Here is a 72,089-nt window from a genome sequence, read left to right as displayed (position 1 = left end):
GGGTGGTTCCGAGGTACGAAAGCCGGAGCGAAAAATTGCTCGGGGAGCAAGAGACGCAGCTAGCGCGAAGGTCGGCACGGGGTGCGACCGAGGGACGAAGTCTGCGGATGAGTACGCTGGTGGACGAGAAGGGACACGCGGCAATTCCGAGGGACGAGAAGCCGGAGGGAAGCACGCTCGAGAAGACCGGAAGATGGGTTCGGGTGAGCCCTATTCCGGATGTCAGAGATCACCCAAGCAAGCGGAGCCGGAGCAGAAAGACCCGGACCAGAGGCGAGCTGAACCGGAGAAGAGAGCACGGACCAAAAGTCAACTGGGTTGACTTTTGGCTCCGGGGCGCCCGGAACTGTCCGGGGCGCCCGGAGCTGTCCGGGGCGCCCGGAAGTGACTTTTTCACAGGATCGAGCTTTGACTCGATCCAACCGTTGGGGGATAAATTTTATCCCCCCAGGGCGCCCGGAACCCTTCCAGGCGCCCCGACCAAGGCTATAAATATATCCTTGGTCCAGAAGCTTTTCAATAATCACGATCATTCTATTTCCAAACACTTGTATGCTTTAGTTGTAGTTAAGCTTCTGTTTTTTGTGCCTAAATGCTGTAAGAGGCTTCTCCGCCTGAAGGAGTTTTTGAGCTTAATCTTCCTTGGATTAACAACCACATCGGTTGTAACCAAGTAAACATCTGGTGCCTCGTCTTTTCTTTTATGCTTCTATTTATCTGCTTAATTCATTTTACAAGTGTTAGCTTAATCGTTCGAGGAAGGGTTGTCTGTTTTTAATTGACAGGTTATTTACCAACCCTTCTAGCCGGCCCAACGGTCCTACAAGTGGTATCAGAGCCGAGTACGCCTCAGAGGGACTAACCGCCGTCTGAAGCAACAAAACAATGGCCGGAGCTAGCGACTACCCACCAGCATTCGAGGGGGAGCTTGCTTCTTGGAAGCAACAAATGATGGTATTTCTTAACTCTGATATTGGTATTTCTCTAATAATGAAAACAGGTTATGAAGCACCGAAAGACACGAACGGAGAGAAAATCGGCATACGCCTCTGGAACGAGAAGCAACGTGAAGAGTCCATGGCAAATGCTCGGGCAGAGTTTCACATTCTAAGCGCAATACCAACTAAAGATTTCGACAGAGTCGGAGAGTACAAAAGCGCGAAAGAACTTTGGGAAAAGTTCTTAATGCTCTATGAAGAACCGGTTGAAGTCGTCTCCTCAATAGACATCGAGCCGTCATCAGAAGAATCCGAGACGGAAGAAATTACCAAGACAACCCCAACAGCCGAAGTACATCCCGAGATCAATGAAGGGGGAGAATCATCGGAAGAAATTAATTCAACAGGGGGAGAACCTACGGCCAAAAAGGTAAGTCAGGTATGGTCTCCATCTTCTAATCAATTGGTTAAACCAGTCGAAAAGCTGCCTAAAGATTTTTTCGAATTAGAAATTGATTCATCAAAAGAGATTTTCGGTTCAGAAAAACTTTTGTATAACAAATCTTGCAAACTAGATTCTTGCGAATTAAGTACTTTATCAAAAGATTTATTTCCAAATATGTTATCGAAAGAATTTTTCAGATTAAGAAATCGACTGTTAAAAGATTTTTGCAAGTTAGAATTTTTGTCGTCAAATTCTTGCAAATCACAAAATAGTCTTTCGAACGAATTTTGCACCTTTGCGAAAGAACCTCTTATATTGTCAAAAAATTTTATCAAGTTAAAATTTATGCTATTCAAATATTTTTGTGAAGTAAAAATTCAAAGAATAGAAATTAACATGATACAAATTTTTACATGTTTAATACTTGCGGTTTTAAATCTGAAAAAGATTGATCTAAAAAATTATGACAAGTTAAAATGGAAATTTAAAACTTTCTGATAAATAGAATTAAGAACTAAATAAATAAATAAATGCATAGAAATTTTTTTTAATGTTTAAATTTTCTTGCATAAAAGTCTTTTTTGGGCTTAGAAATTTGTTTTAGAAACTTTTCAAAAAGTTGTTGTTAACTTAGAAATATTTTAACAGATAACTTTTCAAAATTTCCTAAGTCTTTAAACCCTTAGAATTTTAAACCCCATTTTATTGTGATCAAAGGGGGAGAAGGAAAGTATAAGTCTAGGGGGAGGTACAAATTGAAAATTAAAAATTTCCGAAATTTAATTTTTTTTTTCTATCTTGTTGCACATTATTGCAATAAATTGTTTAATTTCATATCTATTTTTGACTCTAGCTTAACTTGGGTTGATCACACCAAAAAGGGGGAGATTGTTGGAACCCCAAGGTTGTTTTGGTGTGATCAACAAGTTAAGTTAGGTCCTGCGTTGTTTCTAACCTTGTGTCTAAGTGTGCAGGAGCTTAGGAGCACAGGTACTCGAGCGGAAGACGCAGCTAGCGAGAAGGACGGCACGCGGTGCGTCCGAGGGACGAGGTGCTGCGGAAGAGTACACCGGTGGACGAGAAGGAAGTGCGCGCGGTGGTTCCGAGGTACGAAAGCCGGAGCGGAAGATTGCTCGGGGAGCAAGAGACGCAGCTAGCGCGAAGGTTGGCACGGGGTGCGACCGAGGGACGAAGTCTGCGGATGAGTACGCTGGTGGACGAGAAGGGACACGCGGCAATTCCGAGGGACGAGAAGCCGGAGGGAAGCACGCTCGAGAAGACCGGAAGATGGGTTCGGGTGAGCCCTATTCCGGATGTCAGAGATCACCCAAGCAAGCGGAGCCGGAGCAGAAAGACCCGGACCAGAGGCGAGCTGAACTGGAGAAGAGAGCACGGACCAAAAGTCAACAGGGTTGACTTTTGGCTCCGGGGCGCCCGGAACTGTCCGGGGCGCCCGGAGCTGTCCGGGGCGCCCGGAAGTGACTTTTTCCCAGGATCGAGCTTTGACTCGATCCAACCGTTGGGGGATAAATTTTATCCCCCCAGGGCCAGGCGCCCCGACCAAGGCTATAAATATAGCCTTGGTCCAGAAGCTTTTCAACAATCACGATCATTCTATTTCCAAACACTTGTATGCTTTAGTTGTAGTTAAGCTTTTGTTTTCTGTGCCTAAACGCTGTAAGAGGCTTCTCCGCCTGAAGGAGTTTTTGAGCTTAATCTTCCTTAGATTAACAACCACATCGGTTGTAACCAAGTAAACATCTGGTGCCTCGTCTTTTCTTTTATGCTTCTATTTATCTGCTTAATTCATTTTACAAGTGTTAGCTTAATCGTTCGAGGAAGGGTTGTCTGTTTTTAATTGACAGGTTATTTACCAACCCTTCTAGCCAGCCCAACGGTCTTACAGCGAGAAGGTCAGCACGGGGTGCGACCGAGGGACGAAGAGTGCGGATGAGTATGCTGGCGGATGAGAAGGAAACACGCGGTGATTCCGAGGGACGAGAAGCCGGAGGGAAGCTCGCTCGAGAAGACCGGAACCTGGGTTCGGGTGAGCCATTTTCCGGATGGCATAGATCACCCAAGCGAGCGAAACCGGAGTTGAATACCCGGACCGAGGCGGAAAAAGTCAACCAGAGTTGACTTAGGGTCCGGGGCGCCCGAAACTGTCTGGGGCGCTCGGACCAGCTCGGGGTGCCCGGAGCAGTCCGGGGTGCCCGGACTAGCCCGGGGCGCTCGGAACCCTTCCGGGCGCCCGGAGATTGAATTTTGACCAGATCGAGTCAAATCTCAATCTGAACGTTGGGGGATAAAATTTATCCCCCCCCCCCGGGCGCCCGGAACCCTTCTAGGAGCCCCGACCAAGGCTATAAATATAGTCTTGGTCCAGAAGCTTTTAAAAATCAGTTCAGAAATTGTAACAACTCTTGTGCGCTCCCACTGTTTAGAATAGCTTCTTTCTTTCTGTGCCTACATTGCTGTAAAAGAGGCTTCTCCGCCTGAAGAAGATAGTAGTGCGATCATTTTCCTTTGATTAACAACCTCCTCAGTTGTAACCAAGTAAACAGTTGTGCCTCTTTGTTTCTATTTTTAATTCACTTCTTTTCTATTTTATATACAAGTGTTAGCTTGAAAAGTAGGGAAGGATTTTTGTTTATTTTTACAGGGCTATTCAATCCCTCCCCCCTTCTAGCCGGGCGCAACGGTCCTACAAGTGGTATCAGAGCCGAGGCGCTTCAGGAGGACTAACCGCCGAACGAAGCAACGAGATGGTCGGACCAAGCATCCACCCGCCGAAATACGAAGGGGACTTCGCCATCTGGAAAAAATTGATGCAGGTATTTTTTACAACAGATTTCGAATTAGTTTTAACAATGGAATCTGGCTTGTAGCTCCATAAGGTAAGGAAAAATGTCAATGGACAAAAAAGGAGCAGGTTGAATACGTGGCAAATGGCAAAGCAGAATACCATCTGCTAAGCGTTCTTCCACCTCAAGAAGTCAACAGGATCGGACACTACGACTCGACAAAGGAACTTTGGGAGAAGTTCCTCGAGTTGCACGAAGGGGCGTCCGAAGCCAAGCTTGCCAGAAGAGATCTGCTTCTCAATCAGCTCACCAGCCTGCGACTTGGGGAAGACGAGACAGTCACGCATCTGCACTCGAGACTAAAAGAAATTATTACCGGACTTTCGAATCTTGGAGAAAAGGTAAGTAAACGAGATTCGCTAAGGTACGCTTTAAATTCCTTTCCTAAAAATACCAAACGGGCATCATTAGTAGATGCATTTTACATTTCTAAAGATTTAGAAAAGATTTCATTAGAAGAATTCTTTTCAACATTTGAAGTGCATGAGTCAAGATATGCAGGAATGAAGGAGCCCAAGAACAACGTCGCCCTCAAAGCTTCGAGAGACGAACCAGAGTCGGAATCCTCTCTCGACGACGAGGAAATGGTAATGATGGTAAGAAGATTCAAGAAACTTTGTAAATCCAGATCTACTAACCATCCGCAGGGAAAGAAGAAAAGAAGGATCCGCTGCTACCACTGCGACGAAGAAGGGCACGTCAAGGACAATTGCCCCAAGCTGAAGAACAAGGACAAGAAGAAGGGTAAGAAGCATATCCAAAAGCGAAAGGCCCTAAAGGCGACGTGGGACGATACGTCATCCGAATCGGAAGTCGAAGCATTCTCCGGACTCGCACTGATGGTGAGTTATCAAGACGACGACTGCGATTCAAGCTCTTCCGAGATGAGCATCGAGAGCATCGATGAAGGGGGAGCTTCATCAGAAGAAAGCAGCAGGTCAGGGGGAGACACGGATAACGAACTCGACAAGGTAAGTCAGGTACGTTCTCTTTCTCCTGATAAACTTTTTAAGTTTGTCAAGTTATTAACTAAAGACAGCTGTAAATTAGAAAAAAGAAATAAAGAATTTAAAAATAATTTTAGCTAAATCCTGCCCTTTAGAAAAATTAGATAAATCAAAATTGGAAAATGAAATATTACAATTAGAAAATCAAAATTTGAAAATTCAAATAGACAACTTGAAAAACTATGCATGTTCACCTAAAACCAATTTTAGAATATTTAATAATTTAAATTGGTACTTTAGATATCACCAGGGACAAATTATGAACATTTCAAGAAAATATGTCCCTAAAAATTCTTTAGTTAATCTAATAGGTTGGAACCTATATTGGGTTCCTAAATCATGTTTAAACTAAAATTTAAAATTAATGCTTCCAGTGAGAAAATTAAACAATGAATTTCTCTATGAGGCTATGTCTAAGGAAGTGGTTGTTGTTCCAATAACCAAGAAGGCCTAGTGCCTCGCCACGACCTGAAAGCCAAAATATTGGAATAAATGTTTAATTAACTTTCGGTCAAAGCATTAAAATTAGAATTAATTAATGCTTTTAAAAGTTTTTCAAACATTTTTTTTCAAAATTTTTATACTTAGAAAAAATACTTTTAAGTGAAATTTTCACTTAGAAAATTTTACTTAGAAAAATCTTAAGTTAGGATTTTTCTTTGTATTTTCTTTCAAAAATAATTTTTGTAAAGACTTAAATTTTTTTCAAAAATTTTTTTTAACTTAGAAAATTCTTTTGAGTATTTTTTTATCCTTAGAAAAATTCTCTTTTATACTTAGAAAAACTTTCAGAAAATATTTTTTTGCCTAAGTTAAAAGTTGTAAACTGAAATTGAAAATTTCTATTTAAGTCTTTTTTTTGAAAATTTTAAAAAAATGTTTTTACAAAGCTGTTTAAGTTAGATTTTTTTTCACTTAGAAAATTTTCAAAAAATATTACTTAAATTTTTTTTAAAAGAGACTGTTTATTATTGCAAAATTTTTTTAAGGATCTCAAAATTTCTAAGTGTTTACCCTTAGATGTCTTCCTAGAACCCCATTTTTTATGTGATCAAAGGGGGAGAAGGAAAAGTATAAGTTTACGGGGAGGTAGACCAAAATTTAACTTGGTAGACCAAAATTTAACTTGTTTTATTTTTGTACTTAAAATTGAAAATTAAGTTAGTTTTATTTTATGTCTATTTTTTTCCCTAGCTTAACTTAGGTTGCTCACACCAAAAAGGGGGAGATTGTTGGAACCTCAATGTTGTTTTGGTGTGATCAACAAGTTAAGTTAGGTCATGTGTGTTTCTAACCTTGTGTCTAAGTGTGCAGGAGCTTAGGAGCACAAGTAGTCGAGCGGAAGACGCAGTCAGCGAGAAGGACGGCACGCGGTGCGTCCGAGGGACGAGGCGCTGCGGAAGAGTACACCGCTGGACGAGAAGGAAGCGCACAGTGGTTCCGAGGGATGAGAAGCCGGAGCGGAATACTGCTCGAGGAGCAAGAGACGCAGTTAGCGAGAAGGTCGGCATGGGGTGCGACCGAGGGACAAAGACTTCGGATGAGTACGCTGGCGGACGAGAAGGAAACACACGGCGATTCCGAGGGACGAGAAGCCGGAGGGAAGCCCGATCGAGAAGACCGGAACCTGGGTTCGGGTGAGCCCTTTTCTGGATGGCAGAGATCACCCAAGCGAGCGGAACTGGAGTTGAAGACCCGGACCGAGGCAGAAAAAGTCAACTGGAGTTGACTTAGGGTCCGGGGCGCCCAGACCAGCTCGGGGCGCCCGGAGCAGTCCGGGGCGCCCGGAACCCTTCCGGGCACCCGGAGATTGAATTTTGACCAGATCGAGTCAAATCTCGATCTGAATGTTGGGGGATAAAATATTCCTCCCCCCTCCCCCCAAGGGCACCCGGAACCCTTCCAGGCGCCTCGACCAAGGCTATAAATATAGCCTTGGTCCAGAAGCTTTTAAAAATCAGTTCAGAAATTGTAACAACGCTTGTGCACTCCCACTGTTTAGAATAGCTTCTTTCTTTCTGTGCCTACATTGCTGTAAAAGAGGCTTCTCCGGCTGAAGGAGATAGTAGTGCGATCATTTTCCTTGGATTAACAACCTCCCCGGTTGTAACCAAGTAAACAGTTGTGCCTCTTCGTTTCTGTTTTTAATTCACTGCTTTTCTATTTTATATGCAAGTGTTAGCTTGAAAAGTCGGGAAGGGTTTTTGTTTATTTTTACAGGGCTATTCAACCCCCCCTTCTAACCGGTCGCAACGGTCCTACACATAATTCCTAAAATGCTTAGATTGATATGCATGATCCCTAGTCTAGGGCAAAATCAAAATCTACATCTCATAAAGACTATAAGGTGACTTGTATATGTTTTAATACACATTAAATACAAGTGATATGTTAGGATGATGAACAAGACTCAAGATGTTGATTTAGTGCATTTATTTGAGTTTTGATTTCATCAAAACACATAGTTATGTGTACTCTAATAATTGGGAAAGCTAATGTACAAGTTATGTGCATTGAGCCCAAAGAATATGGTTGGAAATTGGTTTTGAAAATCATTTTAAATACATTTTGGAAAACCTTGGTGAAGGATATCTTTTGATAGTAATTATCATTGAAAAGTTAAACATAAACTTGGAAGAAATATTGAAGTTTTTATAAGTTTTCAAATTTGTGTCAATCTTTGAAAATAAGAAGTATTTTCGTAGAAAACTATTTTTCATTGGAGTTTTCATGATATACCCTAAATAATGTCTTCAAGAAGTTTTATGATTTCTAAAATTTTGTAGAATTTTTAGGGCATTTCTAAATTTCGGCTGAAATTCACTTTCAGGAAATTAGACCTTCAATTGATTACCCAGTCGATTGGAGTGTCTCAATTGATTGGGTGATCGATTGAGATGGGTTTCCTATGAGCAGAAACTCACTGAATCGATCAACTGATTGATTCATTCCTGCCTGGATCGATCAGTGGATCGATTCAAGCATTTTCTCCACGAACAGAAGCTTGCAGAATCGATCAGGCGATTAATTGAAATGGAGTCAATCGATTGAGCCCCAACCCCAATCGATTGGGAATGCTGATTTTGGCAGGGAAAGCCTAATTTCAGCACTTTAAGTCATTTTTCATTCCATTAACCATTCCTAACCCCTTGGAATATATTTATATACATTTAAGGGTAATATTCTTGTTAAAACAATAATGGTTTGGTTAAAGATAGACTAAATTGGAGTTTAGGTTGAGGTTTGTATTCAAATATTGATACTTACACTCAAAACTTCAAGTTTTGAATTTCCTAAAGGTTTAGGGATTTTAAGTCATTGTTGGTGCAATGATGGAAGTTTGGAGTATGTCTTTAGGGGGAGTCACTCTTTAAAGACATGAAAATTAATTTTTCAAACACCATGGAAGGTGGTTAACCTTCGTTAGTGTTAATGCTCAAGGGTGAGCATTAGATACAATGAAGGGTATGGGGCATTCATTGTGGTGTTGTGACCAACATATGAGGTTGTGAACAACATTGAGTAACTCTTCAGGGGGAGAGTTTTTGATGTGTATCAATAGGGGGAGAATGTAGGGTTTAAGTTAGACCTTCATTACCCAAAGGGAGAGTTTGCCCTCTAGGAAAGGGAGAGAATGAAAGAAAACCTCACTCATACTTTGGCATGAAGAAGAAGTTGAGGCTATGGGATTAGCCTAACTTAAAGATATTATCAAACATCAAAAAAAAGGGAGATTATTGGTGCAATATCCTTTAGGTTAGGTTGATCAGGTTGACTAAGCTTGAGTTGACTCAAGCTTAAGTCTTGATGTTTGAGTTTCGATGTTTGACAATATATGGAGATTGCAAGAGCAATCATCTGATTGGGGAGATTAATGGTGCAATTCCCCTCTGGTCAATGTTTGACCAGTTTGATGTGAAGAAAAGTCAAGTAAGTCAAGGTTGATCGGATACTTGACTGAGAAAGTCCTAACTGGAGTTAGACAAAGGCAAGTCCTGCTGAGTGAAGCCAGACAATTGGAAAGTCCTGGTGAGTGAAGCTAGGCAGTTGGAAAGTCCTGGTGAGTGAAGCCAAGCAGTTGGAAAGTCCTGGTGAGTGAAGTCAGGTAGTTTGAAAGTCCTGGTGAGTGAAGTCGGACAACGGGAAAGTCCTGGTGAGTGAAGCTGAAAATCCTAGTGAGTGAAGTTAGGTGAAAGCCTGGTGAGTGAAGCCAAGCACGTAGAAATCTATGTGGGTCAAGGTTGACCGGACACCTTATGTTGGAAAGTCCAAGTAGGTCAAAGGAGTGACCGTATACTTGGCACAAGGAAATCCAAATGGGTCAAGGGTGACCGGGCATCTGGTGGAAGGAGGTCCAAGTGAGTCATAGAGGACCGGACACTTGGCATGAGATGGTAAGTCCAAGTGGGACAAGTGTTATTGCACTTTCAAGGTTCAAGAGGCATCTACAAGTTACAAGAGTTCAAGAAAGAAGGTTTTTCATTTGTATTATCTTGTATTTACTTCTTGTTTTGAGTTGTATGCTTATGTGAGTTTGTACGAGATTTCTCCACCTCCGGTAGTTACCGAGAATAAGTGTTTTACATAGTGGAGAGTGTGTCATGTGTGGATCCTTGGATTAGTCACCTCTTCTTGAGGTGGATATCAAGTAAATCATTCGTGTTAGCATTGTAAGTGTGTTTCGTGGGTAATTCCACTACATATCATCATCACGAAGCAAGACAACGAGCACGATGAGCTATTCCCCCCCCCCCCCCCCCCTTTAGCTACAAATTGACCCTAATAGAAAGTCTCATGATACTCAGACACATGCGATTTGATTTCTTCCACGGCTGAAATTCAACCCTCTGCTCTATAGTGCTAGCACTAGTCAGAGGTGCGGGGCCATCATTCCTTAATATATAGTCTAAGTCCATGCAGCCTAAGACTACGGTCACATATTCTTTTCATTCAGCAAAATTTGAACCAGTTAGTGTTGGGATGTTATTAATGGTGGTAGTTATAGATTACACTGAAATTAAAAAGAGAAATTTATTTAAGCTCACAATTTAACTAAAACCAGGAACATATAAATAATATAAAATTATGTAAATAAAATAAAATTTTAAATGAATATAAATGAGTTCTTTATGAGATATCAAGTACAGCATAATGTGTCTTCCTTTGAGCTGACATATTATTTGTTAGCGATACTCTATAATATATCTTAAATTTTAATTGACTACACAATGTGCCTTCTTTAAGGCCGACCCATTGTGAACATAATATAATACTTTATGAGTTATATTTTGGTCCATAGCTTACAATAACCTTAATCGGCCACATAATATGTCTTCCTTTGGGCTGATATATTTTTTGCATGATCTGAATAAAATAATATTTTATTATATAGTTGTAAGCTACCTTATGCATATATCTGGCATAAAAGTAACCTTCCTTTGGACTGATTACTTTTAGCATAGATATACACCTACCAATACAAAATACACTAAAGATTCGAGAAAATTCTAGGAACTTAATTTGAACAGAAATTATTTAATCAGTCTTAATAATATAAAATTAAATTTATTAATCAATTGCTACCTTATAGTAATCAATTGATATAATCTAATCGATTATCTCAATTGATTCGAAAGTTTACTATGTGTGACTACATAATTATATACGGAACTCTCTTTTAAAAAAAGTTAAAGCTTCTTTGAATTTCTATAACTTAACTAGTTGAGGACATTAAAAATTTAATGCATTTTATTTATATATGTATTTAAAAAAAATCGTTCACTGTTTTACATTGAAACAGTGAAAACGGTTTTTTTTTGTTCTTAGCACTGTTTTAAATTAAAACAGTATATATTTTTTTTTAATTCATGAAACACAAACGTTTTAATCGATTAAAAAGAACCGTAATAAAAACAATAGCAATCGATTAAAAATTAATTCTAATCAATTGATAATTGATAATTGATAATTGATATAATCACGAGTTTAAGATTATTTATCAATTGAAAATTTTAATTATTTCTGTTAAAAGTTTTAAACTCAGTAATCGATTGTTCGATCAAAGTAATCGATTGAATTATTATAATTTTACTTAAAATTATATTAAACAATGATAATTTTCATCGTTCTTCATATTCTCTTCATAAATACGAAAAACTCAAAAAATAATCTATCCTAATTTTCTCTTATATGATTTTCGACGATTAAAAGTTTATATTAACTAGAAAAAACTTGATCCAGCAAATAAACAACAAATCGACGAAAAACTTAAACTTTATTGTCAATGAAAATAACGAAACAGAACCTGTGACTCTGATACCAATTGATAGTTCTTGTAAAAACCTAAGTTGCATGAATTCTAGATAATCAAAATAAAAATTCGAATAGGAAAAATAAGAACATATGAGCATGGATCTTCGTTTCGTCGAGAACGTGATATAAGAAAGTAAATATATAAACATAATATGACAAGGAACCTGATTGAAGAGTCATCCTTGTCTTCAAAGGAGCTTAGAGGTGACGGTGCAAAAAAACTTTAAGTCAATGGGGAACCAAAAGCTCTGTCAAGATTATTGACCATAAACCTTTGGGGACCAACCCTATATATAGTGAACATTTATTATCAACTCATAGATAATAATAGATGCGAGACTATAAGTTTATATATATACTGAACATCTATTATCAACATATAGATGATAATAGATGCGGGACTATAGGTTTTATACATATAAAGTCTACATTTAATAATCGAAACCCAATAATCTAAGTTAGATCACTTTAATGTATCTAATTTGTACTCGTATGCACAACTTATAATTAAGACAATCAATTACAGATAATAGCCAACACCGTGAGGCTGGAGGAGTTCATCAAAATACCAAGAGAGGAGAAAGAGAAAGATCTACGTTCCAAGAGTGAATTCCATATCTCCGTGCGTCTCCTTGCGGATGATCCGTTGGATTCTCCCAACTTCAAACTTTTTGACATTATTCTGGCATTTTAAATCCATGCTTTTCTAATATTGATTCTTCGATTTCTTCGTGATCAAGGGTTCGAATAGCAAAGCAGATCGATGTCGTGGAGAAATTCAGGTCCGTGATCGAAGAATTGAGAAAAAGTAAAATGGCGGAGGATGGAAGTGTAGAAGCAGAACAGGATTACACAGATAAGAAGAACTGGATGAGTTCTATGCAACTCTGGAGCGATAATTACAGTGAGAACAATGATGGTGTAAAAAACTAGGATAAGATAATCTTGGAAGAGGTACAAATGAGGAGTTTTCATGAATAAAAATTGCTTCTTGCGTATCCTTTTGTGAGATTGTGTTCCGGTCGTGCTCACAGTCAAAAGGAGATGAAGAAGATCGTCGGAGACAGAGGAAAGGGAACTTGTTCTAATGTTCTTGGAACACGAGCCGGAACGACAAGGGAGCCTTCATGTCATTTAAAGTCCTTACAACGAACTGCAAGGTAGAACAGAAGCCTGACCTGCAATTGCACTCATTGACGAGAAGCTTCACCATGTAAAGATTGTTGACAAAGACCACAAAACCGGTAATTGTGGTTCTAAAACTTCAATCCTAGTGTCGTTGATCTAATCTCCCGTAGCAATCGCCGATGATCCTCTTAGCTTGCAGGAGGCATCGAGAAAATCGAGGAGGTGCTCGTCTCGAGAGCTGCATCACCACTCTATGCACGCCATCCAACTCAGTGGTGCTCAAGGTCTGAGTCCTCTCATATGAAGATGAATATGAGTTAAGAAAAGCAAAAATGAGTAAGATGAATCCCGCTCTTTCAAAATTAAATCTTTCTCCATTTTAGCTACTTGAAATGGAGACCATGTGAATTTATATTTGATTCTTGTGTTGATCAATACAATAGCAACTCCAAAAAGAGAAGTCAAGGACTCACAATGATGATTGATGAAATGAAGAGTCTTCTATAAGTGAATTTTGAAATGCCTTAGGCTTTTTTTCCCTAATTTTTGTGTAAGTACTCTAAGGTAATTTTGATGTGATCAATCAAATTAAGCTAGGTTCTATTTATATTTAACTCATGTATTTAAGTGTGTAGGAACTTAAGAGCACAAGAAGTCGAATGAAAGATGCAACTAGCAAGAAGGACAGTATGGGTGAGAGCCGACGGACTCGGTGCGTCCGAGGGACAAAGTGCTGCGGAAAAGTACGCGGACGGATGAGAAAGAGGCGTACGACGTTTCTAAGACACCAGAAGCTGGAGCAGAAGATTGCTTGAAGACTGAAAGTTAAGTTCGAGTGAGCTCTATTCTGGATGGCCGAGATCACCCAAGCGAGCGGAGCCAGAGCGGAAGATTCGAACCAATGCGAGTGGAACCAGAGCGGAAGTCTTGGACCAAAAAGTCAACTAAAAGTTGGCTTTCTGGTCTGGGTGTCTCGACCTAGTCCGGAGCGCCCGGACTTGGTCTGGGCGCCCAGACTTCGGGCGCCCGGAACCCCTCCGGGTGTCCAAAATCTAAAAATCATCCAAACGCAACGTGGCGCGTCCTGTTACGACGGAGATAAAACTTTATCCCCCTCTAGGTGTCTGGAATCCTTCCAGGCGCCTCGACCAGGGCTATAAATATAGCCCTAGTCCCAATAGTAAAGTACAACACTTGTAATTTCATTTGAGTTTGGCTTTGCATTTTGAGTACTTTGAATGTTGTAAGATGTTTCTCCATATGAAGGAGACATTGGTGAGTTTTTCATCTTCTTTGGATTAACAACCTCCCCGATTGTAACTAACTAAACTTATTTCGTCTCTTCCTTTCTTTATTTAGTCTCTTATTTCTTTTGTACAAATGTTAGTTTAATTAAGCTATAAAGTTCGAGGAAGGTTCCTTTTATTTTATAGGGCTATTTACCTCTCTCTAGCCAACCGCCAAGGGACCAACAAGTGGTATCAGAGCGAGGTCGCTTCAGGAGAACTAACTGTGGAATGAAGAACATGAGATGGTCGGACCGAGCATCTACTCACCGAAGTTTGAAGGGGAATTCGTGAGCTAGAAGAAAAAGATGGAGATATTTTTTAAAATAAATTTTGAATTATTAATCATTATGAAATATGATTTTGTAGTCCCGAAAGACAAAGAAAAATATCAGTGGATGAAGAATGAGTAAGCCGACTTCGTGGCAAACGACAAAGCAGAGTTCCATCTGCTAAGTGTCTTACCACCACAATAAGTCAACCGGATCAGAGCCTACGAATTAGCCAAGGAGCTCTAAGAGAAATTCCTGGAACTACACGAAGGGACCTCGGAGGCAACACTCGTGAGACGGGATATGCTCAGAAGCCAGATCAGTAACATCAAATTAGAAGAAGGAGAAACCGCTGCACAACTTCACTCAAGAATAAAGGAGCTCATCACCGGACTCACGAATCTCGTGGAAAAGGTAAACAACCGAGATTCGATAAGGTACGCGCTTAAAGTATTTCCTAGGACTACTTAATGGACATCATTAGTAGATGCTTATTATATATCTAAGGATCTAGAATCAAGTACTTTAGAAGAAATATTTTTAACTTTTGAAGTCCATGAAACGAGATGTGCAGATCTGAAGAAAGAGCTAAATCACAACATTGTCTTAAAGGCAAAAATGGATGAACGAGATTTTGAATCTTCTCTCGATGATGATGAAACGACACTCATGGTAAGAAAATTTAAAAAGTTATTTAAAACTAAAAAAATTAATCAAGTGCAGGGTACAAGAAGAAAAAGAAAAGTAAGATGCTACCATTGCAATAAAGAAGGGCACATGAAAGACAATTGTCCAAAATTGAAGAGCAAGGACAAGGACAAGGAAAAGAACAAGAAGTCATCTCAGACCAAGTATAATTTAAAAAGCGACGTGGGACGACACGTCGTCCGAATCAGAGATAGAAGCCCTCATCAGACTTGCGGTAGTGGCAAGTTACCAAGAAGACGAAGATAACTCAAGCTTGTTCGAAATGAGCATCGAGAGCATCGATGAAGAGGGAGCGACATCGAAAGAAAGCAGTATTTCAGGGGGAGCTTCAGATTACGGGATTAACAAGGTAAGTCATATACGATCTCTTCCTCTTGACAAGTTATTTCAATTTGTAAAAATATTATCAAAAAATTACTGTAAGTTAGAAATGAAAATAAGGAGTTAAAATCAACCTTTGTTGGTTCTTGTCGATTAGAAGATTTTAACAAAGTAAAAATAGAAAATTAAAAATTTAAAAAGGAAATGGAAAATTTGGAAAGTCATGCATGCTCAACTTTTATTCCTTCTAATTTTAGAAATTATTTAGGACTTAATTAGTATCTCAAATATCATAAGAGTCAAATTAGGAAAATATCACAAAAATATATTCCTAAGGAATTTTTGATTAATCCTATAAGGAGGAATTTATTTTGGGTTCCAAAATTATATTTAGATTGATTATTTTTGGACTAAGGGCTTTCAGAGAAAAAAATTAAATATTTAATTTCTTTAAAAGACTTTATCTAGAAAGTGGTTGTTGTTCCAATAACCAAGAAAACTTAGTGCCTCACCGTAGCGTGGAAGTCAAATATTGAAATAAATGTTTAATTGACTTACTATAAAGCATTTAACTAATGTTTTAAATTATTTGTCAAAATTTCTATTAGAGAAATTTTGATCATTAAAATTTATTTAAGTTATTTTAGCAAATTTATTTTTCTGTGAAACTTTATCTAAATAATTTTTAAAATTTTTTCCGTTAGAAAATTTTCTATGAATTATTTATCAAAATTCATTTTTAAATTTTACCTAAAATATAACATTTTGTTAAAAAAAAATTTATGTTCAACCTCTGTTAAATTTTTTCAACAATTAAAGGAGTTTTTTTTAATTTATTTATAAAACTAGAGTTTTTAAGCATAACATTTCATATTTTTTTGGTGTTGTCCCTTAGACTTTAAATTTATATTTTCCAAAGTCATTTTAAAGTACCTATTTAATGTGATCAAAGGGAGAGAACGGAAGATTAAGTCTAGGGGGACAGTAATTTAATTTTTTTTATACATTATTGAGTTACAAATTTATTACCTTGTTATTTCTTCTTTATGTTTGTTTACGCTAACTTAACTTGAGTTGCTCACATCAAAAAGGGGGAGATTGTAAGTACCCCAAGATAATTTTGATGTAATCAACCAAGTCAGGTTAGGTCCTGTTGGTATTTAACCACTATGTCTAATGTGCAGGAACTTAGAAGCATAGGAAGTCGAGCGAAAGACGCAGCTAGCGAGAAGGACGGCATGGGTGAGAATCGACGGGCTCGGTGCATCCAAGGGACAAGGTGTTGTGGAAGAGTATGTGAGCAGATGAGAAGGAGGCGCATGGAGTTTCCGAGGGACGAGAAGCCGAAGTGGAAGATTGCTCGAAGGCCAGAAGTTGGGTTTGGGTGAGCCATATTCCGGATGACCGAGATCACCTAAGTGAGCGGAGCCGGAGCGGAAGACCCAAGCCAATGCAAGTGGAATTGGAGCAGAACACTCAGACAAAAGAGTCAACTAGAAGTTGACTTTCTAGTCCGGGCGCCTAGACATGTCCGGGGCGCTCGGACTTCGAGCGCCTGGAACTCCTTCGGGTGCTCGGACCTGAAAAATCAGCCAAATGCAATGTGACACGTCCTATTACGATGGGGATATAATTTTATCCCCCTTCAGGTGCCTAGAACCCTTTCAGGCGCCCCGATCAGGGCTATAAATACAACTCTAGTCCCAGTAGCAAAGTACAACACTTATAATTGATTTGTGTTTAGCTTTGCATTTTGAGTGCTTTGAATGCTCATTTGTATTTAGCTTTGCATTTTCAGTGCTTTGAATGTTATAAGAGGCTTCTCTGCTTGAAGGAGACATTAGTGAACTTTTCATCTTCCTTGGATTAACAATCTCCCGGTTGTAACCAAGTAAACCTATTGCGCCTCTACCTTTCTTTATTTAGTAGCTTATTTTTTTATGCAAGTGTTAATTTAATTAAGCTATAAAGTTCGATGAAGGTTCGTTTTATTTTACAGGACTATTCACCCCCCTCTAGTCGGCTGCCAAGGGACCAACTGTCACGCCCCAGAGGAGTCTCTGATCGAAGAAATTTCGACAGCATCCCCCCTGTACGGGTGACAATCTGAAGCATTACTACATACAAAATATACCTCAGCCACACTCGGCTGGAATATATATACAAAATATAAAAAATATAACACGCAATTTAATATACTCAGCCTACCCGGCTGCACAAAAATGAAATAAACACAACCACGCAGTTTAACAAGCCTACACAGCTGAACGTAAACACACAGCAGCGGAAGACATAAAACGATACAAACGAAAAACCAATAACGACACTAACAAAAATACCTGTCATCACAGACTTGACCCAAAATTCACATCGACTTATTGAAAAAAAAAAACAAAATACATGAAATCAATATACCACCCCAAACGATAACAAAATCAAAACGAAAACTATCCTCGGGTGTGACGTGGGACTGGCAGCCGGGACTCTCCAAGCATCCATGATTCATCTACCTGTTACCTGGCGAAAGAAAACCAAATTGCGAGGTGGTGAGTATTGGAAACTCAGCGGGTAAAAGAAAGATAGTGCATGAACATAATGTACAAATAGAAATTGGGCCAAGAGTATACAGTCTCATAAAAGGAATAACATATACTACAATAGAACCAAAATAAATGCTCATACCTGAAACTATATCCTAGGCTAGGTATAGTAGGTCAGAACTGGTACTAATCTGCTACAACACTGCTCATAACTATAGAGGTAATAAGCAAGGTATATATAAATTTCCAATGGCTAAACATTTACAATGAGAATATATCTCAACACAAGTAAGCATATCAGCATATGTGAACAACAGCAGTAAGTAACTAATAACAGCATATATAAACAGCAGCAGCCAAAATAAATATAATAACAACAGTGTATGCACGGATGGTCACTCCCGCCCACCTCTTTGCACCATGACCCCTGTATGGTCGAAAGGTTGGGTCAGTGACAGACTGTACACCACTCCAGCTACCACTCACACGAATGGCCGAGAGGACAGTTGCATAGTAGCTAACTAGCTACATCTGTGACGGGGTCCCTGCTGCTCGTACTCCAGCTACCACTCACACGAGTGGCCGAGTGCGGCACGACAGGACAAGCGACATCAACTCCAGCTACCACTCTCTCGAGTGGCCGAGGATGCGGCATGCATGCAATGACATGATGCGAACAATGCAACAGTCATCATATATAAGCAGAAACAGGTATGCTACATGAAGCCAGCATGCTCAATATAGTACATAAATAAACAACAGTCAAAGCATACAAACATGGTATCTAGTATCTGCTACTGATCATGGACAATAACAAGAGACTGTATAGCTATGGAAATGAATTTCTCAAAGATCAAGTGGAAGTATCAAGCGCAGGAAAATAAGAGTGGAGTCAAGGTAAATAGTCCTTATCCAAAATAATTCATGTACTAAGATCAAAATACTAAAAGAAAACAAAGCAAGAAGTACTCGCCTTTATATGCAGATTGTGTCAATCGTCTTCAATCAATGTCCTACAAATCACGTGATGTACAATTTAGCTAATTTCATAAACAACACTAGTTAAACTGAAACCCAACTTAATTAGGGAAAAAACCCTAATCCAACTATGAACCTCGATTCACCCAAATCTATCAAAATTCCCAACTCTTTTCTAGTTAGCGCAAGAGGTAAAGGCACAACAAACCACCTTTAAACACTTCGAATCCGTCTAGGAAATTTAACTAACATGAAAAGAAACAACGACCACCTCGGATTCGACTCCAATCCACCAAATCTATCACAGAAATTCTAAAGCCAACACAAGTTAACAAAGCTCAATGACTAGCCCATCCAAACCCCTCAAACCTGTCCAGAACTTCCACTAATAAAAGGAAACAAGCTTGACATCGAAAATCAAATCCCATCCCACCAATCTGCACTAAAGGTCCAAAGTCATCATCAAGGAGCAAACCTCAAAGAAATCAACTTACAACCTCTCAAACCTATACCAGAAAATCGAGCCAACACAAAGGAAACAACATAGAAATTGAATCGAAACTTCCCAAAGCTGATAGAAGGTACGAAATTTCTACAACTATCGCAAGGAGCATATGCACAACAAAATCCATACCACACCTCGAATTTGCCCAAACAAAAATATGAAACCAACATACCTAGAACTCTATCCGTATCTACCGACGAAGAAACTTACTGGATAGCTTTTGTTGCGGCCGGAGGTGGAAGAGATCCGGCGGCCGGAGGTGGAAGAGATCCAGCTGCCGGCGCTAGGACAGGGAGAAGCCAACCGGCGCTAGGGCAGAGATTTGGCAGCCAACGCGGGGCAGCGATCAAGGGCAGAGGAAAGGGTCGGCTGTTGGCGCTAGGGCTGGAACAGCGACGCTGTGGTGCCCGCGTGAGGAGGATTGCAGGCGACTGTGGCTCGAGAGGAAGAAGAGGCCGGTAGCTCTGGTTGCGGGAACACGTGAGAGGGAGAGGGAAGAAGGAGATCGGCAGGTCGGTGTCGAGAGCAAGAGAGCAAGGTAGGGGAAGAAGATGAGTTCGGCGCCGTGAGGAGAGGGGATGAATTCGGCGTGATTGGGGCGGAGAGGAGCGGAGGCTAGGTTAGATTTTTTTTTATAACCGAAGCCTAGCTTTAAGAAAAATTAAGACCTAAGTTTATTTCTCAATCAACTCCTATATTTGGGTATTCCAAATAGACCTTTTACAAAGCCTATAATTTTATCCCCTCAAAATACGCTATACAAGTTCCGAAAAATCCTCAGAAAATTTCTAAAAATTTCAAAAATTCCAATAAGATTATTTGTCAAATAACCCTATTTTTAATTATTATTTTGTCACCGTATTTTACACCAACACTTTGTGATATACATCACTTGGTTAAATTAAATGTTGTTGCTGTTGTTTCAAATACATGATACACAACTGGAAAAAGAATCTATAAACATTTATAGCAATCTGCAATATATCTTGTTCTTCATCCTTGTCATCAAAAGAGCAATTACGAGATCGAACGATCCTTCTTAGTTCACGAACCAAGTTCCTTCTAATGCTTGGATTTACTTCTTGTTTGGAAGTAAAGGAGAGCAAGAGTCGTTCCCTTCTCTCTTTGCCTTGGACGTTTATATATAATGGAGCAATAAATGGGGTAAGTGGGTATTTATCAAAACTGAACACGTCTCTCACTACCAACATCTCTAATTTGTTCAAGCTAAGCTACGAAGATTAAATAAGAATATCCCATTTATATATAAGGAAAAATGGTTCATACAACAACAAGCATACTAAGAGATTAAAACTAAAAAAGTTGTTACACCTTACATAACTGCTCTATAAGACAAATTGAAGACATCAATATCTTGCTTTTACCTAGATTAAATTATTTACATCAATAGGAACATCTCTAATATCTCACAATGACTATTATGTTGACATCATATTCAACATTTCAAATTAATATAATTATTCACAATCACATTTTATATATTCAATAAAAAATATAATTGGGCGACCAGTGAATAAATGTTAAAGATGTAAATCTATTTCAATATTCCTTTTTAGCTAGAATGCATTTATTTTAATCAATCATTTTCTTAATCATGTTCCATAGACTGAATCATCCATATTTAATAGGATACATGCTAAAGTAGCAAACCCTGAATAAAACTTCAAATAGATAGCTAACTAGTCACTTAGGATAAAACTAAGATTATCTTATAATCTTAAGAGTCTCATATAATGGAGAAATAAGGATTCATTCTCCTAGTACCCTCATTGTCGTTATTTCACATGTAGTATGAATCATATGGTATGATGTTTTTCTCAATTTTAACATCGTCTAAATTTTAATTTATACATTTCCAATGCCTAATCTTGAATTCAAATCATGAATTCTAATATGACCTCCACTAGATTTAGTAAATAGTGGATACATTACTTTGATCATTATCAATTTATAAATGATCTCATTTTGATACAACTATTAAGGCAACCCCGACTTACAGGTATGTCTCCATTCACAGCTTTAAGATGTCCCATAAGTAATGGTCTTATCTCTATTTATATTTAACAAATAGACACGATTGTCCATGTTAGTGGACCAATCTTAACTCGCCAACATACTTACAGAAACTTTATCCAAATGTAACAAACACATATACACTGAATATATCATAACATTTCAAATATATGATTGTCTTTACAATATGTTATATTCTACTAAATCCTAAAGAATTCACATGTCTTCAAAATGATTCTTTAGTCAATGACTTAGTAAAATGATCAACAAGCATAACACATGTAGGGATATATATTCAAGAATTATCTTTTTCTTATCAGCAATATCTCTTATAAAATTATACTTAATAGCTATGTGCCTACTCTTGCTATGATATTTGGGATCCTTAGAAAAAGTTATAGCATTTTGATTATCACAATACACTATAACAGAATTTCCATCGTCCTCAATAATCTTCAGATGTTTCAGGAATCTTCTTAACTAGACAACTTCTTACATAACCATTGAACAAGCCTCATGCTCAACTTTCATTATCGACAATACTACACAATTCTGTTTCTTATTGTTCCATGAGATGACACTACCATTCAGCAAAAGGGTATAGTCATATGTGAATTTTCTATCATCAAGATCCACTGCTTAATCTGTGTCTATATAACCCTTCAGACTCATATTAGATCCTTGAAAATAAAAATAATAATCTATTGTCACTTTGAGATATATGAATATCCTCTTTATCACTTTCAGTGTCTTGATATTAGATTTGACTAGAAATGACTAATTAAGTCAACAACATAGCTGATATCAGGATGTGTATATAACATAGTGTACATTAAATTAGCAATAACACTGACATATCATTTTTTTCTCCATCTTGACTATTTTTGTAAGAGTCTTGGGACACATATTTGTTGGATTAAAAAGAATTTAGATATCTCCATAATGGTATGATATTGTCCACTTTGGGCCTAAACCCTCGTGGTTTTGCTCTTGGGCTTTACCCAAAAGGTCTTATTCCAATGGAGATATCTTTTCTTTTATAAACCCATGATCTTTCCAATGTGTTTTTAATGTGGGACTATGTTTGCAACCTTGCAACCCCAACAATCCCCCCTTGAAACAAAGGATCACAAGCTTCCCACGTCCGATCTTCGACCCACCAGGTCTTCCTGCCCCTCGGTCCACCCGACCTACTAGGACTTCCTTGCCTAGCCGCAATAATGACTTCCTATCTGGTTTCTGGTCCTCTTGATCCGAACATAGAAGCCCCCACTTTCTTTGTTTGAGGTCAATATTATACTCACATGGCTCAATCAAATCATAGCTCTTGTGCACAGTCAGCAATTAAACTTTTTGGCAATCCGGGCTCTGCTACCAATTGTTGAATTGAAAAGAATTTAGATATCTCCACAATGGTATGATATTATCCATTTTGGACCTAAGCCCTCATAATTTTGCTCTTAGGCTCTATCCAAAAGGCTTCATTCCAATGGAGATATCTTTCCTCTTATAAACCCATGATCTTTCTCATGTGTTTTCAATGTGAGACTATGTTTGCAACTTTACAACCCCAACAATATTTTTGCTCAGAACAATACCTTTCGCTACAGCTGTTTATTTAATGTTGTAATCGAACATATTGAAGTATTGTATCATCTTAGTGATATAAGTCTTTTGAGACAAATTCAAAAGTCTTTTTGATCGACCTCTATTGGAGTTCAATCAAAGTCCCACATTTAAAAGATTTGGTAAAGATCATGGGGTTAAAATGATATAGGATATCTCCATTGGCATGAGGCCTTTTGGGGAGAGTCCAAGAGCAAAGTTATGAGGGCTTAGGCCCAAAGTGGACAATATCATGTCATTGTGGAGATATATGGACATCCTTTGGGCACAATAAATTAGTATCAGAGCCATAATCTAGACAAGATGCCATGTGGGACGGCCATGAACAAAGTTGAGGGCGGGCCTAAAGCAGGTCAGGGTGACCGGATGCTCGCAGGGAGGCCCGGAGTAAGTCAAGAGTGACCGGAAGCGGATACTCACGGGGAGGTATGGAGAGGGTTAGGATGACTAGATGCTTATGGGGAAGGCCTCGAAGTAGGACAAGGTGATAAGACCCAAGAGATGTCAAAGGTTCCTTATGCCAGTCTAGTTAGTTGTCTGATGTATGTCATGGTTTGCACGAGACCAGATTTGGCGCAAGCAGTTAGTATGATAAGTAAGTTTTTCTCAAATCCTGATCGACTACATTAGAATGCAGTGAAGTAGATTTTTAGATACTTGAGAAATACAACTGATTATGACATCATGTTCAGTAGATAACTGGAAGATCCTTCAATTGTTGGGTATGTAGATGCGGACTATGCAGGAGATTTAGATAACAGGAGGTCTACTACAGGATACGTGTTCACTGTGGTAAGAAGACCTATTTGTTGGAAATATATGATTCAATCTATTGTTGCATTGTCTACTACGGAGTCGGAGTACATGGCAACAGTTGAAGCAGTAAAGAAAACTTTATGACTTACAGGGTTGGTCAGAGAACTGGGTGTTCAGCAAGGTGGAGTCAAGTTCTTATATGATAGTCAGAGTGCTATCTATTTGGTGAAGAATCAGGTGTATCATGCAAGAACCAAACACATTGATATGAGGTTTCACAAGATCAGAGAATTGATTGCTTCTGAGGAAATTCAACTTGAGAAGGTTCGCACTGCAGACAATGCTGCATATATGCTGATAAAGCCAGTAACCACAGAGAAGTTTAAGCATTGCTAGAACTTGCTCTATATCTCTAGATGCTAGAGGAAGGAAGCTCAGACCCAGAGATCCAGGTGGAGTTTTATTAAGATACTCGTATTCTTCGAAGGGGTGAATATTCGCCAAGGTGGATATTGTTGACGGGTGACTCATATTTGGATGAAGGCCAATGCGATGGATGTTATGGAAGAAAAATCTATTAAGATTTTTCTTAATGAAATTATGTTACGATTTTATATAACAGAATTTTATTAGGGGTCATTGTAAATCTATTGTACAACAACAACCATAAGAATCATTTAATGTAATTATCTTGTGTAGAAAGAATTCTAATAAAGCTTCGACCTTTTTGTGGAGTAGGCACGTCACCGAACCACGATAACTCTTTTTCTTTCTATTCTTCTTCTCCTTCCTCGTGTTTGCTCTCCTTTTGTGCGTCTTTGTCTTATTGCTCTGCGCGATCTCTTTTCTCTCTTCTCTTCTTCCGCGTTAGAGGTTGAGAGATGTTGTTGCCCCCTTCTTTGCGCAACAATTGGTATCAGAGCCATGGTCCAAACTAGATGCCATGTGGGGCGACCTTGAACAAAGTTGAAGGTAGGCCCGAAGCAGGTCAGGGTGACCGGATGCTCGTAGGGAGGCCCGGAGTAGGTTAAGAGTGACTGGAAGAGGATACTCGCGGGGAGGTCTGGAGTGCGTTGGGATGACCAGATGCTTGTGGGAAAGGCCTCAAAGCATGTCAGGGTGACCAGATACTCGTGGGGAGGCCCGGAGCAAGTCGGGATGACTGGATGTTTCTGGGGAGGCCTGGAGCAGGTCAGGTGACCAGTACTTACGGGAGTTGAGTAAGTCAGGATGACCGAATGCTCGCAGGGAGGCTCGAAGCAGGTCAAGGTGACAAAATGCTCGTAGGGAGGCCTGGAGTAGGTCAAGGTGACCGGGTGCGAATGCTTGCGTGGAGGCCCAGAGCAGGTCAGAGTGACCAAATGCACTCGGGAAGCCCCGGACTATGAGAGTAATTGTGATCCTTCGTTTGAGGGGGAGAATTGTTGGAGTTCAATCAAAGTCCCACTGTAAGATACTGCAAATTCAATAATAAGTGTTATTGGAGAAATAACATTTTTGGATTTTTCAAAAATTTTTAGAAATTTTTCGGGATTTAAATGGAGTCTGTATGACCCGTTTTGAGGGGATGAATCGATGGGGCTAGGAAAAACCTATTTAGAATACCTATTAAATTGGGAGTTGATTGTTTTAATTAATCTAAGGTTGAGATTATTATCCTAAGTTTTATTTGTCGAGCCCTAATCCTTTCTTCTCCACGCCCTTCTTCCGATCTCCTTTCCTTCCATTTTTCCTCTGATCGCGCAAGCTGGATTGCGATGTCACCGCTGGCCACCACCACCGCCCACTCTAAGCTGCTCTCCCCTGCACGAGCTTACCTTCGACCAAGAGCAAGGATGCGTCATCACCCTCTTCCACCCCTCCGACACCATTACCATTGAAGAGACGGAGCTACCTGTTTCCCCGTCGCTCTCTTCGCGCTGTGATCCTAGCTAGTCACTACCACCGCCCTGGCCTAGCCATCGCGAGCTCACCATTGACGTCGCTTTTCCCCTCTAGTATGCCCCACCAAGGCCGATCTCTCTTGTGATTCGTTGATGTCGTGCCCTAGCTTTGGGCAGCGCCACCATCGCCCTACAGCCGAGCCCTCTTCCCATCGGTCGATCGCCTGATGCCGTACTCTAGCTATAGCCATCAGATCCTCTACTCCGGTGAACCCTCTACCTATAGGGTTAGTGTCATACCTCTTCCTCTGCTCTGAATAGAAGCTCCGGCCAGAATCCCCATTCTGGCTAGAATTCTTGCAGGCATTAGCAATATGAACAGAACATAGAGATCAAAGAAGGGTAAGTGGTTAGTTCAAGGTTTGTGGATTTTGAATTTGGTCTTGTGTTTAGTCGAGAATATGTTGATTGTGTTGTAGGATGATAGAAGAGGGAGATCAGCAACCTCACCTTGCATTGGCTACCAATTTTTGGCAGCCAACATCATCGAATTTGGTTCATCAGTGGTGCATCCAGATATGGGGTGAGTTTTTGAGGTAATTTCATTTCTATATTGGTTTGGATTAGTAGATGGATTATAGATTATGTTTGGAAAGATTTAAAGATTAGAGGAGATTTGATTAGTGATTGATCAGTGAGAATTAAGGAATTGATTTGGTTAAATGGTTCTTGTTGCTTAATCAAACAAATATTTGATAAGAGATAATGAGATGTTTATGGATGATTGGATTTGATTAGTGTGATGAACAATGGTGATTAATTTTGGGTTGGATTAATTGAGGTAGATGAATTATGTAAGGTTGATTTTGAATGTTTAGCAGAGATGATACAATAAATTGATTAATAGATTATGGATTATGTTTGGATTTAGAAGGAGTTGGAATAAGGATGGATTTATCATCTAATTGGATCTTTAGGCAGAATTAAACATGGTTACTTAATCGACGTAGGATTAAGTTCTGGGTTTAGCTAGTTGTTGTTTATGTGATTAGCTAAACTATACATCATGTAATTTGCAGGACGGTAATTCGAGGCGAGTGTCTCGACGTGGGATTAGTTTATCACGATCGATAGATTAAAGTGGGTATTTCTTCCTTGGCCTCTATGTAGTTCCTTGAACTTAGTGCATGGTTATTATGTGATGGATTATGTTGCTTTTACCTTAAATCATATTTGTTTGCTGTTTTTTCTGTTTGATACTTATGCTTGATCTTTAAGGTGATCTAATTATATCATATACAACCTCTACTCTTGATATCCATACTCTGTTGTGTAAACACATGTAGAGTATCTATTATAGGGATGCTTGGTTGATTGAGTTAACGTGCTGATTATGCATATCTTTGTTGATTGTACACATGGTTGGCATGTGTTATAAGAGTCACGTAATTGACTGTCTATTTGCATGTTGTATTTGTACATATGTCTAGTATTTGCTATTGGAGGATACATGTTGATTGGACCTATATTATGAGTATGTGTCTGGTTGTGATATTGGAGGTATCATGTTGATTATATCTATGTTGTAGAGTGTGTACGTATATGGTGTTTCTACTTACTATACTTGTTGTTCAGTAGACACCAGTTGGATTTACCTATACATATATGTGTTAGCTGGATCTTTACACTGGTTGTGTTTATGATGATTGAGTTGTTGCATTGATGATAATTGTGTCAATATCATGATAATTTATCATGTTCATCATTCACTGTATGCTGACAACCATTGTCTCCCTTGTGGTGTGAGAGAATCATCAGTCATATCTAGCACCGCACACTCGACCATTCATGGGTAGTGGTAGTTGGAGCAGTTGCTGCTGTCCTATCCTGCTCACTAGGCCACTCTGTATTACTCTGTCCACCTCGACCACTCTTGAGTAGTGAGTCTGGAGGGTTTAGTAGTTAGGAGGCTTGTGATGTGAGTAGTCAGGGACCCTGATACAATGTAGTTAGATAACTACTTAGCGAACCGTCCGCCTCGGCCGCCCTATAGCGGTGATGTACTAAAGGCTAGTACGATTTTTACGGACCCAAGCCTCTCGACCATATAGGGGTCGTGGTGATTGGGAAAGTCCTAACTGGATGTTAGGCAAAGGCAAGTTCAACAGGAAGGTTGAAAGAAAGGAAAATCCAAGTGGGTCACTGCTAACCTGATACTTGGTGGTGAAAGCTCCAGTGAGTGAAGTCGGGCAGTGAAAAAATCCTGGTGAGTGAAGCCAGGTGAAAATCCTAGTGAGTGAAGCTAGGTGAAAGTCTTGGTAAGTGAAGCCAGGCAGATGGAAAGTCCTGGTGATTGAAGTCAGGCAGATGGAAAGTCTTGGTGAGTGAAGCCAGGCAAATTGAAAGTCCTAGTGAGTGAAGATAGGCAGATGGAAAGACCTGGTGAGTGAAACCAGACACGTGAAAATCCAGCTGGGTCAAGGTTGACCGGACACCTGGTGTTGGGAAGTCCAAGTAGGTCAAAGGAGTGATTAAATACTTGACACAAGGAAATCTAGATGGGTCAAAGGTGACCGGACATTTGGTGGAAGGAAGTCCAAGTGGGTCATGGAGTACTGGACACTTGGTACGAGACGGTAAGTCCAAGTGGGTCAAGGTTAACCAGACATTTGACACGAGGAGAAAAGTCTAAGTGGGTCAAAGGATTGACTGGACACTTGGTGAAGAAGTCCCAGCAGGTCAAGGTTGACCAGATACTAGGCATGAGAAGTCCCAACAGGTCATGGTTGACCGGATGTTGGGTTTGGGAACCTTGGCCTTGAGTTAAGCAAGTTAAAGGGAGGTCAATCGATCAACGGATCGATTGAATCGTGGTTTAATCGATCAGTCGATCAATTGAAGGTGTGTTGCGAGTGAAGGCTGGCCCAATCGATCGACCGATCGATTGGGAAGCATTATCGCGAGCATAGAAGGGTCCCCAATCGATCAGACGATCGATTGGGCAGCGCCAATCTATCAATCGATCAATTGGGCAGCGCCAATCGATCGATTGAGGTTGTTTCTCACACGCGGACATGAGGAAGGCTGAATCGATCAGCAAATCGATTCAAGCCTCCCCAATCGATTGGTCAATCGATTGGGAAACGAACGTTGCGCAGGATGTAGGTTTTGGACTACTGAGATCGCTGGGATCTGACGTGGTAATCGATTGGGAGTAAGCCCAATAGATTGGGAGCCCTAGATGCAAGTATAAAGCCGTGACGAGCTTTCTTCTTTACAACACTTATACGATTTCTCCTTGCTATTGTTCGCCAGACTTCGAGTGTGGAAGACAAGTTTTGTTGCACTTTCCAGTTAGTCCAAAGGCATCTTCATCAATAAGAGATCAAGCAAGAAGAGGTTTTTGCTTTGTACACTTTTGTATTTACTTCTTGCTTAGAGTTGTATCTTGTTGTGTGAGTTTGTACAAGGTTTCTTCAACTCTGATAGTTATCGAGAAGGAGTGTTTTCATAGTGGAGTGCGTGTCATGTGTAGATCTTTAGATTAGTCACCTCTTCTTGAGGTGGATACCAAGTAAATCTTTTGTGATAGCGGTGTGAGCGTTGCTTGAGCGTTTTCCGCTGCAACAACATCATCAAAGTAAGCAGCCGAAGCGCGATGAGCTATTCACCCCCTCTAGCTACAAATCGGCCTTAACGGAGCCATCGCTCACCTAACCATATCTAGAATAATTTGATTCTTTCTTTCAGCAACCCTATTTTATTATGTAGTTTTTGGGATTGTTAGTTGCCTAATAATGTCTTTATCATTACACATATTTTAAACTAATTAGACAAATATTCACCCCTATGGTTAGACGTAAGGTTTTAACCTTATGATTTAATTGATTCTCAATTTCATTCAAATAATGATTGAAACAATTTAATGCTTCATATTTATGAAAAATCTAATATAAATGACCAAAATGTATGAAGTCATCAATAAATATAATAAAATAGGAACTTCCATGTCTAGCCTTTACATTTATCAGACCACAAATATCTGAATAAATTAATTACAATAGATAGTGATTTGACTTTATCAAATTATTTCCTAGTTGCTTTTCTAGCATGTCAATGCTCACATACAGATAAGATAATCTTAGCATGAGTATCTAGTAGACTCTCATTAGCTAATCTATATATTGATTCTTGTTCGATATGTCTCAATTTAACATGTCAAATTTGAATATTAATATCAACCTCATTAGTAAAAATAATTATTAATATCATAATTAATATTCAATTATACGTTAAGAACTATGAAATTATTCGTTATATAACTACACTATATTAACATAGAGTTAATATGAAGTTTTACTCATCCACTATAAAAATTTATAATAAAATCAAATTTCGTTGAATCTAAGAAGCACAAATGGTATTATATATTTGTAGGACAAATTAAGTTCTAATATTTAGGCCTATTTAGGCCTAAACAAGTTTAGGTGGGCTCAACGTTGCCCTAAATTAAGCCCATGTATTTGCAATATGTTCGGGCCACACACAAAATGCTTCGACTCATCTCTCACTTCGCGAAGTGGAGCCGCAGTAGTGATGGCGCGGTGGTGGAGAGGCGGCGCAGGGTTTATCCGGGCGGTGCCACCGCCGCTGTGGCAATGGACTGCAGCCTCCGAATACTGCCAGACGATCCAGGCGGTGCCGAGGGAGCATATTGGGGGCCGTTACAACGCCATGCAGCTTGCCGCAGGCAGGATCCCCACGAGGATTATCACCCGGCGCGAAGGCGGACGCGAAATCACTAACTTGCAGCGCCTGACCGCAGATACAAAGCAAATCGGTGAATTCCTCGAGCGGTCACCGTACTTCTGCTCCACTCCCGTCAAGCTCCAAATCCTTGCCGGGCCCAGCTCCGTTGCTGTCCTTCAATCCGGCACTGTTCTACCCCTTCAGGCATGGACTCGAAAACGCTGACGCTAAAATCCTATTTATGGCCTCTTTGTTCTCTGCTTTTCATATTTAGATTGAGATCCTGATGGGCGTTTAATTGTAGGTCAAGAAAAATAAGACAGGGCAAATTGTAGGCTTGGTGTTGCAATGGGCAGAGAAAGGCTCTGTGTTGAACGTTGACGTGCCTGTGATCTTCAAGGGAGAGGATGTCTGCCCTGGATTGAAAAAAGGTTTGAACTTTGTCTAGTAAATTTCGGGGTTTTCAAGTCATTTTTATGCTCTTAGCTGTTCTTTATTTGATATTTCTTGATGGAGAGACAACAGAGGTCTTTCAACTCCTTGACAACGCTTACTCTTCTTTATGCCACAAACCTCCGTTGTCTCTTCCAGAATAGGTAGATTCTTCGCAAGTCCAAAATTCATCCCACATCATGGAATCTTCTTCGGCTTTAAATTTTCGTTTTTCTCTTACTATCTATTATTTTAGGCTGTTGCTTCCACAGGCAAGTTCTGCCTTCGTTTGCTTCTTTCTTTGCCATTTTCAAATTTGTTATCCTAGATTTACTTGATTAAATTTGGCTTTGATCTAGATTTGCATCATTCGCTTTGATTCTTCTGTCATCTTCCTATCCCTTAGACCTAAGATCTCGTTGAGAGCACCGGCCCTTTTCTTCTATTTCCCATGTGTTGTTGTAAGCACGCCTCAGGGAGAGGCCCACTTGAGAGATATGTTGCCAAGGGTCTCATCTCAATTCTGGTCTTTTTGTGTGTTGCATTTGCACCACTTGAGCTAGCAAGACTTGAATAAAGAAAATATCTTGTTTTCAATTTGTTGCTTTCAACAAAGGATTGAGCTATGATATCTATCTCCTGTGGACTTGCATGCATAAAATATGATCTTCTCAATTTATTACTCACAGAACAAGATTGAGTTTGCTATCCATCTCTATGAACACTGAACAAAGAAAATTTTCTGGTCTTAGTTTGCTATTTCTAGCAAGCTGGTCAGTTATGTTATCCATCTTTCCTAGATCCCTTGAATGCTTTCCTTTTAATCAATTATTGCATTTTTCTAAATGCACCAAAGCCTCCATTTGAGAGATTTATGCAAGAAATCTCTCTTTATCCATATTTCACTTCATTCTTTTCCCTTTTTCGTTGATTCTCTTTGTCTAAGTGCTTATTGAGGTCAAAAACATTCATGTTGTGTGCTGATCTGAGGTCAAAGGGATAGTTTGCTTTATACTCCATTAACTCCCTAAAGTTTTTGGTTTGTGTATGTGATTATTTTGTTTTCATTTTGTATCTTAGTCTACATTTTTTTATTTTTAAATTGACCATGGAGAATATATATGTTGAGAGTTGTTAGAGGATAGGGGTGGATCAAAATAGCAATATATCCTAACTAAACTGAAAACTAAACCAAATTATCTCAAAAAATTGGGTTTTCTTTTGTTTCAGGTCAGATTTCAGGGATTTAATATTTTTCATTTTGGATTTGGATTTGGATTGTATTTTTTGATTTTATAAACCTGAAAATATCCAACCCTTAATTTTAGAGGAGTTGAGTAGCTATGACTTGTGTCTATTCCTTTTCAATGCACAATTGGTAGTTCTACTATTGTGCTTATATATAGTTCTTATGAATTATGGAGCTTGCCTTCAATTGCATAATAGTTCTACCATCATAGCTTTCTTATATAACTTTATATAATTCTACTACTAGACTTTTTTTTGTACGTTATATTTTTTTTACACATCACCCTGCATATATATTTCTTAATTTTTGGTGGAATTAGTATAAAACATTAAAACTTTCTCAGAATCTCTAAAATTCTTAAAAATTAAAATTTCCAAATCAAACTAAGTTAAACTGGAAATTTTGGTTTTTAGGTTTTTAATATCTTTAGGTATGGAATTGGGTGAGGGGAGCTAAAGGTAAAGTTGTTGCCTTGTGACTTTTTGTAATTTAAGATAAGATTGCATATAATAGACCCTTCTTGGGACCTTGATTGATGAGAGCTTCATACACCGGGCTATCCTTTATGTATGGATTTGGGTATGAATTTTTTGTTTTACTGAATCAAACTTTGGCTTGGTCAAATTTTTATCAAAAACTGCCCTGACCCGATTCATGCCTACCTGTATTAGAGGTGTTAGATTAATAGGGCTATTAATGAATTTAATCTCACAATGATATTTGATGCTTAGGCTTATCATGAGTCCTTTATAAATGTATTTATCCCTTTACAATGCAATCCTAGTTGATTGATTTGGCATCAATATCAATATCAGCTTCGGTTGGTTAGAAATCCCAAGTATCGACTATACCAGATAGTGTCTGAGCAGTGCGTGAGATCAAAATTGATAATACTAACTGTGCATTTAATAAATTTACAAATACCATATCATTTGATCAAACAAACCTCAATTTACTTTCCTTTTTATATTAAAATAAAAAATGATGATTTTTTACACCATTTTTATGTTAATTTTCAATGTATTCATAAATCAGCAAATCTATTGTCTCTTGCAAAGAATTTTCAATGTTTTTTCCCAGCAATTTTAAACAATGATGAATACCTAGTCTGCTTGAAACTTGATGTTATATCTTTATATAACACTGTTCAAGGCTGACAACTGCAAAATTCTGTCCTCCAAGCTGTGTCCAGATATGTGCATTGTATATCGTTATCAGATGCTAAGCATGCTTCGACTGTTTTGGTGATGGCTGCAGGTTAACCCCTTCATTCATAAGGTTGTCCTGAAGTTCATTGGGTTAGAATGTGGGATAGAAGCATAGGATCATTATATATATATGAATTTTAAATTTCACCATATCTATATCTATGCACATATATTAACTTTCAATATATATTATTATTATTATGAATATTTTAAAATTTGTATTATTTTTATATCATAAAGTTTATTAATTATGTTTGAAAATAAATGAAGGATGTAGTATGACTATAATGGGTTCTAAATCTAAATAAAATAAATTATTACAGCATTATAAATATTTTTTTATTCGTCTTTTATAAGATAAATGATTATGGCATAGATTATTTTTTTTCTATTTGAAAGTTTAAAAGGCTACTTATAGGATTTTTTTTTAAATAATATGGTATGAAAAAGATGTATATTTTTTCATTAAAGGTCAAATATTCTTCTTGCAAGTAAGTTTATTTTATTAAATAATAATTATGCAAATCAATATTCTAACTAGGAGCAGTGAGGAAACATGGGATCAAAAATCGTAGGACTGAGATCATAGTTCAGTTAAGATCTTACTTCAAATTAGGATTGTTTGTGCTAATTTGAATTGTAGGATTGTAAATCCTAACATCTAATTGCAAGCTTGACAACGTAAGCATAAATTTCAGAGTTTAACAACACAACTTACTCATCCTTATTTGTTGAAGTTTTAATCTAAGTCCCTTGGAAACTATCTCTTGGCTATTATAAATGAAAGTTAACTTGTCACAGATGAGCGAATGAGCAGTTGAATGGGCCTGATGACTTAGGCTAACTACGAGACACCTTAGAACAATCAAACTGTACTGGTCATATCATGCAAGCTAGATAAGTTGGACAAAATATTTTATGTAGGGTATACAATCGCTGTGAAAACTATTCGTTGCATTATTCTTACAATTCAAACATAAGAATTAATATTTATTTTATTCCGTGAACTAAATAAAGAATACTTATTCCTATTTTTTCCTTGTTTATTCCATTTTTTTAGAAATAGCTATTCCATCCCATGAACCAAACACATGATTTTAATGCTTGCTGTCAAGTTTTAATGCTATACTTTAACAATTTCCATTGGGCCTGCATTTGTGATCTTAGTTGAACTTGTATGGTTTTGACTATTCCATTCCTGGTCTAGTCCTTTCTGTTAATCAAATGCACCATTAAATTGCTAGTTGTCAAAGTTGAGTGCAACCCTTTGACACATATGGTAGCATGCCAAGACTTTAGATTGTTAGCCATAGTCTGTTCTATAATTTATTGGCATGGAATTAATTAGGCATATGCTAAATCTATTGTCATGCCTGTAATTCCTTGTTTTTCTTGGGAAACAATTTGATGTGACAATGGACCTTTAATATTGCATATCGAGATACCTCCTATTTTTCTAAAGAAGGGGTGGGCAGGATTGGACCCATGTTATAACCAAAACGATTTAGTTCGTGGAATCAAGGAGCTCATCTAACATTCCATGAATTCAAAGTGCTTGGAAGAGAGTCCAATGATAGTATTTCTTACTATTTTTCCCAAGGTGCATGTCAAAAAATATGATGGCGTACCGCTTGAACAGATCATCACATTTTTCCTTTTGGTCTTGTTTTGTACATTTAAATATGTAGCTGAAGAACTTCGGTGTTTCTCAGCTGTGTCCAGCTTCTAACATGGAGTGACAGTAAACATACCTATTGGACCACAAGATTTAAATAGAATGATGACGCCGGATAAGATAGTGATTATCCCATAGGCAGATGAGATGACAAAATTGAGGAGAATGCAAGAAGAGAAAACCAAGAGGATAAAGAGAAATCACGTGGTTTTCCAAAAAAGAAACTTTGTTACTAATAGAGGGTTGAATCCTCATACAAATACACATGAACTTATATAGACTCTAAATCCTAAGATTAAGAAAGGAAAGAAATCTTGATATATGAACCTCAATTCTAATCTTGTAGCGAAAGAAAAGAAATCTTTTCAGAAAAGGAAATCTTTTGACAAATTGAAATTAATTAAACAACATTGATATAGACAAACTATGACCCGAAAAACCAAGAATATCAAAATTATTCTAAATATCATAAAAATAGAAATTATTAAAAATAGCAATAAAGTATTCGAAGGCTCAGACGAGTGCCTAAATGTTGCTTTTTGGGTTCGAAGCTTGGTGGTTAAGTTCTCCGGTAATAAATGTAGATCTCTGAATTTTGCATGTGTGGCCGCCAACAGAGATTGATTCCTAGTCCTGAGTTATGACCTTTTGAATTTCAAAGAATCATCTTGGGTTGGTTCGGTATCAAATGATGTCTAGTGATCTTTCATGTATATATATATATTGCCAAAGTCTGAAATGTTTTGTGTAGTTCTTTTTCATTATGCTACTCAGCTGCCAATTTCTAATATTACAGTTAGTATTTTGCATAAACAGGTGGTTATCTTCTCAAAAATAGAACCAGTCTTGAATACCTCTGTCCTTCAGAACACATCCCTCAAAAAATTGAGGTGGATTTATCAAAATTGGATATTGGAGGCAAAGTTTTAGCGCGTGATGTTTTACCCCACCCTTCGCTGAAGTTGAGGAAGATAGTTGGCTACAAGCCAATTTGTAAGATTTTAGCAGCAGAGCCGAAGGACCCAAAAACTAAGCTTGGATGGAAGGAGACCAAAACAGATGACCCAGCAATGAAGCTTGGACGGAAGGAGACCAAAACAAATGACTCAACAACTAATCTTGGAAGAAAGGAGACGAAAACAAATGAACCAAAAACTAAACCTGGAAGAAAGGAGACCAAAGCAAATGATCCAAAAGCCAAACTTGGAAGAAAGGAGACTAAAACGGCAGTAGGTGAAGCCTAATTAATATGCTCAGATCCTTAAATCTCGTGGAAAATTCATTTGTAGTATTTGTAGTATGAAAACTTGTTTTCTACTACGGAATGTTCCCTATGATTGGTATGATATAAGACTAAAATTAGTGAGCTTGAATTTCCTATGATGGAAGAAATGAAATCTTCCTTTTGCTGAGTTTTACAATTTTTTTATTATAAAATAAGCTCAACCTTTGTTTTATTGGTAAAAACTCAATCTTTGTTGTTGCTTGTTGAATTTTCTGGTTGTTAATCTTATTTTATGTATATTTATTCTAATAAATGTAGAATATGGTTGTTTGATCTATTTGTTCATCACTGCTGTTAGCTGGAGTGATAATTTCAAAATAGTTTTGATGGTCAATTCTATCTTCAGAAAAAAAAATCATGTAATAATCATTTTTATATAAAAAATATTGATTGAAAAAAAAATGATAGCGTTTTTCCTTTTTTTCCTCTCTTTTAACCCTCTTTATTCTTCTCACCAAAGTAAAAAAAAATTTTAATGTATCAATTTAAGATCTAACCTAAATTATATAATTAAAAGTCTAAATCATGTTTTAAACATGTAGATGATATAGGTTAAATAAACCTGCAACAATGAGTTTTTTTTAAACTTCCCTCAGTTTAGAAAATTGAGAAGAAAGAAAAGGTTGTTGCCTTCAATTTTTTGATTGTTTCTTTTAACAATAAACATTTACTTTTCCTCTCTCTTTGATAATTTTTTGTTTCCATTCGCCTTGCTTCCTTTCTACGTTTTTAGTTCTCCAAATAAATATGATTTACATATAATCCATTTTGATAACTAGCCGAAGTGAAGCTCCAGTTATATATAATACGTATGAATTTGATTGAATTTTAGATCTAATTAAGTTCCATTTCTTTATTTATGATTAATCAGGCAAAGGTCAAAAATAATAATTTCAATAATCAATCTAGTGGTTGAAAAATGGATTCTAAAGTTGGAAAAAAAAAATCATTATATCTATTTATAGTATTCCTGTAAACAGACTATCAACAAGAATGCTCGCGCTAGAGACTATTAACTTCTTGTTATGTTATGATCAACAACTAACTTTCAAGATATTGGACAACATATTGATGAGGTTTCATGAATCAAATGTTAAAACAGTTAATCTCAAGATGAGATGTCTCAATACTCAAGCTTCATGCCAATTAAGGACCTAATTTGATACTAGCAAGCTCCATTTTAAGATGATAAAAGTCAAGTAAAAAATGCAAGAGATTTCAAATGTATAAACAGCTATAACTTAACAACACAATGTAAGGTAACATCATCGGCAAACAAAATATTAATGTCAAATTTTCATTTACAGATGCGGTTTGTCAGACCATAGTTGAAGAATTCGCAAGGTCTAAGCTTTTGGCTTGAGATGTAAACTCATGTGCTAGCACAAAAATTGTTAGACAATTCCTTTCAAGTGATTTTTTTCACATTCTACAACCTCCAAATCTTATGAGTAAATGTCATGCGCATTAAACATTGTATTAAATGACATTAGAGTGCCTTAATACCACATTAGACAAAAATATGAATTATCAAAACAATAATTTAGCTCCCATTAGTTAAAATGTCAATAGAGTGTCAATATGAATATTTATTGAATCATAAATTTTAGCATTAATATTTTTCTTAAGAAACAAGAACATTATCCTTTAATCCCTCCCAAAAGCTAAGCTTTTTAAAATTAATATAACACAACTCAAAGTTACTCTAGTCAAAGCTCAATCAATCACTCGAAACGAACTAGTTTTGAATTCTCCAATTTGCTTTTAAAAAATAAAAAATATTATTATTTTTAACTCATCAAATATTAGTTAATAGGAGAACTTTAATTTTTTTTTTCTTTATTTTTTTGAACCCTTGTTCTAATTGAACGCTCAACCTAATTATTTAATTTTTTTATATTAATTCTACATGGCATTTCTCAGTTCTTGTGTCCTTAATTGTATAAATGTCTTTAAATTTAATATTGATTTGTATTATTCAACTCACTCTCCTATCTCTTGCCATCCTAATAATTAGCTGATTATTTTAATTCAAATAAAAAAAAATTTTAAGTCAATGGTTTTTAATGTGTTTTGTCCTATCTCAAATTAATCCAAGTGAACTTGTTCAAAAAATCCAAATTATCATGGGTTGAAATATTTAATTAGCATAACAATTATTTTACTACTATTCTTATATATTATCTTGAATTATAGAATCAACAAATTTACTAACTCATTTTCAAAATCAAACAATGAGTTGAAATTAAAGCTGAATCAACTTAAAAAATGGTTTAGAATTTAGTTCCTTTAACCAAAATATAATTAAAATAAGCTCATTCATTTGATTATTTGAATACATTACAAGCTATATGTAATTTGTTAACAGATAATTTTTTTTGCTAGGATCAATTTTATTTTAAAATTTTATACAAGTAAAATGACAATGGACCAATAGGATATTTAAAGTTGTGGAATTTTTAAAAGGTGTGTACTTAACTTTTAGATTTCTTAAAGGGTGTATTTGTTTCTCATTTTCTCTCTCCCACTAATTATTGTGGTACTACATTTAAAAAATAACACTAGTGTGGTATTGAATTTCAAAAAATATCACCGTTGTGATCATTATCGTGGTGTTGTATTTTAAAAATCAATACCACCGTAGTGTTGATTTTCAAAAATAACACTATAATGACGTAGATTTTAAGATTTATGCAATATTAAAGTAGTATTGATTTTACAATGCAACATTACAGTGATGATATTCTTTGAAATGTACAGTGACGTTGTTCTTTGAATACAATATCATAGTGGTTGGTGGAAAAGGTAAAATAGAAAATAAGTCCATCTTTGAGAAATATAAAAGTTAGATGTACCTTTTGATAATTTCACAACCTTAAGTATGCTTTTTGGTCAATTACTATAAGTCTATTGTTTGAATACGGTACCAAAGTGACTGATGAGAGAGATAAAATAAAAAAAATCTTTTAAGAAATCTGAAAGTTAGATGTACTTTTTCAGAACACCACAACTTTAAGTGTGCATTTTGGTCATTTGGCGCCGTAAGTAAAATTGAAATATTATTTTCTCTTCTCTTATGCATTAAAAATTGAAAAAGAAAATGTAAATAGAAATAGTCTTTTTTTTTTTCTCTTAATCTCCTCTTCCATAAATATAATATTCTCATCTTCAATAAGCATAACAACATCAACAAAATATTGGCGCAATAACCTCGATTAGAGTAGTTACTTTCATATTATTTAGTTTGAGCTTGTATAAACAATTGTAGTTCCATGAATTGACATAATGAAATTTTTTATGATTTTGAAGGTTTTTGATATAATATATATTCATAAAAATATAAGAATATCCTTAATTAATTATTTATAATATTATTTTTTAAAACAAAAATTATCAAAATAGCACCCTCATCCTGCTACTTAAAATATATGTGCGTCTACATTTAAAGCAACTTCGAACAAAATTAAATCACTTTAGAATAATTTATGCTTAAATTGTACCATTTTAGAATAATTTTAATTAAAACTGTATCATCTTGATCAAAACTGCATTAAGATAAAGATATATTATTTTAAAAGTATGAACAATATCATTTTAGAGTAATTTTAGTTAGTACCATTTTATTTAAAGGTATTTTAAAATCGAGTACATTGAGATATTTTTTATACCGAATTATGTTTAGAATATTATTTTAATAATTTTTAAAAAGATGATGCCTTTCAATGATATAGATAATTAGAAACATTTTTTTTAAAAAAAAATTACTATAGATATATTTATATATTTAGTATATTAGGTAAAATAACCTCTGATTTAGATCAAATGATTATGATTAATAATAATAATAATATTATTATTATTATTATTATTATTATTATTTATTTATTTATCTTGAGATACAATGCGATGGTAAGAGGATTCCGTGGGGTTTCAATAATGCTAGAAAATTGTTTTTTTTTTAAAAGTGATATATGCTAGAAAATAGAGAGTAATATTTGTTGATTTTAAAATTCCAAATAAATGATATAAAAGTTAGACTTCAAAAAAATTAAAGAGATATTTTAAATTGAAAATCAATTCATTGAATTCTTGAATTTTTATCATTAGCTTGAAATTTTTATCCTTAAGAATTGGTCTAAGCTTTCTTTTATACTCATCCATTTAAGTCTTACAATGTTTATCTAGTAATTGTTCTCCTATATATAGGTATCACTTGCTTCTTATTTTCTTCACTAATCGTAGTGTATCTACATCTCTTCCACAATGAACCTTAAAGGGTCCTTCACATTTTTATTTTTATTTATTTCACTTCTCGTAGTCCAATGTGTATATGGTTATAAAACAAACAATGCGAAATTAGTTTCAAAAGTGCACAAGCTAAGTCGTGATGCCTTCCCTCATGGCTTTGTATTTGGCACCGCTGCATCTGCTTATCAAGTTGAGGGAGAGGCACTCAAGGGTGGTCGAGGACCTAGCATTTGGGATGCATTTGTAAAAATTCCAGGTAACATACTAAACATTTAAATTTTATAGTTTTACATATTTCTTTCTCGAATGAAAGTTATATAATGGAGTAAATTTGAATTTGATTTATTATTGTGATGTAGGTCTCATTCCAAATAATGCAACGGGTGATGTAACAGACGATGAGTATCATCATTATAAGGTCAAATGCATATTTTTTTTGTTATCGTTGACTATTTAATAATTTATAATTTAATAACAAAAAGCAAAAAAATATAATTTTTATGAAGAATCAAATATTATATTTTATTTTTAAATCATTACTCCATTGGTTCAAGATTTTATTTTTAATAATTTAAAAAGATCTTATCTAATTTAACTTTATGTTGATAATTAAGTTCAAACAAACAAATTTTTTATATTCTAATTGTTGATATTTGGAGATAATTAAAATGAATTTAAATTGGATTTGATCTTTTTCTTAAATATATTAAAATTTGAGTTTCGGCTTGTAGGAAGATATTGACATTATGAAGGAGCACAATTTTGATGCTTATAGATTCTCGATCTCTTGGAGTAGAATTTTCCCAAGTAATGAAGCTATCATTCTTTTTCATAATATTATATACACCATCTTACCCTTTCAAAATACTAACAATTTTTTAATTATTTTTTCTTGTAGATGGAACTGGAGCCATTAATTGGGAAGGTGTTGACTATTATGATAGGCTAATTGACAATTTAATACTCAAAGGTAATTTATTTTTATCTGACTGCTAAACAAATAAGTTTGGCATGTTTTTATATTTTTTTTAACCTTTCTATCTTCATATTAGGTATTATTCCATATGTCAATCTCTATCACTATGATCTTCCATTGGCACTCCAAAATGAGTATTTGGGTTGGTTGAGTCCGAAGATAGTGTAAGTAGTAAAGTAGAATAATTACTTATATTGTTGAAATTAATTATGCTTACGGCATATTTAAGAATTTCTAATTTAACTTATTAAAAGATGTTATAAATATTTGATTTAGTTTATAATCAATTTGTTTAGGGATGCATTTGCGGATTATGCTGACTTTTGCTTTAAGAGATACGGTGATAGAGTGAAAAATTGGTTCACATTCAATGAGCCAAGAGTGGTGGCAGCTCTAGGTTTTGATACTGGTTCTCAAGCCCCTGGAAGAGCTACTGGTAGTAAATTTGGAGGAAACTCATCTACGGAGCCTTACATTGTGGCTCACAATCTCATCTTATCTCATGCCGCAGCAGTTAATAGATATCGTGAGAAGTACCAAGTAATTTGTCTTTAACAAAGTTTATGTATTAATAGTAAATTCATTGTTAGCTAATTCATAAAATTTCTTGCTATCAAATATAACAAACTCATTTTAAATTTTAAGTCTACAAATATACATAATACTAAAACCATTTTCTTTTCTTATTCAGAAAGAGCAACAAGGAAAAATTGGAATTCTTCTAGATTTTGTTTGGTACGAGCCTCACACTTACTCTGACAAGGATAAAGCTGCTGCTCAGAGAGCTAAAGATTTTCATGTGGGATGGTAAGTAATTCTACATTCTTGGTTTCAACATCTAATTATAATTAACCTTTTTAATGTAACCTAATTCTGTTTACTTTTCTTAGGTTCATTCACCCTTTGACATATGGATACTATCCTCAATCCATTCAAGACATTGTTAAAGAAAGATTGCCAAAATTTACTAATGATGAAGTGGAGCTAGTTAGAGGTTCATACGACTATTTGGGAATTAATCAATACACAACTTATTATGTTAAGGATAATAGTACAATGAATCCTAAACCTATTAGTTATCAAGATGATTGGCTCGTTGAATTTAAATGTAAGATATATACAATATTTATTTTTGATAATGTTAAACTTAATAAAATGATATGCTAATAATATTGTTCTACTAATAATTCAGATGATCGAAATGGGGTACCAATTGGACCAAGGGTAAGAAATAATCTTCTTATAACTTTTTTGATTATATTATAGATTTTTGTTTTTTAAAACTAAATGTAAGCCTATAATTAATCTAATACAATTGTTTATATATCATTAGGCCCATTCTGATTGGCTATACATAGTTCCGTGGGGATTGTATAAGGCAGTGACATATGTTAAGGAGAACTATGGCAATCCAATTGTCTTTCTATCTGAAAATGGTAAATATTTAGCACTTGTTTAATGTATCTTCTATTTAAGAAATTACATTTATTCTCTAACCACACAATTCATTGATTAAAATTATAGGCATGGATCAACCGGGCAATGTCACACTTCCAAAAGGCTTGCAAGATACTCAAAGGAGACATTTTTATCATAACTACATTACTGAACTAAAGAGAGCTATAGATGATGGTGCTTCAGTGATTGGGTACTTTGCATGGTCTCTTCTTGATAACTTTGAATGGAGACTAGGATACACATCAAGGTTTGGTATTGTCTATGTTGACTTTAAGAATAAAAAGCGCTTCCCGAAGGAATCAGCTCGTTGGTTCAAGAAGATTCTCCAAAGGAGTTAATAATTTTGTTCTTTTATAAATTGTTTATAACCTTAGGTTATTTTTTTATCTTTGCTACTTTTATCATGTAATAATTACTCTTTGTTCTTTAAGGCACTATAAAATAAATAAAATTACATTTCAATATGAATGTGTTTCATTTTGGCACATTTAAAGAGATGTTAAACTCCCTTCATCTATTTGTGTCTCATTCATTTTGTATATACTGCCCAACCGAGGAGCGGATAACTAATGCGTTCCACTTATTGAACAGGCTCTATGGTCGGTCCGTGACCCCTGGATGCCGAAGGCATCCTTGGGCTGATCTCGTAGTTCTTACGGGGTGGAAATGATGGGGTCGGTCCATGGATTTTCTTTCCTTTTGCCACATTTCGCTTAAAGGGTTGAAGGGAGATAGTGCATCAAGCTACTCGCAAGGGTCAACTTGATCCTCTTCCCGAGAGATCCCAGATGAGGGAACCCTAGGGGAGCTGCCGACTCTAATTATCGTTGATGTACGATCCATACTAGATCTGACCAACCGCCCATCCTACCTCCGCTACGTTCTTGACAACCCATCTTTTTGAACCACCGGTTCTCTTCTCCATTTCTTAGAAAAAGTGAGCCACCTGTTTAGGTACAAGATACTATCATTATGGATGACAAGCCTAATTAGGCTCTAACTAGTCAATTTTTTTTCATGCTCTAGAAAATGATAAGTTATCAAGTATAATATTTTTTAATGATAATTTTAAAAGAAGACTTCAATAGTCAGCACTAGAAATGGTTTTAGAATCTTAATTTTATCCATACAATCTATTTTGGTAAAACTAAATTAATAATAAAAATTAACGCAAAAAATAGATAGGGACTATAAAATGCATTTATCAAAAACCAATAGAAATGTGTTACTCATAAGAAATAAATTCAAGTTTTTCTTTATTGTAAAACTTTTTTCCACTAGGCTTAACAATGAGCAAAACATTTCTTAGTAGCATTCGATTGGAATTGAGAGAATAGCCCAAATATATTTGGAGATCAAATCCTCTGTCCCCAAATTTCTCTGTCCCCGTGTCCCCTTGTCGATCGGACGGACCAGATTACATCTCAAGGATGTCTTGCACATCACGACGATACTGCACACATCTTAGAGATGTCATGAGATGTAATTTGGTCCGTCCGATCGGCAGGGGACACGGGGACAGAGAAATTTAGGGACAGAAGATTTGATTTGATATATTTGACTTTATCTTTCTTGACTCTAAAGTAACTTTCACTAACTAACACTATTATTATGTGAAACATCGATAATAATTAGTTAGATACATTGACTTTGACTTTTCATTTTTTGTATTCTTTAATTCAGTTTGAACTATTTAGTTACACACACACACACACACACACACACATATATATATATATATATAAACACATATTTTTGACGTCATATATCATATTACATGAAATAAATATCGATATTATCATACAATGTTGAAATCACTTGATAAGAATCATTTCCATTGGGTCTAGAAAATGGTAATGATTGTTAGTTACTAACATGATCTCAAAGTTATCTCAATTCAGAAGTGTCGACATTTAAAAATTGTATTTGGATGGAATGAATTTTTGCTTAAGTTACAATTCACTTGTGAATTTTAAGTGGAATTTATATTTTTATGGGTATTGTTCAAGATGATTACAATCACTCATCAAAAATTGTATACGATTTAGTCAATTCAGAGACATTCAATAAATTTTTCTAGGTTTTGATTTAAAGGTAATAAAACCTTTAAGTGAAAAATATTGAATCATCTTTGATTTCATAATAAGTGAATCAAAGTAATCATGGAATCCCCATGTGCTGCATGGTTTACATAAGTGAATGATAAAAATTATATTTTTTGTATTTCTAAATTTTATTTTATTAAAAATGAAAAGGAAAACTAGAATTTTTGATAAATCAAGTTGTTACAGTTATTATTGTAGATTTATTAATATATTTTTGATTGTTTGATCTACCATTCCTACTAAATGATTTTTTTTAGAATAACAATGGATTCATCAAATATGAATGTAACATTTTGGGTTTTGGGTGAGTATACAATTTTATATAATTAAAAATAAAATTATAAATTAAAAGTCACTTAATTTTCATTTAATATTTAATAAATTTTCTTTTATTTAATAAGTCAATCTATATATATATAAATGATATAGTGAAATGAAAAATAAGTGTTATGATAAAGCCAAACAAATCAATTTCTTCTATTTCTATTAACAATTTAAATGATATTTTAGATATAGTAGTTGAAAATCATAAACAAATTAATCTTTTCTGCTTAAACGTTGCATGATATTTTAGATTTAGATAATTCATTGACTTGAAACATATACACCTAAAGAATTGGTCTAGACATCATCCATTTAGCTCACACATTGTTGTACTCCTATAAATAGGACTCATTTCCTCTTCTTCATTAATCATAGTGCACACACTCATCTCTACAATGAATCTTAGAGAGTCTTCCTCATTTTTTTTTCTTTGCATTCATTTTACTTCTCAATTCTCATAGTGTCTTCCAGATGGTTTTGTATTTGGCACTGCTACATCTGCTTATCAAGTTGAGGGGGAGACACTCAAAGGTGGTTGGGGACCTAGCATGTCATGCCTTAGGTAGTCCATACTGATAAAATTTCGACAGCATCTCCCCTGTACGGGTGACAATATGAATCCTGAAATACATATATCATTCCTCAGCCCATACGACCGGAACAAATACAATACAAATAATAGCACAATCCACGCAGTTTAATATGTAGCCTCTGGCTGACAACAAATATTACTAAAAGAAAAGATGATATAGAAATCATCGCAGATATATGCAAATCCTACTCCACTACAATGAAGAAAACACAATCCATGAAATAATGGAAATATCGCAGTGGAAAACATAAGAAGCAAACCCAAATAGTCCAACATAAGTCCACAAGTACAAGAACCCACATCACAAGTGTATAAAGACATAGTAACGAAAACAAAAATCGACAACTGAAAGTCCTCGCAACAAGGGGGCTAGCGACTGAAATCTCTCGACGACCTTAACCTGAAAAGTAGTAATGTAACGGTGTGAGTCCAAAGAACTCAGTAGGTAACTAATAGATATGTATAGTAACATATAACTACCAGCAATAACTTATAGTACAATCTCCTAATAATATAGAGAAATGTATAACTGAATAAACTGTAGCAACGAGCAATAAGCATGTATACAGTCTCTTGAAATAATAATAAGTAATGCATAACTAAAATAAACTGTACTCACCTACGAGTCTTGAGCAAATGACTGTGAACATACACAGGTAAAAATAGTCAAAACAAATAAGAATGTATCCTATATGCATGTCAATCATATGCTATCACCAAAATGCAACATCCAATATGTAACAATCACATAAATGCAATCTGTGCATATGATGCAATATAACATGGTCAACCTTGATGCCAGTCAACCATCTCACACGCGATAGTGAGACCGAGTGGGTAGGGTTATGACAACCGTACACTCTGCCATCACTACTCCTGAAGAGTGACCGAGTGGACGGGATGCTGTTGGAGTACACCTATCCTCCTATCTCAAACATAGTGAGGGAGCGCAATGCTCTCATCTCTCGGTATGCGATAATGGGGAGGGATCCCTGCCTGCTACCATGCCGCAGTCACACTGTTGGACCCCGCGGTTATTTTGATGTGATCAACCAAGTTGGTTGGGTCTTGCTTTATGTTTGATCCCTGTGTCTGAGTGTGCAGGAGCGCAGGAAGTCGAGCAGAAGACGCAGCTAGCGAGAAGGACGACACGCGAAGGGAGTCAACGGGCTCGGTGCGTCCGAAGGACGAGAGAGCTGCGGAAGAGTACACCGGTTGGCGAGAAGAACGTGTGTGGCGTTCGAGGGACGTTAAGCCGGGGAGGAAGGTTGCTCGAGGAGAAGGCCAGAAATTGGGTTCGGGTGAGCCCTATTTCGGTTGGTCGTAATCACCCAAAAGAACGGAGCTTCGGAAGTCAAAGCAAAGGAAAAAGTGAGCTGGAATTCAAGCTCAAGGCGCCTTCATCAAAGCGTAAAGGTGCCTTCATCTTGAAGGTGCCTTCAATGCTTGTTGGAGGCACCTCGGACCTAGCCAAAGTGGTCGTTGAGCTTTCGGATAAACTTTTATCCACCCACTAGATAGAGGCGCCTTGGACCTCTATTGGAGGCGCCTTGAACATCCGAGATAGAATTTTCAGAGGCTATATAAAGGCCCCTGGAGCTAGGAATTAATTATCAATTGTTTAAACAACTCTGTATTCATTCCTAGCAATAGTTTTGAGCTGTTAGAGTGTAAAAGGCTTCTCCACCTTTAGTAAAGGAGACTCTTTCTAGTGCGCTTTTCTTCGCCCTGGATTAACAACCTTCTTGGTTGTAACCAGGTTAACTGTTGAGTCTCTGTTTTATTTCTGTTTCTTTATTTCAGTTATTTAATTATTACTATTGTATTTTTGAGTTGAAAGCACGAGGAGAGTATAATTTTTTTTCCAGGCAATTCACCCCCCTCTTGCCGGCCTCCGCTGAACCAACAAGTGGTATTAGAGCCCGACAGCTTCAGAAGGACTAATCGCCGACTGAAGGACAAAGATCAGGACGATGGCCAGCGTGAACATTTATCCCCCGAAGTTCGACGGAGACTTCGGTACTTGGAAGCGAAAAATGGAGGTATTTTTTTAAAACTGAATTTGATATACTTTTAATAATGAAATATTGATATGCAGCGCCAAAAGATAAGGAAGAGTGCAACTGGACGAAGAAGGAGCAGGCCGATTGCATGACCAACGGAAAGGCTGAATTTCACCTGCTCAGTGTTCTGTCGCCCCAGGAGGTAAGTCAGATCGGAATTTATGACTCTGCCAAAGACCTCTGGGATAAATTCCTGGAGCTCCATGAAGGCACCTCAGAAGCAAAGCTAGCAAGGCGCGACATCCTCTGGACCCAGCTTACGAACCTCCGGATGAATAATGGCGAGAGGGTAGCGCAACTCTAAGCATGGATCAAAGAACTGATCACGCAACTCATCAATCTCGGAGAATCGGTAACAAACCGAGACTTGATCCAGTATGCACTCAACGCCTTCCCGAGAATTCCCGAGTGACCCTTCTTAGTAGATGCGTACTACATCTCTAAGGACTTCGAGGTAAGTACTTTAGAAAATTTATTTTCAACTTTTGAACTTCACGAATCTCGGATTGCAGAGCCCAATGAAGTAGAGAAAACAAGTAAGAACATTGCCTTAAAGGCAAGAACAAACGATTCAGACTCCGAAGCCTTGATCGACCAATCGGAAGCGACACTACTGGTAAAGCGTTTCAATAAGTTTTTTAATTCATAAATTTAGATCGTATACAAAGAGGCATGAGTGAAAGAGAAGAACGGTTCGTTGCTACAACTGCAACGAAGAGGGGCACATCAAAGATGACTACCCAAACTTGAGGAAAAAAGGAAAAAGTAAAGGAAAAGAGACAATCTTTCTCCAAACACAAGAACCTGAAAGCCACATGGTCAGACTCATCCTCTGAATCAGACGTCGAAAAATTCTCGGGGTTAGTGCTAATGGCTAACCATCAGCTGGAAGAAGAGTCAAGCTCAGAAATGAGCATAGATGAAGGGGGAGGAACATTAGAAGAGGAAAGCTGTAGTGAAGGGGGAGAATCACCAAGTCAGGTAAGTCAGGTGCATAATCTTACCCCTACTCATTCCTTTCGCTCTATTAAAGCCCTTTCTAAAGAGTTAGATGAATTAGAAAAGGAAAATGAACATTTGAAATTAGAAAATGCAAAATTGAAAGATGAAATTGAAAAAACGAAGACTGATGCATGTTTTAAAACAAATATGTTTCAAAAATCAAAACTTAAGATTTATGAAAAATCAAACTGGTATGTTAAGCATCATCAAGGTCAACTTAGAAAAATTTCCAAGAATTATATACCCCCTAAGTTTTTGATTAATCCAGTAGAAAGGAACCTCTATTGGGTTCCAAAAGCCTTATTAGAATAAATTTTTTTTATTATTAAAATTTCCAGCAAGAAAATTAAACGTTAAAATTTTTTTATGAGGCTTTGTCTAAAGAAGTGGTTGTTGCTCCAATAACCAAGAAGGCCTGGTGCCTCGCCATGACCTGGAAGCTGAAATATTGAAATAAAATATTTAATTTCTGAAAAAGTATTAAAACTAGAATTAAATAATGCTTTGAAAGTTTTTTTTGCTTAGAATTTTTTTTGGAAAATTCAAAAAAAACATTTTAATTTAGAAATTTTTTGGAATATTCTAAAAATTCATATTCTCTTATTATTACCCCATTTTTGCTGTGATCAAAGGGGGAGAGATAGGTACAAGTTTAGGGGGAGAGAGTTTAAACTCTGAGTTTAAACATTTTTGAAAAATTCTGTTTAACTCTTAATTAAATAGTTACAATTTTATTTATTGCAAATTTATGCTTAACATGCTACTTAATTACCTTTTGTCTATTTTTACCCTAACTTGAACTTGAGTGGATGCACATCAAAAAGGGGGAGATTGTTGGCCCCCGTGGTTGTTTTGATGTGATGAACCAAGTTGGTTGGGTCCTGCTTTGTATTTGATCCTTGTGTTTGAGTGTGCAGGAGCTTAGGAGCGCAAGAAGTCGAGCGGAAGACGCAGCTAGCGAGAAGGATGACACGGGAACGGAGCCGACGGGCTCGGTGCGTCCGAAGGACGAGAGAGCTGCGGAAGAGTACACCGGTGGGCGAGAAGAACGTGCACGGCGTTCGAGGGACGTTAAGCCGGGGAGGAAGGTTACTCGAGGAGAAGGCCGAAAATTGGGTTCGGGTGAGCCCTATTTTGGTTGGCCGTAATCATCTAAAAGAACGGAGCTTCGGAAGTTAAAGCGAAGGAAAAAGTGAGCTGGAATTCAAGCTCAAGGCGCCTTCATCAAAGCTTGAAGGCGCCTTCATCTTGAAGACGCCTTCAATGCTTGTTGGAGGTGCCTCGGACCTGGCCAAAGTGGCCATTGAGCTTTCGGATAAAGTTTTATCTGCCCACTCGATAGAGGCACCTTGGACCTCTATTGGAGGCACCTTGAACATCCGAGATAGAATTTCCAGAGGCTATATAAAGGCCCCTGGAGCTAGGAATTAATTATCAATTGTTTAAACAACTCTGTATTCATTCCTAGCAATATTTCTGAGCTGTTAGAGTGTAAAAGGCTTCTCCGCCTTCAGTAAAGGAGACTCTTTCTAGTGCGCTTTTCTTCGCCCTGCATTAACAACCTTCTTGGTTGTAACCAGGTTAACTGTTGAGTCTCTGTTTTATTTTTGTTTCTTTATTTCAGTTATTTTATTATTGCTATTGCATTTTTGAGTTGAAAGCACGAGGAGGGTATAGTTTTTTTCTGACAATTCACCCCCCTCTTGCCGCCCTCCGCTGAACAACACACACTACCCATGAGCGGACCAGCGGAGCCTAACAGAGCAACTGCCATACACACCCTGGGTGTTGTGCCACTACCAATGTAGTGGTCACGTTGTGTACAGACCATGTAGTTGGCGATGTGCTCAACAATAATGGAGTCGATAATCACTGAGCATGCAATCATGCGAGATCGTGCATGATGCTACAGCATGTCATACCTGAACATATCCTCATCCATATATATATATGTGCCAAAAAGATAAACACATATATAACAATGATATAAGCAACATGAATCCAAGATCACATATCCAACATGCCTAGCAATTAATCCAATATACAAAAGCACTAAACAAATCTATCTCTATGAACATAGATACACAAGACAGAAGATAAAAGCATACAAGTCTAATGTATAGTAGATAACAATAGAAACATGTAACAGGTATCGAATAAACTATAACCAGGGAAGTGATAAATCTACTAATTACTACTAGTTATATATATACTACACATATCATAAGACAATATCAAAAAGATAAGTCAAAGGGTACCCGCCTCAAATAAAAGGTAGTATCAAGACAAATTCGACGTCAAAACGCTCGTCTCAAATTAGAATCCTATATCGATCAATATATACATATATTTTTATTTAGCTAAAATTCATAAGAATTAAATAGCTAAATAAAATTTGCAAAACTAATTTAGGGAAACCCTAATCGACACAAGCAACAATCTACCAAAATTAAATCTAACGGTTAATTAGGGTTAGTTACCTAATCCCTAATCATCCATTAGATTAGAAATCCAAACCTAAATCCAACTACACATGAACAACTAATCATGTAATCCCAAACATACCTAATTCACACATAAACCTATTTCATCGACATCATGTATCAAAATCCCTACACATACCTAAATTCATAGTCGCTGCAGGAATAAGGTGTTGCTGGATGGAATTACTACCGGAACCAAGAACACCACAGTAAGTCCTCCCTATTCCCCTTACCTCCTCTTCTTCAGCAGCTAACATTGACCCAAATCAGATGGAGCTAGCAACTAGCTAGCAGTGTAACCTTCCTGCTAGATTCCAATACACTATTCGGATCAAGATGAGATCAAGATTTCAACAATATAGCCTATCACCAACTCTACTCACCCTACCCTCTTCCTCATTCCCCTTCCTCTCCAACCGTGACCTAGATCAGCAGCGAAGAAGAGCAGGATCAAGAACAGAGGAGGGACGGTGAGCAGAGAAGAAGATCTAAGCCTATATCATGAACAAGGTAGAATACTCACCTTCAAGATCCTGCTAGGGCACAACTGGTATCTCAGGCACTGGATGGCGACAGTCGAGTATGACCGGCATCCATGAAACCGAGAAGAAGAAGGGAAGAAGGATCAGGAGAGGACATCGCAAGATCTGGGTGAAGCTAGCTCCTCACCTTTATGCTCCGATCCCCAATCTGTGCCAGCGATCGGGTGGTGGCAGTGAGGCGAGGTCATGAGGAGATGCGATGCGGTATCGATCGAGATGATCCGGGACTCCTTGTTAGATCTCCAGCAACCTCCGGCGATGCACTCCTCAAGTGATGTCAAAGGTGAGAGAAACCGAGAGAGATCGAAATGAGAGGAAGAAGGAAGAGTGCAACTTTGAGCAGAGGGGAGATCGGGGAAGGAGAGGAAGAAAGATTCGGATCGGCGATGGTTTGGGGGGAAAGAAAAGGAAAAATCATGTATTAAATAAAACATTTCCTCACTTAAATGGGGTAGCCTAAATGGGTTTTCTTCCGAACTCCCAATTTATCCCCTCAAACCCGTCGTACGAACTCCAAAAAATTCTCAGAAAATTTCTAAAAATTCTTGGAAAATCCCATAAGGCTATTTCTCAAATAACCTTATTATTTAAATTTTTTTGATATCTTACATTCTCCCCTACTAATAAAAATTTGGTCCCCAAATTTCGCTATAACCAACAGCAAACACTAGAAATAACCAAACAGTATAAATGTTGAAAGGAACTCTAACCCACATACCTTAAGTAAATAGATGGGGGTATCGAGCTCGGATCATATCCTCGAGCTCCCAGGTAGCCTCCTCATCAGAATGATACTGTCATCCGACATTAACCAGCCGGATAGTCTTGTTCCGCAGCTGACACTGTCTGTGGTCCAGAATCCGTACCAGAACCTCCTCGTAAGTAACGTCAGGCTGAATGGGAACTGATATATCTGACAGAACATGTGCTGGGTTGGATACATATCTCCTTAGCATAAATACATGAAATACATCGTGAATGCTAGCTAGAGATGGTTGTAGTGCCAGATGATAAGCTACTGGTCCAATCCTCTCTAAGATCTAGAATGACCCAATATATCGTGGAGTTAGCTTACCTTGGAGACTAAATCTTTTCACCCCTTTTGTGGGTGAAACTCTCAGAAATACATGGTCACTAGTAGAGACTTCTAGGGGTCTCCGTATCCGATCAGCATAACTCTTCTGACGTTCCTAAGCCTCTGACATCCTCCGCCTGATAGTGCAAACCAACTCTGCCTCCTGCTGAGCTCGATGAGGTCTTAACAGCTGAGCCTCCCCAACCTCCTCCTAGAGGGTGGGTGTCCGACAAGGCCTAGGCCTCCTGCTAATGAACTGTAAATACTGATCTCCAACCCGGGCCTCTCGAATCCTCATCCTAATTGATGACTGAGCAACCATGGTAACGAGAATACCCTGCTCTGTTCATCCCTGCTTCTCAAGGCCCAACTCAGAGAAACCCTGAATTAAGTCCGTGACAATAACTTGTGGCAAGCTAAAGTCCCTCTGGACTTCCTGCTAAGTGCATCGATAACTACATTAGCTTTTCCCGGGTGGTAGCTAATAGTACAATCATAATCCTTCAGGGACTCCATCCATCTCCTCTGTCGGAGATTAAGTTCCTTCTGCGTGAAAATATATTTGAGACTATTATGATCAGTAAGCATCTCAAAAGTAATACCATAAAGATGATGGTGCCAAATCTTCAAAGCAAAGATAATAGCTGCTAGCTCTAAATCATGTACTGGGTAGTTCTTCTCATGCTCCTTCAACTGAAAACAAGCATAGGAGACTACCCTGCCGTGCTACATCAAAACAACGCCCAAACCCAAAAGAGATGCGTCTGTATAAAGTACGAATCCGTTCTCTCCAGAAGGTAAAACTAAAACTGGTGTCGATACTAATCTCCGCTTCAACTCCTGAAAGCTCATTTCACAGGCTTCTGACCAAGTGAATTTCATGCCTTTCCTGGTCAGGCGTGTCAACGGCGTAGCAATGAGAGAGAAGCCCTCAACAAACCGTCTGTAGAATCTGGCCAATCCCAAGAAACTGCGGATCTCCTGGACTAACTTCGGCTGCTCCCAGCTGGTGATAGCCTCGATCTTCTGAGGGTCTACTGCAATACCTCGGCTAGACACCACGTGTCCCAGAAAACCAACTGAGGGTAGACAAAAAGCACACTTGTTGAACTTCGCATACAGATGATGTTGTTTAAGAGGCTCCAAGACTATGCGAAGATGCTGCACATGTTCCTCCTCGGAATGCGAATAGATCAATATAGATTCGATAAACACGATAACAAACTGATCTAGATACTCCAGAAAGATACAGTTAATCAAATCCATAAATACTGTGGGAGCATTGGTAAGCCCAAATGGCATTACCAAAAACTCGTAATATCTGTATCTGGTGCGGAATGCTGTCTTCTGAATATCAGAATCTTTGTCTCTCAGCTTATGATATCCAGACCGTAGATTAATCTTTAAATACACTGATGTATCTCTGAGTTGATCAAATAAATCCTCAATCCATGGTAAGGGGTATTTATTTCTGACAGTCACTGCATTCAGCTGCCTATAATCAATGCATAATCTCAGAGTATCATCCTTTTTCTTGACGAATAATACTGGAGAACCCCACGGAGATACACTAGCTAGGGTGAGTGAATCCCCTATCTAATAACTCTTGGAGTTGAACCTTTAGTTCGTCCAACTCTTTCGGTGCCATACGATAAGTAGCTTTCGATGTTGGCGCAGTTCCCGGAATCAACTCAATAGTAAACTCCACTTATTTCGAGGAGGCAAACCTGGTAGCTCATATGGAAATACATCCGGATACTCTCGGACCACTGGAACATCTGGGAGTTGAAGACTACTACTGTCGTCAGCATTAATCAACGACAATAGAAATCCCTGACATCCATGTAACAGTAGTTTCTGAGCCTGTATCACAGAAATGGTCGATATCCCATCATCTCTAATGCCAGTGAAATCCCACGAGGGTTGGTTCAGAGGTCGGAAGATGACCACCCTCTTCTGGCAATCAATAGTGGCATGGTATGGTGATAGCCAATCCATGCCAAGTATAATGTCGAACTCGACCATTTCCAGTACTAATAAATCTACCGTGAGTATAATGTTGCCAAAGTCTAACGGGCAACCTCTGACCTCCTGAGTGACATCCAAAGTATCACCAGACGGTAAGTAGACGGTCAGTCACCGCGGTCTATGTGTAAGTAGTCTACCAATCTCTCTCATCAATGCACAAGATATAAAGGAATGTGAACTACCTGTATTAATTAGCATATCAACAGAAAATGCATAAAGTAAAACCGTACCGCGGAAGATGGATCTATCAGCCTGCTGTACATCCTCTTTGGTGATCGCGTGAACTCATCCAGTATCTGACGGTGGTAGAGGTGGTAACACGACCAAAGGCTGCTGCGTCTGAGCTTAAGCCTGTCACTGAGTCGATATTGGATAATGAGCTAGGGATGGGCATGTGTGTTGCAGTAAGTACTGAACTGGTGGTTGTGGCTGCAACTGATACTATACCAATGGCCGAGGCTACAACTGATACTATACCAGTGGCTGAGGCTGCAACTAATACTGGCCCTGTGTCAGATACTGAGGTCCCGAAATAGAACTCTGGGACTCCATAAGGATACCGGAATGCTCCTGACAGTGCATGCCATATGCAGCTGCTGCAAGGGGAGCCATCCTCTGCTGATAATGCGAAGATTGGGATTTCGGCCCACCTCACTGAGTCCCGAACTGACCAAACTGTCCTCCCGGAATAGAAATCCTGGAAGCTACATGCTGAGCCTTCAGTGAACAGTCTCGGCTCATGTGCCCAGACAATTTACAATAATAGCAAACTGACTGCCCCATGGTGCATGCAGACGTGATGTGATCTCGGGATCCACATAAGGTGCAGTGAGGGTCACCGGTGGAGTGTTTTCGGTTCTATTGAGCAGACTGGGAACGTCCTAATGAAGATCGTCCTGACTTCTGGGGTCGGCCAGATGACCCAAAAGTACCCTGACCCGGCTGAGTATGACTGCTCTGCTACTGTCTGGTAGCCTGTGGCTGCTGGATCTATCCGGAAGTCCGATCAGTCTGCTTTCTCTTCTTGTCTGTATTCACTCTCTGTTGAGCTGACTCCAGTGCCTCTATGTATAATGATTGACCAAAACTAGCAATCTTCACCTGAAGATGCTCGTCCAATCCCTGGACATACTAGACCATACAAGATTTGTCTTCAACAACCAACTCTGGATAAAATCTGGCCAACCTATTAAATTCAGCATTATACTCCATCACTGAGCGGTTATTCTGCCGAAGACTCAGAAAATCCTAGCGACGTGTCATCTGATATGCACGGGGAAAATACTAACTCTCAAATGCCTCCCTAAATCTTGCCCATGTAATATGTTGCTCACCTATAATCGAGCACTGCGTGTCCCACCAGATTTCTGCCTCATCTCGTAGGTGGAAAGCAGCTAGCTCAGCCTTCTCCCACTCGGAGCAAGTCATATAAAAGAATGTCCGCTCCATATACTACTCTTATTTAGCTCCAAGAGTAGTACCACTCAACCTTATTGTCATGTTGGACTAAGTCCACCTGTAGGGTTTACATGACAATCCTTATGAGCTTCTCAAGGGGACATCACCAATCTATATCACTAGGACACAGTTTCATTCTATAATCAACAACACACTATATAAATAATATTATTTCCCAACTTATCGGGCCTATTGATTTAACGAACTAAATCTCACCCTTTGATAAATTAAAAAATAAATATTAAGTATACGCGCTTGTTATTATATCATGATTAAGAGTACGCACTTACTTCCATAATAACAGAGGTCCTATTCTTTTTTACAGTCAGTATAAAAAGAACAACCTCAAATGATCCTGCTTAATACACTCAGAGTGTACTAGTGTAATTTTATAGTCAAGATAAATTAATACCAAATTACACTACAACAATTCCAATGGTTTGTCCCATTCCATCTTAGTTGTGAACAACTATTTATAATTTATAAGGAACTGATAACATGATCTTCTGTGTGACATCACACACCATGTTATCTTCAATATAAATTAAATGAACAACTACATTTAGTATATAAATGTAGACATTTGACCAATGTGATTCTTATTTCAAAATAAATATTTATACAAAAAGCTAGACTTTTAGTATACATTCTAACAATACGTATATATTCTTTGCATGATTGTCTCTTTTATCATGTACTCATCATAAATACTCTTTTGTTTGGATATTTGCTCTTTGTTTGGTTTTGTGTTGATAGGGACTGCTTTCGGAGCAAAAAACAGCAATTGTCGACCCATCGGAACGAGGTAGAGAACACGACCGTGCAACCTTGTACAACCGTGTGGCCAAACAAAAGAAGGACAGTGCATGGCCGTGCAACTCTTGCACGGCCGTGCGGCTAAACAGTGACAGATCCTTGCATGGTCGTGCAATCCTACACGGTCGTGCCCCCCACGACCGCAACCAAGCAGTGCATGACCATGCAATCCTACACGGACGTGTCCTAGGAGCTGAGCCCCAGATCCACACGGCCATACCAATTGGCATGGCCGTGCAGTACAGCCAGAAGCAGAAGAAGGCACGGTCGTGCCACATCCACATGGCCATGCCGCCGCAGCCGTGCCCTAGCCTATAAAAAGGTTCTACCCCTTCTCCTCAAGGGAGGAGCGAGCCGTCAAAGGGAGAATCACCTTAGTACCGTTCTGCGCCGTCCAGGACCTCCGTCTAGCGATCCTTCATCACCACATCAACTCCAGAAGCAAAGGATTAGATTCAAAGATCGCTCATCGTCGTTGGATAAGCATCCTTTCTCTTTCTCTCTTCTTGTTTGAGGATTGTATGCTTAATTACATTATGTCTTCGGGTTTTTTTTCCGACGTCTATGGAGTAGATTCCTTGTTCTAGGATTATGGAGCAGTTGTGGATTGGTTTTGATGTAAGACTCATATTTATCCCTCTATTCATTGGATGATTTAGCTTGCTCTGTTTCAACTACTTGTTGTGTATTAGTTGATTGTATAGGAATTGCTAACCTCGTAAAGAGAGTATCTTAGATCATATACCCGAGGGGCCCTAGTGACAGAGGTAACCTGTTCATAGACATCTAGGGTACTTCCTTGAAAGGAGAGGCAACTTCTCCACAAGGAAGTAAGAGATCAAACCAAGCCCTTATTTCTATCCTTAATGACATCAATTAGAGTTACGTTCTTGTGATCTACCGAGGCGCCCTAGTGGCAGGGGTTAACCGTAACAGGATTTCATAGGGATCTTCTCTATTTAGTACCTAAGGATAGTTACATTAGCTTCCAGTGAATGCATGTTGATGGATAATGAGTAAAGGATAGAATGTGATACATCAATACTACCACAATGAAACCGAACTCCTAGAACTCTTCATAAACCAAATTAGTTACTCTCTCTTCACTAGTTCTTGTTTCCTTTTCCCAATCTCCTTTCTTTAGATAACTTACAACCATCGGTAGTTTAGCTAATCCTAAGTGAACCATTGCTAGTGCTTATAACCAGTCTTCGTGGGATCGATAATCTTTATTACTGACGATGAATCCGTGCACTTGCGGAATCGTAACAATAAGCGCAAAAGAAGTCCTTGCTGATCCTCTTGAAGGCGCCTCCATATCCCTTGAAGGCGCCTTCAAGGCTGTTCGAGGCACCTCAAGCCTTAATGAAGGCGCCTCCAGCCTTGTCGCGCGCACTTCTTCTCCTTTGCACCCGAGGCGCCTTCATGCTCCATGAGGGCGCCTCGGGTACTATTCACCTGAGGCAAACTTTGTTCTTTTGACCCTACAAGACATGTTAGTTCACAAAACAATAATATATCCTGCAAAACAAAGTTAGCACATAATAATAGAATAAAAGAAAATGTATGACAATCACCGGACTGTCCGATTTTGACTTCGAATTTCCGACCGGAAACCCTAGGTTGAACCGAAGCCTACTGTTCCCTCTACAGGGAACGCGTCCTCACCTACTCCACTCAGGAGAGCAAATCCGATGCCAGTCCAGTCCTCCAGATCGGCTGGACTTTTCGCTTAAGGTTACCATCCCCTAGGACCTATGGTTACTGCCCCTTAGGGTTTTCTGCCACCTAGGGTTACCACCACCTAGGACCTAAGGTTACCCCCCCTTCCTTTAGGATTTTCCACCACCTAGGGTTACCACCCCCTAGGACCTAAGGTTGTCGCCCCTTAGGGTTTCCCTCCACCTAGGGTTACTACCCCCTAGGACCTAAGGTTACCGCCCCTTAGGATTTTCCACCTACCTAACCGCAGTTAGGACTTTCCTGCAAACTCATTCAACATATCAGATAACAAATAATCTTAACTTTGAATCCCTTTACCATTATCAAAACTTGGGTTCGATCGTCGAATGTTTCCCGCACCAACACCATTAAGGCCAATAATTTTGAAATCATGTTTGCGATAATTTCTATGGTTTAGCAGAATCAGTTTGGGAGTGAAGATCCTCCGAGAACCCAAATCAACACTTAGAGGTTTTCTATGAGATATGTAGCATAATGAAAATGAATGACGTTCCAGCTGAGATGATAAGATTGCTTCTGTTTGGCTTTTCTTTGAAGGGCAGAGCAAAAGTTTGGCTCAATTCTTTGCCTGCTAATAGTATAATAACATGGGAGTAGTGTGAACAAAGATTATTGGAGAAGTTCAATCCGCCAAGCCAAACAGCTCATATGAGAAATCTTATTGCATGCTTCAGGCAAAATGACGAGGAATCCTTATTTGAAGCTTGGGATAGATTCAAGGGAATGCTAAGATTATACCCCTATCATGGATTGGAGAAATGACTAGCGATACACATTTTCTACAATGACATCAATTATCAAACTAAAATTTCCTTAGACTTTGTAGTTGGTGGAACACTAATGAACAAAAGACTTGATGGAGCAAAAGAGATCATTGAAAGTGTAGCACTAAACCATCATTTGTGGGCATCAAAGCGTAGTGGCAACCCAATCAAAATCCCAGGAAAGTATGATGTGGATGCTTTAAATTTAATTTCTTCGAAGATGGACACCCTAACAAAAAGATTTGATTTGATGAATACAAATCCGATGAATGCTATTATCACAAATTATGAAGTGTGTGTAGATACGAAACATATAAAAGAGGTTTACCCATTTGGAGATACTACTACACAGAGTTGGTTCAAATTAAACAAGTTGATGCAATTAACAACTTCAATGCAATGCCAAACAACCTATACTCAAACACATACAACTCGAGATGAAGGAATCATCCAAATTTCCCCTATAACAATCAAGATCAAGGACAATCATCTGAGTATCAACAAACTACCAACCTTTAATAGAAAAAATACTTGAAGAAATGCAAGCTACTTAGTTGGGAATGAGGAATGATATCAAACAACTTAATGTGAGATGGAAAATGCCGAGAAATATTTGAAAGTGCTTGACAATCAAGTAATTTGTAAATAAATTACTGAGAATGATCCTAACTCTCTATGATTTTTGAAAAAAAAAAAGAAAAAAAAAACATCTAGCCGTGTTGATTATCTTGACAATGACTTCACGCGTTCCAGTTCGGGGAATCTCTAAGATCATGCTCACCTCTTTCTCCTTAACTGTCTTTATTTTAATCAAAACCACACATCTACCTTACTCTCCCATAAATTCCATGCAAATCTCCTCATTATCAATTTTTAATATTAATCATAGCAATTTGCATCTCATCTTAACCATTCTCAGCAAATCAAATTCTCTAACCAGGTTATCAGAAAAAGTCAATGGATGTTATTTGTCAAGCACAGGCAATTATGAGTGCTTAATTTGGTCAACCCATCACTTGCATCAAGCTTTTCCTCTGCTTGTATAAAACTCCCTGCGACACATTGCAACACACTCCAATCTCTCCATTTGACCAAGTCCAGAGAATGGAGTGCTCATTGGAAGATGACTCTGCAATGCTGGCACACTTGATGGAGCAAGATTTCCCTGATCCAAGCTTTGAACTCCCACTTTGTTGTTCTTCTTCTTCTGCCATTGCTGATTCCTCCTCTTCTTATTGCTATTATTACTCGTCTGAAATCGAAAACATCGGTTCTTACAAGGAATTCTGTGCTCCGCATTGTGGATATAGTGGCGATGGCTTTTGTGTGAATGAAACAGATGCAGCTCTAAGAGTTCCAGGGCCACCAGTTTGTGCTTCTTCAATTGGAGATTTAGCCCATTTGAGTGAAGATGCAAGCAGCAGTGAGATTGGACAGCCTGTTTCAATGCTGCAGGCTAAGCGAAAGGGTAGAGCTTCAGTCGACGGTGTCTCCTCTAAAACCTCGAGGAAGAATCAGGTTTCATCGAATGTAAGTTCAAAAGTTTGAGCTGTTAGGAATGAGCTCAATTTATACTTTGTTTAAATGAGTTAGACTAAATGCAGGTCGAAAAGAGTTCACCGTCACCGTCACCGTCACCGTCACCGTCGAAGAGGATTCGGAGCCAAACATGGCAAGATGTCAATGAAAGGCAGATGGGGGAACAAGAGCCATCAACTAATCCACAAAGTCTATATGCAAGGGTAAATTTTCCAGCATCGCAAACTGTAAGAGAACAATATTGCTAGCTATTGTTTCATGAATGCAGAAAAGGAGGGAAAGAATCAACGCAAGACTGAAAATTTTGCAGAATCTGGTTCCTAATGGAACTAAAGTGAGTTTTAGATGTCTGATTTCAGACTAGATGAGAAAGAATTGTGAAACTGATTAGCAAAATGGAACAGGTTGACATAAGCACAATGTTGGAGGAAGCTGTCCAATATGTCAAGTTCTTGCAGCTACAAATCAAGGCAAGTAGAACAAACACTTTTGGTCTAAAGATTAAGTTTGCCAAGGCGATCGAACTAAGTTTGTTCTTTCCACGAACACAGCTCCTGAGTTCAGATGAACTGTGGATGTATGCTCCAATCGCTTACAATGGAGTCAACGTAGGACTTGACCTGAAGGTTTCTGCGACACAGGAACAAAAGTAGGAAGGTAGAAGAATGCTCTGAGATCATATAAGCCAACACTTGTATTACACTGGCTCTTTTCCCGAGTAATAAATACTAATGATGCTGACTTTTTAGTATGAGAAGGAATTAAATTTCAAATGCATAAGAGTGAAGTTTATTGTAAATGTTTGCGTTCTTAAATTGGTCTAATAACATTTGAATTTTTGGCGTGTTGCTGAGAAACTGTTGGTGAAGTAGTAGGCTAGTGCTAAACAACAAGACTAAACTTGAAAGCTTTAAAAGGAAAAGAATAAATGTATTGAACTTTAAATCGTGTTCAAGTACTATTCTTAAGGCTTTATTTGGTATATAAATTATGTAACACAAAGACCAAATATCCTATAGTATTAGATGAAGCTAATTGCTTAAATTTTACACTAAGTAAGATAATTCAAAAAATAAAGGAAAAGAGAGCAAGAATGTGTTTTCTTGATTTTCATCCGACTTGGTCTATTTATAGACAATCAAGCACATCATGGAGGTTACCAATAACTTCATGGGGTTTCCCACTAAGTTTACCCACGTTTTGGAGTGTTAGTGGGGCCACGTGTCTTTTCTTGATCATGGGGTAAAATAGGGGTGCAAATGAATCAAGCCGATTCGTGAGCTTTTCGAGCCAGCTCAAAAATATTCGATTCATATTAGAAATTATCGAATTTGAGCTGAACTAGAACATGTTCGAATATTGTTTTGAGCTGAATTCGAATCTATATTATTATGTTTGATGGTTCATGAGTGGCTTGTGAGTCAAACTCGAATCGAATTCTAATTATTTTTACATAATTTTAACTTAAATATATTTAAATTAAGGTTCGAATAATTTGAACCGAATTCAAATTTAAGGCATTTTAAATTATAGTTTGAATATGCTCGAATCAAGGTTCGAATAATTCGAATTGAGCTCTAGCTCGAATTTTATTTTGAATCGAGCTTGATCCAAAACTATTTGTATTTTTTAGCTTCGAATCGCATTTTGAATATCATATATATTTTCGAGCTCGAATTCAAATATCAATATTTTCATATTATTTGCCTCAATTTGATTCGTTTGCACTCCTAGAGTAAAACATGGATTAAGACATGTTATGAAAAACTGCTAAAATAACTATCAAGTTGCGACTTGACCTCCTTAATCTAGAAAAAAGTCAGGACTTATTTTCCTTGAGTCGTAAGTTTTGGTCATTTCAACATCATTCTATTAAGCTCTAGAGAAGTCATGACTTTTGCCTTCAAGTCTCGACTTTTAGTCATTTTCATTTATTTAAAATATCAAACAATCCTCCGCCATTTTCAATAATTGAAAATATTTTATTCATGGATTATAAAACACATCTTGATAATTTGTGCATCAATAATGATATGTTTCGATTGAACCACTATTTTAGTGATAGTTTCTTAGAAGTATGTAAATCAGTTTGACAGCTAAGCTTTGAACCAAAAGTTTATGTAACAAACTGCATGAGCCATCACACACATATTCACTTTCCAATTGTTATAAATAGCATACACTTTGAATAATGCTGCAATCCTTTCATGAATGTGTCAAAGTTTAAGTCCAAAACTTTAATAGATAATTAAATCCTACATTCATATAGGCAAGTTCTCAAATGCCCTCGTCATTTGTGGCATTTTCTGAGACTAATTAAGAATCACTAAGTTCATCCTCACTTTACTAGTAGAAATTTAAATACTTATCTTTGATATAATATTTCAACATTTGTCTAATGTACTTTTCACTACATTGAATCCAAGACTACACAATGTGATAGTGTTGGATTGATGTTTCCATTGTTGAAGGTTTATATCATGGACTTCAACCCCATCTCAATGAAGGTTCTTTCAACTATATTTCTAGTTAATCATTTTGTTAAAGGATCAACTAAGTTTTCTTTGGATTTAACATAATTTATGGTTATGACTCCACATGTTATCAAGTCTTTATTCATATTATGTCTCACTCCAATATGTCTTGACTTGCGATTATAAACCTAACTATAAGTCTTGACAATCATATTTGTGCTATCACAATGTATAGTTATAGGAGAGATAGGCTTTGGCCATATTGGTATATCATACAACAAGTCTCTTAGCCATTTAACTTGCTTGTTAGCTGCAGCTAAAGCTACAAACTCAGCTGCCATGGTGGAGTCAGTTATGCATATTTGTTTCCTGGATGCCCAAGAAACAACTCCTCCACCTAGAATAAAGATCCAACCACTTGTTAAAGAGTGATCATCTTTATTCGTTATCCAACTAACATTTGAGTATCCTTCAAATACTGAAGGATCTTACTTATAGCTTATACCATAATTTATTGTATTTTTGAGATATCTTAGAAATCTTGTAACACCTAACCAATGTTGTTTTCTAGGTTACTTGTATACCTACTTAACACCCCTACTGCACAAACTATATCCATACCTGTACAAGTCATGACATACGTCAAACTTTCTATCACTTGTGAATATTCCAACTGTGATACTGTCGAACCCTCATTCTTGACATGATGAATTTTAGTGCCACCAAGAGAGTTAAAGTCGATTTACAATCATAGTGATTGAACCATTTGAGAACCTTCTCAATATAATGAGACTGTGAGAGTAGGATTGATCCTTATTTTCCTTGGATCTTTATGCCTAGGATAACACCGACTTCTCCCATATCTTTCATATCAAATTTGCTTGATAGTAACTTTTTGGATTCTAAGACTTGTTCTAAATCTGAATCAAAGATCAACATGTCATTCATATACAAATATATTATGACACCTTTGAATACTTGCTGTATATACATTTATCTGATTCATTGATTTGAATCCCCTAGCAAATATTACTTGATCAAATTTTTGATGTCATTGCTTTGAAGCTTGGTTTAAGTGTATATAATAACTTCACAAGTTTACACACTTTGTGCTCTTGTCCAGGTTCCATAAACCCTTCGGGTTGTTTCATATACATCTCTTCATCTAATTCACCATTCAAAAATACAATTTTAACATCCATTTGGTTGATTTCACATTTTTGGATTGATGCAATTGCAAATAGTACCCTTATGGTAGCTATCCTTGCAACTGGTGAGTATGTATCAAAATAATCAGGTCCTATTTATGGGTATAGGCTTTGGCTACCAATTTAGCCTTATATTTATCTATAGTTCCATCTACTTTCATTTTCTTTTAAAAAAAAAAAATCCATTTACAAGCCACTGGCTTGGAATAGGGAGGAAAATTCACTAGAACCCAAGTATTATTTGACAATATTGAGTCTATTTCATCATGGATCGTCTCATTCCAAAATGATGCATCTTGTGATTTCATAGCTGCATCATATGTTCTAAGATCATCTTTTGTATTAAAATAGAAGGCTATTTGTTACTTAATTCATTTCTTATACCTTCAATAAGATAAGTAACAAAATATAGACCAAATGATTTGGCCTTTTTGCCCTTTTGCTTCTTCTTAGCTCAATTACCTTATTTTGGTCATTTGAGTTAGCAACTTCATCATTTCACAAGTCATTGTTTATGTTCTTAGAAATAGAACTGAATATTTGTTCATCAAAGATTGTATCTCTTGATTCTATGTTCAATTACTAAGAACCTATAGGCTTTTCTATTTTGTGCATAGCCTATAAAGATGCAATCTACATCTCTTTCTTCCAATTTTCTCTTTTTGGGTTTAGTAAGCCTCACAATGGCTCTATAGCCCCACACTTTTATGTGTTTGAGGTTAGGCTTCCTTATGTGCCAAAGTTCTTAAGGGGTTATTAAAATTCTTTTATTTGGTACTCTATTGAGTATATAACAAGCTGTAAGTACAACTTCATCTTGTTGGTCCCCTGGCGGCCTACTAGAGAGGGGGTGAATAGCCTGCACAATAAGAAAATAAAAAATCCTTTCTCGACTTATAGCTTTATACTTAACACTTACATAAATAAAATAAAAGATTAAAAGTGTTAGTATTAGCCCTAGTACCAATTATGAGATCCTTTTGTATCATATTTAATATTAATAAAGGTAAAATTGGTTATTATATTTACTTCAATTCATTGTCAAATGAATAAGTATAATAATGTTCTAAAGTAGGAGGTTCTAATCCACAACATATCAATTGGTTGCATTAATGGTGAGATATTCTAGATATACATAGAACACTACTCTTAACTATTCCTAGTCAAACATTAATATGAAAGGACAATATTAATGCATTGAGACTAGCATGTAGGTCAACGGATGACTTAATCTCACAAGTCTTGAATATGAGATATTAGGTTGACACATGAGTATATATTACAGAATATATACTGGATAACCCACCATGAGAATGTTTCATGGATCATTATATGAGTGCCATAAACATTCTCATGTGACTATTAGTATGAATAATCCTTAGACCTGAAATCACTACGGTTCCCTACATACGGAGTTGTATGCTTTGGTATCAACAAACGTCACCCATAACAGGGTGGACCATAAAGTCGATCACTAGGTATGCAATAAGTTATGCAGAGGGATGTGAGTGATATAGATGAGATCTATCCCTTCCATATAACAGAAGTGATATCTGTGAGCCCCTTGATTAGTAAGACACAAGAATGCATGGTCATGCTTAAATGAGTCAATATACAATATTGAGCATATTTGATTGAGTGTTGACTTAGAGATTAAGAAACACAAAGATTGATAAGAGGATGCCACAGTCTATGTCTCATTGATCAATCTAGAAATCAAGAATAGAAGGATTGAGTCATACAAGATAATAGCAACGAAAAGGTTAAGTCAGATCTTGACATTCTCGTCACTTGGGTAGCAATGATGCCTTGCTAGATGCCACTCATTGCTTGTGTATCTAAATATTGATTTGGATACATTGCTAACGTTACGAGAACCTATTAGGTCACACACAAATAACAAGTCAATGGAGATGGATTCATATGATGGATCATTGGATTAAATCTAATTCAAATTAGACTCAATTAGATCCAACTATTGGATTAAGTCCAATTTGAATTAGACTTATTGAGTCAATTGAATTGATGATTAATGAGTTGTACTTATTAAATGATTTAATGAATTTGAATTCATGAAGAAAGAGGAGTGTACAACTTGAATTACTTATGCATTGGATGCATTGGATGACGGGTGAACAATTTGAATTACTCATGTATTGGATGCATTGGATTCATTGGATGAAGACAAATATTAATGTCAATTAAGGCAATTGACATTAAGGCATGAGGTAATTTCATTTTTTGGGGAAGGTAAATGTATTTTACTCCCAAAAAGAACAAAATACAATCATATGATGTCTACAAAGTGCATAAGAGGTTTATGACTTTGTATGACACCATTAAACAAATTCCATACATAACATCACGCATCAAGACCTCACTAGTGTCTACAAAGTACCAAACATGACTTGGACTTTATATAATACTCGAGCATATCACAAAGCATTACCACACATTACAAAAGAATTACTTGATATCTACAAAGCGCCAAACATGAACTTAGACTTTGTGAAATATCTTCTCAAAGCAAGGAACAACATTCTCAAATCGACTCATGTTACACGTGTTCCATACGAAATAAATCATGGAAGATCAGGCAAGATGCCTTGCTTTCATTTGCTGCCTTTTACCTTTGTAATGTTGTCGAAATGTATCGAGAAAGGAGGCCGTATTGGTGATGTCAAAAGTGATACCCATCCATGTCTTGATTTTATCAAGTAGAGGCTTGACAATCTCACAATCAAAGAAAATATGATTATTGGATTCATCTTGTTGGTGACACAACGTACATAATTTGTTGGACTCATAAGAGATGGTGTCCGCCATTCTTAGTCTTCCATGAGCAAGTAACCAAGATGTAAACCTATGCTTGGGCAAAATATATGGTTTCCATATCACCGAAAACCAATCCACTTTAGCTGCTTTTGGACAAAAAAACTCATATGCCAAAGCCAACCCTTTATTTTCCCCCGCAAACCACTCTATCATTTTCATGTTTGCGGCGCCAATGAGGTAGTTCGCTGTACAAGTTCATCACGAATAAAAAGTAAGAGTTTAATAAGGGGGAAGTCCGAAGGCTTACTCCTCCATTGCCAAAAGTCCATATTTCGGAGATAGTGATGATGAACCCATCGAACCCAAAGATACTCACTTCGATTTTGAATATTCCATAGAATTTGATATAAGAGAGACATATTCCATGTTTGCAAATCACATAAACCATATCCTTCTTCTTCTTTGGGTAGACATATAGAAGCCCATGAGATTGGTGGATGTTTTGTTGACCATACAAAGGAATGAGAGATGCCATAAATCTTGTCAATAACACCACTTGGTATTGGAAGGATAGACAACCAAAAACATTCCACTCCTTGAAGTATCGATCGCACAAGTTCCAACCTTTCGGCATGGGAAAGTGTGTGCTTCGGCCAAGATACAACCTTCTTTCTTATGGAGTCAAGAAGTGCCCCATAATTTGCAATCCTCAATTTCTCCGTTGCAAAAGGAATGCCAAGATATCGGAAGGGAAATGTGCCTTGTTGAAAACCGGTTATGTGTAGTAGCTCCTCCCATAGTTGTTCACTAAACCTGGCCATATATAAGTTGGATTTCAACAGATTTGCTCGAAGGCCCGCTTTATCACCAAAAACCGTTAGGCAATCCATAATAAGGTTAAGAGTAGAAGCATCGGCTCTTACAAACAACAAGAGGTCATCGACATATGCTATATGTGTGAGTTCCACTTATTTACATTTTGGATGATAATGAAAAGCACTTAACCTTGAAACAACTTTCATAGAACGTGAGAAAACTTCTAAGCATAGGCCAAATAACAAAGGAGAGAGAGGATCACCTTGTCTCAAGCCCTTTCTTGCACTAAAGAAACCATGCAATCCACCATTTAGACTAACAGAGTAAGAGACCGTGGTTATACATTCCCTTATCCATCTATAAAATTGTTGGGGAAAACCAAAACCAATAAGTGCGGACATAAGAAAACTCCAATCAACCGTATCAAAAGCCTTGCGCAAATCAACTTTGATCATACACCTTGGAGAAACCCGCTTACGAGCATACTTCCTCAATAATTCTTGAGCTAAATGAATATTGTCACCTATGGACGACCTTTGATGAAAGCCACTTGAGCCGGATCCAACAATATATCCATAACATTTGCTATTCTTGCCACCAATACTTTGGAGATAACCTTGTAGAAAACCGTACAACATGAGATGGGCCTAAAATCCATAACTCTTGGAGCATGATCAGATTTAGGGATGAGGATTATCAAGGTGTGATTCCATTGTTTTAGAAGCTGGCCATTAGTGAAGAATTCCCTTATCACCTCAACGAAATCAGCCCCTATATTGTCCCAAGCCGCCGTGTAGAATTTTGCATTGTAACCATCCGGACCAGGAGCTTTATCGGTGCCTATACTAAATAGAGTCTTCTTGATTTCTTCCTCCATGACTGCAGCTTTGAGGGATGATGCTTGGGCTTGAGATAATTTAGTCCCATGCAAGGAAGAAACATCAATTGGAGAGCTTTGACCGGCTTCACCCAATATACTTTGGAAATATTCCACAAATTCCACGGCGACTTCATCCAAACTAGTTGTTTGTTCCCTGGATTGTTTGATGAGTGTAATAATAGCATTTTTTTTTGTTATTTCGCTTCACCAAGTCTTGATAAAATTTGGTGCATCTATCACTATTCTTGAGGTAAATACTCTTGGCACGTTGTTGATAGAAGAGTCTTTCCACCTTCACTAGCATAATTGCCTTCTTTCTTATTGTGCCATAGTCACTTGGGGGCTCACCACCATCAAGAAGGGTTCTTTGAACAACCTCTAACTCTGAATTTGCTCTTGATGCTTGCTCTTTGATATGTTGAAAGTGAAGCTTATCAAGTTCCCTTAGTTTACCTTTCAACCATGTAAGTTTTATCTTGAGAGTAAATTGTGCATTGCCATATAGGGGTGCCTCCCATGTATTTGCCACCAAATCTTTGAATCCATCATGCAATGCCCACATATTATAAAATTTGAAGGGCCTATTAGAACCTCTCTCTCTTGCAAAAGTTGAAACTATGGTACAAGAGTGGTCCGATAGACAACCTGGGGCGTAAATTCTACATAACTTTCATAGTCCGCAACAAGCCATTGTGAATTCACCATAGCATGATCTAGCTTGCAAGAAACCCGTCCATTTGTCCATGTCAAATGACACCCAATAGAATGAAGATCAACCAAACCACAAGTGTCAACAAAGCACTCCAAATCATGTATCTCATAATTAGAAACCGGTTCTCCACCTTCTTTGTCTTGAATTGCCAATGGTGAGTTATAATCTCCCATAATGAGCCAAGGTTCCACAATCATTTCTCCAAGGAGGGTAAGAGAAGTCCATAGGGGTCTCATTGTCATGATAGAATGAAATCCATATATAAATGTCACCAAAGAAGACCGAACCGTAATAGAACAACGAACACGGTAATGTATATATTGATCTGATGTGTCGAGAACGTCCAAATTGACCCTGTGTATATCCCATAAAAGCAAAATACGACCTCTATTAGAATAAATGAAATTATTTGCCATCCCCATACCTGAGAAATTTCTTCGCATGATAACATCTAAGGAGTACTCATTAAGCTTAGTTTCAATGAGTGCTATAATATGAATTGCCTTTTACTTGAGAAGGTGAATGACCCCACCCCAATGTTTTAGGGGCTTATGGAAGCCCCTAATATTCCAAGATACAATCTTCATCATCCATGAGAAGGCCAGGCTACTCTAACCCATAAATTCCTCTTATTTTGCCGAGTCTCCACACTAGTTTGGATGAGGCAATTTCATGAATCTATAAAAAGTGATTTTTTGGATTCATTTATGATGAGTTCTTTCACTTCTTCCTCCTCCTCTCTTCACTTGGCCAAAACTTCAAAGAAGGGTTGCTAGCACAACCTTTGGTTGTTTTATTCTCCACTTTGTGAGTTTGTGAGACAAATAAGGCTTGTTCATGTGTGTTGATACCCCAAGGTTATTTTGATGTGATCAAACAAGTTAGGTTAGGTCCTGTTGTGTTTAACCTTGTGTCTAAGTGTACAGGAACTTAGGAGCATAGGGCGTCGAGCAAAAGACACAGCTTGCGAGAAGGATGGCACGGGAGAGAGCCGATGGGCTCGGTGCGTCCGAGGGACAAGGTGCTGCGGAAGAGTACATGGAAGGACGAGAAAGAGGCACGTGACGTTTCCGAGGGATGAGAATCCAAGAGCGGAAGCTTGCTCGAGAAGGCCGGAAGTTAGGTTTGGGTGAGCCCTATTTCGGATGGCCAAGATCACCCAAGCAAGAGGAACCAGAGCGGAAGACCCGAACCGAGGTGAACGAAACCAGAGCAAAAGGCCCGGACTGAAAAAGTCAACTAAGTTGACTTTCCTGGTCCAGGCGCTCAGACTCAGTCCAGGCACCCGAAACCCTTCCGAGCGCTCGGAATCGAAGTTTATCCATCTCACGTTTGATCGTGATCCGTTGCGAAGGGGATAAAATTTTATCCTCCTCCAGGTACTTGGAACCCTTCTAGGCGCCCCGAGGAAGGCTATATAAGCAGCCTTGCCCCCAAAGCTTTACAATAACGCAGAATAGTTTGAAACAACACTTGTGCTTGAGTTTGTTAGAGTTTAGCTTTAGTTTGTGAGCTTTGAATGCTATAAGAGGCTTCTCCTCCCAGAGGAGATTTTGTTAGTGCGCTTTTTCATCTTGGATTAATAACCTCCCCGGTTGTAACCAAGTAATTCGTTGTGCCTCTTTCTTTTCAGTTTATTTCATATTTTGTTTATGCAAGTGTTATATTAAGTTATATGTTTGAGGAAGGTATTTTTGTTTAATTTGTGTGGGAGATATTCACCCCCCCCTCTAGCCGGTCGCTAGGGTCCTAACAGTGTGGATACCATAGAGGCGCGACCACTTGATCGCGCTAAAATCTGCATCTA

General features: G+C 37.6%; 3 protein-coding genes and 1 non-coding gene across 4 annotated transcripts; 3 read left to right on the top strand and 1 right to left on the bottom strand.

The window, feature by feature from the left end:
• The first annotated feature begins 30,156 nt into the window (after positions 1-30,156).
• Positions 30,157-36,337, top strand: LOC121967312 (50S ribosomal protein L25-like). The gene is made up of 3 exons (XM_042517450.1): positions 30,157-30,556; positions 30,657-30,783; positions 35,733-36,337. The coding sequence occupies exons 1-3, from the start codon at positions 30,200-30,202 to the stop codon at positions 36,158-36,160; spliced, it is 912 nt and encodes a 303-aa protein (XP_042373384.1). The 5' UTR covers positions 30,157-30,199; the 3' UTR covers positions 36,161-36,337.
• Positions 36,338-40,464: 4,127 nt separating this feature from the next.
• LOC122055124 (beta-glucosidase 26-like) lies at positions 40,465-43,221 on the top strand. The gene is made up of 11 exons (XM_042616511.1): positions 40,465-40,705; positions 40,809-40,867; positions 41,181-41,256; positions 41,348-41,419; positions 41,502-41,589; positions 41,722-41,965; positions 42,117-42,232; positions 42,316-42,533; positions 42,618-42,649; positions 42,759-42,861; positions 42,950-43,221. Exons 1-11 carry the CDS (start codon positions 40,465-40,467, stop codon positions 43,219-43,221), a joined length of 1,521 nt encoding a protein of 506 aa, XP_042472445.1.
• Positions 43,222-59,759: 16,538 nt separating this feature from the next.
• On the bottom strand, positions 59,760-59,866 carry LOC121968801. Its single transcript, XR_006108337.1, has one exon. It is a non-coding gene; the product is annotated as a small nucleolar RNA R71 (small nucleolar RNA).
• Positions 59,867-60,982: 1,116 nt separating this feature from the next.
• LOC122055123 (transcription factor BHLH133-like) lies at positions 60,983-62,070 on the top strand. Its single transcript, XM_042616509.1, has 4 exons — positions 60,983-61,346; positions 61,483-61,550; positions 61,686-61,751; positions 61,822-62,070. Exons 1-4 carry the CDS (start codon positions 60,983-60,985, stop codon positions 62,068-62,070), a joined length of 747 nt encoding a protein of 248 aa, XP_042472443.1.
• Positions 62,071-72,089: the final 10,019 nt, after the last annotated feature.

The sequence above is a fragment of the Zingiber officinale genome, chromosome 3B (assembly GCF_018446385.1).
Source record: "Zingiber officinale cultivar Zhangliang chromosome 3B, Zo_v1.1, whole genome shotgun sequence".
Lineage (NCBI taxonomy): Eukaryota > Viridiplantae > Streptophyta > Magnoliopsida > Zingiberales > Zingiberaceae > Zingiber > Zingiber officinale.
The sequence above is the reverse complement of the archived record's forward strand: the minus strand, read 5'-3'. Positions and strand labels throughout refer to the sequence as shown.

What these genes read in the sequence shown, in the direction of transcription:
- LOC121967312 (XM_042517450.1), top strand. Translation starts at nt 30,200, where the DNA reads ATGGCGCGGTGGTGGAGAGGCGGCGCAGGGTTTATCCGGGCGGTGCCA. An exon ending in GCACTGTTCTACCCCTTCAG is followed by an intron (nt 30,557 to 30,656) that starts GCATGGACTCGA and finishes GTTTAATTGTAG; the next exon opens with GTCAAGAAAAATAAGACAGG. An exon ending in CTGCCCTGGATTGAAAAAAG is followed by an intron (nt 30,784 to 35,732) that starts GTTTGAACTTTG and finishes TTGCATAAACAG; the next exon opens with GTGGTTATCTTCTCAAAAAT.
- LOC122055124 (XM_042616511.1), top strand. Translation starts at nt 40,465, where the DNA reads ATGAACCTTAAAGGGTCCTTCACATTTTTATTTTTATTTATTTCACTT. An exon ending in TGCATTTGTAAAAATTCCAG is followed by an intron (nt 40,706 to 40,808) that starts GTAACATACTAA and finishes ATTGTGATGTAG; the next exon opens with GTCTCATTCCAAATAATGCA. An exon ending in AAAGATTTTCATGTGGGATG is followed by an intron (nt 42,233 to 42,315) that starts GTAAGTAATTCT and finishes TACTTTTCTTAG; the next exon opens with GTTCATTCACCCTTTGACAT.
- LOC122055123 (XM_042616509.1), top strand. Translation starts at nt 60,983, where the DNA reads ATGGAGTGCTCATTGGAAGATGACTCTGCAATGCTGGCACACTTGATG. An exon ending in GCTGCAGGCTAAGCGAAAGG is followed by an intron (nt 61,347 to 61,482) that starts GTAGAGCTTCAG and finishes GACTAAATGCAG; the next exon opens with GTCGAAAAGAGTTCACCGTC. An exon ending in TGGTTCCTAATGGAACTAAA is followed by an intron (nt 61,752 to 61,821) that starts GTGAGTTTTAGA and finishes AAAATGGAACAG; the next exon opens with GTTGACATAAGCACAATGTT.